The sequence below is a fragment of the Electrophorus electricus genome, chromosome 5 (assembly GCF_013358815.1).
Source record: "Electrophorus electricus isolate fEleEle1 chromosome 5, fEleEle1.pri, whole genome shotgun sequence".
Taxonomy (NCBI): Eukaryota; Metazoa; Chordata; class Actinopteri; order Gymnotiformes; family Gymnotidae; genus Electrophorus; species Electrophorus electricus.
This window is the reverse complement of record NC_049539.1, coordinates 17,338,952-17,408,991: the sequence shown is the minus strand read 5'-3', so window position 1 is coordinate 17,408,991 and position 70,040 is coordinate 17,338,952. Positions and strand designations below refer to the sequence as shown.

General features: G+C 42.7%; 7 protein-coding genes across 17 annotated transcripts in view; all 7 read right to left on the bottom strand.

Annotated features, from left to right (window-relative positions):
- Window positions 1–13,224: 13,224 nt before the first annotated feature.
- Window positions 13,225–37,679, bottom strand: loxl2b (lysyl oxidase-like 2b). Of its 2 annotated transcripts, none has more exons than XM_027009260.2 (14): window positions 37,392–37,679; window positions 35,363–35,722; window positions 34,657–34,832; window positions 27,098–27,309; window positions 25,145–25,361; window positions 23,951–24,134; window positions 21,839–21,996; window positions 20,771–20,938; window positions 17,915–18,080; window positions 16,537–16,777; window positions 16,098–16,213; window positions 15,830–15,966; window positions 15,447–15,558; window positions 13,225–15,175 (listed from the first exon to the last, which is right to left on the bottom strand). In XM_027009260.2, the coding sequence occupies exons 2-14, from the start codon at window positions 35,697–35,699 to the stop codon at window positions 15,105–15,107; spliced, it is 2,295 nt and encodes a 764-aa protein (XP_026865061.1). In that variant the 5' UTR covers window positions 35,700–35,722; window positions 37,392–37,679; the 3' UTR covers window positions 13,225–15,104. The 2 variants fall into 2 exon arrangements, with proteins under 2 accessions (XP_026865061.1, XP_026865062.1); XM_027009261.2 differs by having other exon boundaries at window positions 23,951–24,131.
- A 2,500-nt stretch (window positions 37,680–40,179) lies between these two features.
- On the bottom strand, window positions 40,180–41,576 carry LOC113576909 (histone H1). Its single transcript, XM_027009262.2, has one exon. It carries the CDS (start codon window positions 41,510–41,512, stop codon window positions 40,904–40,906), a length of 609 nt encoding a protein of 202 aa, XP_026865063.1. The 5' UTR covers window positions 41,513–41,576; the 3' UTR covers window positions 40,180–40,903.
- A 1,484-nt stretch (window positions 41,577–43,060) lies between these two features.
- LOC113576910 (histone H4) lies at window positions 43,061–44,120 on the bottom strand. Its single transcript, XM_027009263.2, has one exon. The coding sequence runs from the start codon at window positions 44,027–44,029 to the stop codon at window positions 43,718–43,720; it is 312 nt and encodes a 103-aa protein (XP_026865064.1). The 5' UTR covers window positions 44,030–44,120; the 3' UTR covers window positions 43,061–43,717.
- Window positions 44,121–44,414: 294 nt separating this feature from the next.
- LOC113576915 (histone H2B-like) lies at window positions 44,415–44,849 on the bottom strand (the record flags this gene model as incomplete). The annotated part of the gene is made up of 1 exon (XM_035526477.1): window positions 44,415–44,849. A coding segment is annotated over one exon (420 nt), but the record flags the coding sequence as incomplete, so codon positions are not given.
- Window positions 44,850–45,152: 303 nt separating this feature from the next.
- On the bottom strand, window positions 45,153–49,253 carry LOC113576937 (cytochrome b ascorbate-dependent protein 3). 4 transcript variants are annotated; one of them, XM_027009314.2, is made up of 7 exons: window positions 49,152–49,253; window positions 48,447–48,746; window positions 48,016–48,288; window positions 47,003–47,211; window positions 46,561–46,715; window positions 45,794–45,984; window positions 45,153–45,556 (listed from the first exon to the last, which is right to left on the bottom strand). In XM_027009314.2, the coding sequence occupies exons 3-7, from the start codon at window positions 48,200–48,202 to the stop codon at window positions 45,474–45,476; spliced, it is 825 nt and encodes a 274-aa protein (XP_026865115.1). In that variant the 5' UTR covers window positions 48,203–48,288; window positions 48,447–48,746; window positions 49,152–49,253; the 3' UTR covers window positions 45,153–45,473. The 4 variants fall into 4 exon arrangements, with proteins under 4 accessions (XP_026865115.1, XP_026865114.1, XP_026865116.1 ...); XM_027009313.2 differs by lacking the exon at window positions 49,152–49,253 and having other exon boundaries at window positions 48,447–49,133; XM_027009315.2 differs by lacking the exon at window positions 49,152–49,253 and having other exon boundaries at window positions 48,016–48,212; window positions 48,447–49,133.
- Window positions 49,254–49,938: 685 nt separating this feature from the next.
- On the bottom strand, window positions 49,939–56,554 carry hdr (hematopoietic death receptor). Of its 4 annotated transcripts, none has more exons than XM_027009286.2 (11): window positions 56,213–56,554; window positions 56,030–56,095; window positions 54,548–54,719; window positions 53,820–53,948; window positions 53,332–53,443; window positions 52,993–53,087; window positions 52,726–52,818; window positions 52,592–52,632; window positions 51,822–52,139; window positions 50,839–50,875; window positions 49,939–50,757 (listed from the first exon to the last, which is right to left on the bottom strand). In XM_027009286.2, the coding sequence occupies exons 2-11, from the start codon at window positions 56,048–56,050 to the stop codon at window positions 50,465–50,467; spliced, it is 1,311 nt and encodes a 436-aa protein (XP_026865087.2). In that variant the 5' UTR covers window positions 56,051–56,095; window positions 56,213–56,554; the 3' UTR covers window positions 49,939–50,464. The 4 variants fall into 4 exon arrangements, with proteins under 4 accessions (XP_026865087.2, XP_026865090.2, XP_026865091.2 ...); XM_027009289.2 differs by having other exon boundaries at window positions 52,038–52,139; XM_027009290.2 differs by having other exon boundaries at window positions 52,116–52,139.
- A 2,778-nt stretch (window positions 56,555–59,332) lies between these two features.
- Window positions 59,333–70,040, bottom strand: part of LOC113576916 (netrin receptor UNC5D-like) — a 114,522-nt gene continuing 103,814 nt past the window's right edge. For all 4 annotated transcript variants that reach the window (XM_035526293.1, XM_035526294.1, XM_035526295.1 and 1 more), the window contains 4 exons: window positions 66,564–66,713; window positions 64,942–65,106; window positions 64,444–64,622; window positions 59,333–63,230 (listed from right to left, as the gene is read on the bottom strand). In XM_035526293.1, the coding sequence (XP_035382186.1) occupies window positions 63,047–63,230; window positions 64,444–64,622; window positions 64,942–65,106; window positions 66,564–66,713 (678 nt within the window). In that variant the 3' untranslated portion in view covers window positions 59,333–63,046. The remainder of the gene's footprint in view (window positions 63,231–64,443; window positions 64,623–64,941; window positions 65,107–66,563; window positions 66,714–70,040) is intronic.

Genomic DNA, 70,040 nt, shown 5'->3' with positions numbered 1-70,040 from the left:
CATTGCAGAAGCTTGTGGAAATGATGCCACAGCGAATGCGTGCCGTCACCAAAGCTAAAGGCGGTCCAACGAAATATTCGAGTGTGTGACCTTTTTTTTGGCCAGGCAGTGTAGTGTAGTATATTTGGCTGAGGTCCTGCTGGTAGAGGAAATGGGTGCTGGCCACTGGAAATGCAGTAATGTCACCCCCTCTTTAAAACATCTCGCCTGCGCTGGCCAGCTGAATGGAGCACTGGAGGGAGGGGGGCAATAGGGAGAGGGGCATCCAGGGGGAGGCACAGAGCAGGAGATCCCAAGTGTGTGCACTGGTGAGGGGGAGAAATGTAACAAGGGACAGAAGGGGGAGGGCACCAGAAACCAGGGCCAGACACTGAGCTGACATCTGACCTGTGGCTCATGACGCTCTACGATGGCCTTTCCTTTCTGGTCCACTGGCCAAAAGACAATGTGGCAATTTGTCTTTGTGAATGTCTGTTGCTCACTTTTCTCCACCTCTTTTCACAAGAGGGCCACTACAGTTTCTTTTTCTGCTTCAATTTATTTTGTTATCCAGTGGGAGTTCATCTGGACCTCTGGAAAAATTGGAAAAATGGGGTCATTGTCTAAGCGCCCTGAAACAGGATTTCTATCATCACGCACTTGGAATTTGGACATCTATTGTTAGTTCATTGTTGTAATTTTGTAAGAACATGGTGAAACCCAAAACTGATTTATAATCTATCAAATTCACTCTCACTTACTTACATCTGCCAATGTTCTAGCAATGATGGCAGTTTGCCCCAATTAAACCACACGCTTATTTATAAACCTTACATTATCTGGAAATAAAACTCAACTTCATGTAGCACGAAATAAACTCATAGACTTTGTTTACAGATAAGGTGAGGTATTCAGTATGGTCTCAGTTGGGAAAGAGCATGGTGTTTGGCCTACCATCAGAGGTCCTGCGTGTTTATCCTAGATGCATGTTCGCGTTCCAATGTTTTACTGTTTTATAGTCTTTAAAATCATTTCATTTGGGTTACTGTTGGGTTCTTACAGGGGGAAAAAGGAAGAAAACCAAGTGCTTAACTGCGGGGGTTTGTGTATAAACAAGATGCCTCATTCACATTTTAGAACAAACGCCATAGTCGACAAAGCTCATCAAAAGTAATGAAAAAGCTCACACTGGAACTAAGAGTGCAGCTCTCTTTGGTTCCAGCAGGTAGCTGCATCCATTTCCATGATGGGGGTGGGGGTGGGGGCAGGGGCATCTGTTACAAAAACAAGTCGTAAATCCACAGTGAGAACACACACAGTGTCCTATTAAGTGATAAACCTGTCTTAGCTACAGACAGTAATTCTGCTGAGACACAATGTTTCATTACTGTGTCAAGAGGAAAATATACATCTCTCCAAGATTTTGTAATGATGGGAGGACAGGAAAGTTTTCCTTTATTATGCCATATCTTTTTCTACTGCAACAGCTGTGTCATTCTTGACTGAGCTAAACTGAAAAGGAAACCACAGAGACATTGTATGTCTGCTGAGGAATGGCTCATGGTTCTTTTAATTGATATTATATATTGGGAGTATCTCTGGTTTGCTTCAAGTGATCGTAAGGTGAGTTGTGTGATTTGCCTCTGCACTACTGTCTAGTCAATTGTTAAGCCATCTTGATGCCCTGAAGCATTGCCCTGATGACCTGATTCAAAGTCCTGCTTTGCTACACCTCATCTGCATTTTCTCCAGAATTGCATTTCTTGAAGAATATTTGTTGTGGGGGAAAATTTAAGCCATTCCGATTGGTTCCAGAATGCAAGTGAGCCGGCGCATGAGGTAAAACATGCTAACATGCTTTGATACTCTGATTAGTCAAAAGTCCTGATGAATTTATCTTCTGACACCAACACTTTTTCTGTCAGGCTAAATGGCTTCTATGGAAACAATTTCAGACTCATTTCACAGCAAAATAAAATACTATACACATCATCGAAATTACAGATTTGTTTGCTTCTTGACAGCTTCCACATTGTGTCAGACACAGATTATATATCTAGTTTTTCCCCACGAGACTAATCTTTTTACTCTTTGTTTCTTTCATCCTTTCATTATTTCTTTCTTTCTCTGCTTCTCCCTTTAAACCCCTTTTTGCTTTCCTCTATGTTCTCGTTTCCCAAGGGGTTTGTTAGAAAACGTGCACACTGTTATCTACACCCATCCATTTATGGTGCATTTACGGCATGGACGTAATCGGAGAGGAGGATTATTCTAACATGACTCAAAGACATGTGTTACCTCTCCAGTCTCTCTCTAGTCCTGCTTCCTGAAGCAGTACTACACCAACCCAGAAGCAAATGCTTAGGCACATCACTGTCTCCCAGCAACGCAGTGCACTCTCAGTTCATTCAGTTCATTGATTCCATTCTGTTTTCTGGATTACAATTAATTAGCATTATATAAATGACATCTTGCTAATTTGAGCTGTTTGGTTACTTTCTTTTATTAGCTATGTTTCTATGTTTATTCAAGCTATTCCTTCAGGCTAAAATCCTATGTACTATTTCCTATTTTAAGAACAAGTTTAAGAACACTTTGGTTCCCCCTCAAAATGCAAAGTCTGCATTTCTGAAACATTCCGCAGAATTCATTACAGTGACTGCATATGATCATGTCTAGTCTGATAAATTCAGTCATCAGCAAGGTTGCAGATGTCCTGGCTAGAAAGGCTGGGGTTGCAGCATAGATTCTTCTCTTCTTCCATATCTGCTCAGTGGAGGATCAGGCCCCTCTTGCATCTTGGTTCCCCTCAAGGTTTCTTCCTCACCACTGTGGCCTTCGGCTTGCTCATCAGGGATCTGGACCCATACATTTGTAAAGCTGCTTATTACAACTAGTGTTATAAAAATCACTATATAAATACATTTGACTTTGACTCTGTCTGTAGAGCAGGGCTCATACTGTGACACCCCACCCAGAGACCTTCTCACAACAGTCCAGATCAGATAGTTGGAGATTTGGTGAGAGTGGATGTTCTATGTAATGCCACGAACATTCTTTGGGTTGTCCTTTCTTCCAGAAGCATCCCCTGTTTAGAAAAAGGGCCCTTGTACAGCATTTGACCCTTTAGGAACGTTACAAATATGAAAGAAGAAGGGGAAAAAAGAACAGATTCCTTTAGTAATGAATTCCAGAAGATGGGGAATGACAGTTCAAATTTTGGACTGTTTAATTTCAAGTGGGTTTTGAGGGAATAAACACACTCTCTTCCAGTCCCCTGGCTTTGAGCAGGTCATTCCTTTTCATCACCCTCAACTCTCCCTTATAGACCACAGAAATTTGATCATGTTAGGAGAGAAGGTGAAGGGATAAACGCAGCAGTGTGGTTTAGATATATCTAGTCTGTGATACTGGGAAGACTGAGGTCACTTTTGAATGTGTGATGTTGGATGTGTGATGTTGCCACAAATATCTATATTATAAATCAAACCCACTTATAACATCTCATATATGGTGGGGTGTGGCATGTGCCCAGGTTTTTTAGGTAGCATGCCTTATGATGTCATATAATCTAGCCAAGACATCTTTATGTTGTCAAAGTATTCCAAAACTTTTAAGACTTGAAAAAGGCTTGATCATTTCTGCAATTTCTGAATGGTTTCGTTCTTTACTTTAATTTTACATCAATCTCTGTCTAAAAACAAGAACAAAATCAGAATAGAATAGGCGACAAATGGCTGTTATACTGTAGTAGTCAGAGCTAGATGGATTTTAATGAGTATATGCACACTTTGTTATCTGGCTTACTTTATTTTGTGGAAAGAATTGTCTCACAGCACTGTAGGCCATGTACATTTCCCTGTCCACGTGTTCTTTGGCAGAGAATTACTTCAGCATTACAAGTAAGCTGCTAGCTTCAGCCATCAGATGTGTTCAAGGGGAAGAAAAGGCAGTGCTTCGAAATGCCACAAGAGGAAGTGAAATGGGATGGTATGGTAAAGCACACTCCAAACAGGATATTAAACAGCTAATAAATGTGAAGAGGGACATGGTGTGTCTTTATAATGCTTTCTAGGCTCCTGAAACAAAATGGCTCAACTCAAGATGGGATGGGTAATCTAGGGTGAGCGCAATTAGGGCAGTTGAAAGCCATTATGAAACCACTACTGGAACATGATCCAATGGCCATTCAGATGATACCATGATGTAATTTAGTAAACATGAGTCTACATGAAGTGCTTGATACAGGCCTATTGCAGAGGTGGTGCAGCGCTACACAGACGAATTTATATGTTAGCAAGCCCTGGGTTCAACTTAAGATAGCTCTGAGTTGCAGAGCACAAACCCCAGACTATAAACTGCACTTAGCATGCCTACCTGGCTCAACACAGAAGAATCCTGAAGGTCATAAAATATGTTCTTGCTAATACTATTGAGCATTAGACGATACTGTTTATCTGACACATTATGTAACTTCACAGAGCAACAATCCAAAGCGCATTAGAGGAGCAGATTATCCTGAAGACAGGGAGACGTTATGGCTACAGCAATCTGAAAGGGATGTAAATATGTGGAAACTTTTCTCAGAGAGAAATGGAAATGCATAGCAGTCTCACGGCTGTAAATCTTGGTATTAAAGCGAAACAGGTTGCGCCTCAGTGAGCTCGTGGAAAATCCATTCACGTGTGTGCTTCAAGATAAGACAGAAAAATTGCCTCCCATTGGCAGAGACTCTAAATCACTCCTCCTCTGGCCCAGGTGCAGGATCTCAGGTGGGCCAATGAAAGCAAATCCAGTCAGAAAACTAGCAATGAAATTATGTCGGTAAGACAAAAAGTTCACTGGGGATTCTACTTACCTGAAGTCTACTGACTTGTATTTCACACAATGTGCTGAGGATTTGATATCATTTAACTGTTTTTAATATGTTATGTGATGACCACTTTGTATCTGAAATGTGTAGTTTTATGCCATGTCAAAGACAATGAGACATCATTTTTACATTGTATCTTACTTTAGAAGCACATTTCTCAAAAGAAATTGCATGGAAAATATATTAAAAACATACAAAATTTGTTTTTGAGACATGCACTGTAATTTCCCTTAAAATACTTCACTCACTGAATTCTAAGATCCATAAGCAGAAGGGGCTGTTCACAGGCTATTTAAAGTTTAAGACTTGTGACAGCATCTGTTGAGAGAGTTCCATGGTTGCAGTGGTTAACCTACATAAAGGTTTGTCTCTGCTCTCTCTGGAACAGCTCTAGTTCTTTGCGCATCACATTTGTGAAGTATCAGCTTGTGCTGCTTAGAAAGGCTGAATTCCCCTGTATCCACCCCCCTTAAATATTCAGTATTTTGCTTCAGTACCTGACCAATATAAATTAAAAACCAGCTCTGAGGTTTATTCCACACGCTGTCTTTTCACTAGGTTAGAAGTCTGGACTCCAATAGCCACACACTTTTTTAAACTTTCCACCAATGGTAATTAAAATGTTTCATTTGTAAACATGTAAAACATAAAACTATGTCTTGGATTTTCTTCAGCTGTCTCCACACCTAGTTTCCTTCCATGAGAATTCCTGATGAATATTCAGTACCTGGTGCTAGTGAAGAATCGCTGTGGTGTGCTGAGGAAGTTTGGGCCAGGCCAACTCCCCATGTATGCCAGCATGCTACTGGCCAGGAGCTGGCCACTGGTGGAATAAGTGCTGTGCTTCCACAGAGCCCTAAATTCCCCACATCTGAAACTTATTGTTCCCTCTCCGCACCAATGAGGAAAGCTACTGTTCATGTGCTTTCTCTTTCTATCTCCCTCACGCACACATGCACATGAGTACAAATACTTTGGTCTTTGAGAAATTGGCTTGATATTAAAGATTTAGCAAAACATTTAAAACCTCATAAAACATTATATGATCATGACTGTATGTGTTAATGCATGTTATACAAATGCAGTCTGCTACAAAGGATGTAGCCTGTTATTTGTCACCACTGTAGCTATGTAATATCTCCCTCAGCAGCCTGTATGTTTTGGGTTGAAGTCAAACTGTGAAGTTGCCATTTCTGCATGAACTATTAATCGAATCCAGCTTACACTTCATCATTTTACCTAGACGTCTGGAGGTTTTAGAGTCTGGCTGGGCAATTTTATATTCATCGGAGGGCTTTTTGGGCTTACTGCCACCCTCTGGTCATTAGCTATAATGTATAATCTAAAATGGATGTAGTATAGGTGATCTAAACTAGCTATAGTTAGCTACTTTAATAGGAAGCTATGCAAGAGATGAATTCTTCCTGAACAAATTTGTGTCTATGTCTCAGTTTGATTAATGATGTTCTCTTGCCTGGTCTTTAGCAAAGACCAAACTTGAGTGCTGTTGTTCAGGAATGCTAATAGCTGTAAACTGTTGCAGGAGTGAAATTCAATGCAACTGGATTCATCCAGAGGATGTGCTTTTATTTGTTAATATGTTCAATTTCATACTGCCACATTACAAGATAAAAAAAAATGGATATGGTGCAGAAATAAAGTTTTATTCAATGTGAAATAGGTTTATGTTAAACTGGTATTGTATATGCATATATGATACAACATGACAGTGGCTGTCTTGAAAATGTATACAGTTTTTCATGTTTCCACAACCTGTTCCAGAATTTTTTTCAGGATCCAAAAACACATTTGGAGGTATATTCATTGCAAAGAGTTGAAATCCACTTTTAACTGAGCACAGTTTCACACATGACCTCTTGGTATGTCCCTGAACCCATGCAAGTGTGACTAGATGTGTACCACACTCACTTCCTCATCAACTTGCTCATTTGGCTCACTGCTCAGGACAGTTCTGTTGAAATAGAACGAAAACAGCAGTTTTATTTCCCTTCGTAATTCATCCATTGCTTGTTGGGGCTCTATTCTGGCTAAATATATTCCCACTGCTCCAGAGCTTTGATGGTGAATCCAATCCAGATTCTTCCTATGACTAAAACCATGCCTCCCAAATTTTTAAAGAGGACATTCAGTGGTGTATTCAGTTCATGCAAAGTACTTGTATAGCAGTACATATGAAGTTCTTCTTAGGTTGTGTGTTTGAGCCTCACCTGCAGCAAGGGTTTAAGAGGGGCTTTCATGTGAACATCCTGCTGCCTCTTAAATTGCGTTAAATGTGTTCTGCGTGCATAGTAAACCAATTAAAACACCCCTAGTTATGCAACCAGTTAGTGTGTGTTACTTATAAAGAACTACAAATGAAGCCATGCCACAGTTCCCAGCTCAGGCCTTAATAGCTTTAAGATGAGGATCAAGCTCACAACCTTGGTATAGGATAATTCTTTATGCATACTGCTTTACAAGTACCGCACGCTAACTGATTGGCTACTGGAGCTTATCCATTTATTCTTCAATTTTCTTTTTTACTGCATGATTCAGACCACATTTTACTCAAGTGTTGCTAGACAAGGGCGTGGCAGTGAATGGCGTGGAAGGTTACTGTTAAAATTGGCGCTCCAGGTGAAGATCGAAGTCACAACCTTGGCATAACTTCACACATACTGCTTTATAAGAACCGATTAACCAATTATAAATAAACAAACACTCAAAGCTTCACTGGTGCAGATACATAGGTGAACGTGCTTAGTGTAAGCTCCAGTAGCGCAAGCGGTTAGTGTGCAGTACTTATAAAGCAATACATCTGAAGCCATGCTGAGGTTGTGAGTTCAAGCCTCACCTAGAGTATGAGCTTTCAGAAAGGCTTTCATCTGGAAACAGTACCTTAACAGCCACACCAAATCTCATGTTGTAATGTATATAAACTAACTCCAAGCTTCTCCAGCAGTGTAATAGTTAGTGTGTATGATTTGGTGCCAAGAGTGTGAGTTTAATCCCCCTCAGGGCATTGGCTTTGTCTAGATTTGGACCATTGCTTATGCCTTAAGAGTGGTAAATAGTAAGAGTCTTTCTGCTTGTAGTAGCCAAGGCCTTGTTTAAACCAGAACATCCATTGTGTTTTATTGATTGTAAATCAAAATGTAATTGTGCCTTATGACTAGAAGTGCGTTTAAACATGTGCCTGGAGTCTGTTATTATGCGTACTAAATGTCCCAAACTAATTCATAACTTAACGTTGTTGTTTGGACTGGCATGCTAAGTGCACTGCAGTAACAGCCCTGGATGAGTGATTATTGCCAGTTGTTGGCGAAATATAGACTCTAAAGGAGGACTTATTTTTCACTGCTCTCTCCTGGATGTTAAGTGATTTGCTGAAAGGTTGTTGATCTGCTATGACTCTGCATTAATTTTTGTAGTACATGCAAATGATATGACAATGAACCATCCATTTGGTTTTCCTGTATATCACCCCTAAGAGAAGACATCAGCTTTGACCTCAGAGCCTGAGCATGCAATCAGACCGGCACACAGCCCAGAGACCCTAAAGCCTGAAAACATGTAAGGGTTCACTTTAGTCCATGTGCTCATTGGAAATCAATAAACATTTGCCGCTTTGCTCATGATTTCCATGGCCACATTCCTGACATAATCAGAGCCTGTGACAAATCCATAACACTGGATCACTGTTTTTCCCTTTTAAACAAGGTCTCTTCCAAACAACTTCATATTTCCTGCTCTGTTGTCTTAGGTTGATTTAAATAAGCCTCCACTGTTGTTTCACACATCTCTGACCCCCCCCCCCCCCCCCCCCCCCCAATTTGTCTGCCATAATTTCTTAAACGTATGTATTCTGCAGGGATGCCTCATAAATCCTAGCTGGTGAATTCTGTTCCTGTAACAATTTTGGCCACAGCAGGGTGATTTATCTGTCTCTTAAGATGGCAATGTTCAGACAGGGCATTGGGCCATGCTGAAAAACAACAAGGTGTCACTGAGCTCTTCTGGAGGCTATCAGTCACCGTGGTGATGTTTGTAAATGAAATGTCATATTTCATCCAAGGCTGAACACAGACTGTTGCTGAAGCCCTCAAGAATAATTAGCATAAAAGTGGTGTTATCTAAGTGCATACTACCTTATAGGGGCCGTTTCGAGCGGCGTGCCTTGTCACGTTAAGCTGTGTTTATGTTATGCCTTTGCCACACTGCTGTGAACTTTGTCTTAGGCAGGGTCTCTGTGCAGATAGTTGAGTGCTACAGAGGGTAACGTGTACACAGCAGGTTTGGCTTAAAGCTATCAGATTTTGCAATCAGATTGGAGAATATGCGACTGCCCAGATTGCCCTTAGGTCTTCATCACTCATCTAGTAAGAAACTGCAGTGTACTTGTCAAATTTTCCCCTTTGTGACCATGTGATGTTGCTTTTCTTCTGCATCACACACTTAAGCCTCAGAGCCTTTGCAACTAAACGGAAGGGTGGCGCGGACCAGAGCTGAGCTCACTCAGACCTCGTCCGGGGAGCGGAGTTCCACGACAATCGGGACATGAGAAAAGGCGCAGTGGCTGCGAATGAGTAGAAGCAGCCATGAGAAGCAGTGGTCTAAAACAGACTGGGCTTCTTCCTCCTCACAGCCGTAGTCTGAGACCTCCGGAGATCAAGATTTTCTCCCCCTGCCACAATTTTGCCAGGAAAAACAGAACAAACTTCATGTATTCACATAATGTTGAACTGTGGATTTCTGGTCTTTTCCATATATAGCACCACATGCTGTTGTGCATCTGAGCAGAAGAATGACTGATAGCACTGATCAGGAGAATGCCGCCTGTTCTCTGTCTATCAGAGCCAAACATGCTGTGGTATGACATTAAACAATTATGGATTGTACCTTTTGGACTGTTTTTCATATTTGCTTAGACCCTAGGTAATAAAGTATCATAAAGACTCTGAATCCCCAGATGTTGATTATGAATACAATCACATCATATATCTCCATTACTGTGAAACTTTGACACAGTGCAGAATTTGAAACAGCACTGTAAGAAGTAGGAAAGGTTGTGCTACTTTACCACAGAACTATAATTAACACATTTCCCAGTATCATTCACATTTTAGTCGCATATTCTCCAAAAAAATGCCAATAGCCTAGAGTGGATGTGCTGGGGATTTTGTTCCCACACGAGTAATCATGCCCCATGTCTCATGCAGTGGAAAGACTCAAAGACAGAGAAGTGTGGCTAGAATCCCTGCCCTCCCATTCTGAAACGGTGGATAAACAAAGGGCACGTGTCGCAAGGGAGCCATTCTCGGATCTGCTCAAGCTTGTCCAGGAATTTTTGGGACACGGCAAGTGTAACCTGGAAGCTGTTCAGTCGTCGAAGGCTGGGCTCCAAATCCTCCCCTGCCCCGATTCCTAGTACTGCTCTGTCCTCCTCTTCTTCTTTTTTCACTCTCTCCTTCTCTCTCTGCATTCTCACCCCCTCTATCTTTTACCTTTTCACTCTCATTCTCGCATTCCCAGAGAGGGTTTGCTCGACTCCTTGCTTCTCTCATCTACTCTTGCCTGAAGTTGGTCTGACTCTCTTTTAATTTGGCCCTGGGATTTCTTGCTTTTCCCTGTGCTTATAGGAAGTGGCTGCCCTGGCCCTGTCCGAGCGGGCGCTCCCCTCTGACAGATCACCTTTCCCAACCCATCAACACCCTCCAATAAGACGTTCTCTCGTTTTACCGACCATGTGAAATGAGATCGTCTGGTGAGGATCTCAGCCAGTCTTGCCTTGTAGTCAGACTCATAGGGTGAAAAGGCATAACAGAGATGCAGAGAAAGCATCTAATTTATGTGCATTATCATTGCTGTCCTCCATATTCCTTTAATGTTTGAGACTTATGTTTTGTGCCAAATATTGTTTACCAGGAACTGTATTTGTCCAAGCTCTAATGCTTTTGCCCACCAGAGACACAGTGGCACTTTCAGGTGAAGTACTTTGGGTTCCATGCCATGTGTTTATATGTGCACTGAGCTCAGTGGAAAATGCATTCAGAGGTCTCACAGTCCATCCATCTCACTGATTCGCCTCACTGGGAGAAAAAGAAAGATGTCCTCTAACTTACTTTTGGTTCTGTTAATAAATTCATTAAACATCAAGACATTATTGATCTTTACCCTTCTTGATTAAACTCCATTAAACTCTGTTCTTTTGGTATTTTGGATTGTGTTAGAAAATGTAACATGGTTGGAATTGTGCTTTGAAAGGTCACGTAATTCAATGAGAAGAAGTCCATAGCCATACAGACTTCTAAATGGACTGATCTGAGCCAAGAAAAGGCTGACTGAGTCATATCACTGTCTGGGATGCAATTCAGGGTATCATATTTGTGTGTGGAGTGTGTGCGTGTCTGTGAGGTTGGAGAAGGGTTATGAGAGATGGAGGAGAAAATGAGAAGATCTGGCATCCACCATGCACCTAAATTAAGCAGAGTGGGGGGAAAAAATCAGCATATCTTTGGCTTTTAGAACACAGTGTTTCAGGTCAGTAATATCTCCTGTTCCTCCCCATACATATCTGGGATTAAATCTCCAAATGTAATAGATGACTCAAGACTACAGAAGACAGGGGCAGGCACCATTTCTAGAAAAATCAAGTAAGGTGAAACATTTAACAAAAAATGGTCTGCTATCTGGAGAGGATGATTTTACGGTGGAACTTTGGTCTTTGGTTTGTCTCCGCAAGAGTGTGCAGAATCAGTGCAGCATTCTTTGTGATCACGCTTTGTTCACAGGAATCATTTCCAGCAGTTATGACATGTAATCTCAGTAATGGAAACTCACCGCATGCCTTTCCCTGTTGTTGTTACCATTAACGACGCACAAAGTTTGCACTCCAGAAGGCACGTGGGCAGTACCGTCATAGTCTGGCTATCTCTTACTTTATTATGTGGGGAATTTTTACATATCAGGGAGTTGTGTGGGTGGTGGGGCTGCTTTATAAACACTGAGAACTATGAGGATGGGGAATGATATTCAGTAATTCAGTTATGTTATTCAGTGCTAAGCTGTTAGCACTTCATAATGCTGTTAGGATATAAACATCCAGCTCCCTGCACCTTTTGCTGGAATTTAATTTTTTTATGCATGAGGTGCTTCAATTTTATTTTAGTAGCTTGATTCTCTAAAATGGATATTAGCTTTGGGTATTCAAATTTGAGCAGTCATAACCAGATTAACAGCAGCATGTAACTGGAATGTGGATTCACAGGGTTGCTGAGGCCAAAAATGTTTTACAAGGCCAAGTATGATAGTGCTCCTGGCCATATACAGAATAACCACCTTAAATGTGTAGCTGGGCATATATAGAATAAAGACCCTAAATGTATAGCAGGGCATATATGGAATGCACACTTTAAATGTGTATCTGAGAATATATATAGTAAAGTCCCTGAATGTGTCTCTGGGTATAGCTGAATAAATGTGTCTCTGTTTCTGGGTTTTGAACTATTTGCTAATACCAGTGGGATTTTTCATAATTCAGTATTTAATTACTTAACAGCATTAAATTTGCAGTTGAGATTTTTACTCCGGAAAAGACAAATTGGCAGGAGGAGGACAGTCTCTTTGCCAGAATTTCACCGTCAACACATATCATGAATACGTCTCCTGAGTGAAGCCAAAAATCCCCTTGCTTGCACAGTATCGTTATAAAGCATATCACACAGCAATTCTTAAATGAAAAGCCCAAGGAACTAGTTTGTAACTTGCTAACTCACGGTTAGCAAGCAGTAAATTCCCCACAAGGTGGTGCATGTCATCGTGATGTTTCACTTTAATGACGCTGTGGCCTTGGTTTTACAGTTCCCTGGACTTTGTAGAAATTGCAGTGAACCGGCTCTCACTCGGGGAGGGAGAGCGGATAGTTAGCCATAAATCACCTGAAGTGCGCAGACCCGTTGACTAAGCAAATGGGCGCTTGAAAGTGTAACACGCACACGCAGCCTCTTCACGCAGCTGAATGTAAACACTGAACCGTGTGGAATGTAAACTCCCCTTCTAAAGTGGCTGCCTGTGGAAAAATGCAACGGACTTCCGCCATGTTCGGACACTCTGAAACACCGAATACTCTGGTCTCACCATGTCTGTCTCCCTGGGGCTCACAGAAGACTCGAGTTGCTGCCTGTGTGCAAGTATTTCCAAATACCAGTGTGTTTGGCTAAAGGTATTTAGAAAAGTGTTGAGAATGCAGTTCTGATCAGGTCACCCCCCTTTCAGCGTCCCCTGCGTCTAACAAGACACTGGAAACAACAAGTAGTTTGTAGACCTTTTTATATTATGACAAGAGTGCCCTCTTGTGGGCATTGTACATTTTAACTTGGACTAATATTTAAACATTTATTTTCCTAAATCCTGCAAAAGCTAAACATTGATCTTGGAGATGATTTCCAGGAACCCTTCCATCAAAAAAGGTGCCAAACACGTTCTTTTCTTTCGATGTATGCTTGCATTTATTTACGGCTAAACAGCATAAAAATGCACAGTATGGATTTTTTTGCGTTCCATTCAAGTAAGCATAATGCAAATCAGTCACATCACATGTGCCCTCTAAAAACAGAGGATTCTTCTTTGGTAGCACCATTTTAGCAGAGGCATCATAATACATTCTGTACCACCCCCCCAAAAAAACCTAAACTAAACAAAACAAAAAACAAAAAACAAACAAACAACAACAACAACAAAAATGTAGACAGTTGTTATTTAAATCCCTGACTTAGAATAAGTTACTAATGGTAGCTGAGAAACTCAAATTCATGATATAACCTTAAATGTAGTGGATAGAAGGTGTATATGTTTTATCAAGTCTAGTTAATTATTTGCATTTTATAAAATGACAGCTTAACAATACTGAAGGGTTTAGGTAAATAGGGTTAGACTGGTTAGCAGTAAAAGAAAATAAATGAACATAAAACTGTTATATTATAAGAATGTAGGTTTCAGCATGGGTTCTGATATAATTGTATGGGGGGAAGCGTCTTATTTAAGTGCATGTGTCTCTTTCACGGCTCTATAATGATTGCACTCAGTAAGGGTCCAGTCCTGAATGACGATTCCTGTGCAATCACATGCAGGAATTCTATGCAAATGTGCAATTATCATCAGGTCCCGATGCATCCCCAGCCTTCCAGGTGACAGTGTAATCTGGACATGCTGCACTAGCGAACAGAATGAACCCATCTACAAAGGGGGAAGAGGGCCTGGTTTTCAGAAAAGAGTCTGAGTTTATTTTTCTCCAGCAAATTAGCATGTCAGGGTCGGGCCTTCCTGCACAGGCAAGCAAGGTGGTCTGCCTCAGGCTGGTCTGTCGCAGGGTGAAACGTCTGTCTCAGGGTGGTCTGTCTCAAAGTGAAATGTTTTTCTCTGGGCGGTCTGTCTCAGGGTGAAATGTTTGTCTCATGGTGGTCGCGGAGCGAAATTTTTCTGGCTCCAGAGCAGCTGATTCAAACATGTCTATCAAGTGCTTCAGTAATAAGTTATTTATCTACTGCTAGGCATATGTGTTGTGTGCTGTATACTGAAAATATATGTACTGGCAAAGTGCAGGTCATAGTACTTAGGTATTCATGTAATAAGCTAAGGCTGCCGCATTCTGTCCAATTCTTCTCAAATACAAATTCCAAATCCTGCTCATTCCCAAATAAATATTTACCAATTATTTCTGCACTTGCAGAACTACCAGTGAGTCCCATTGGATGAAAAGGTGTGTTAGTGTTCTATTGAAAATCACTAGCACCAGCAGCAGATGGAGTTGAGCCCACTGTTTAAGTGGCTTGTAGGGGTTTGGCTTTGGTGGAAAGAGATTGTCAGTTATCTTTACTGGAGGTACAGGGCTGCATCAAGGACTGTGGTATTTTATGGAGGTAAGCCTTGATGTGTCTTGAAATGACAGTTGCAGTATGACAGAAGTCCTAAAAGTCCTGTGCTGGGATCCCTATTCAAATTATAGTGCATGCTGTTGGGTTTGGGTCTTTGGCCATCCTTAGTTCATTGTCCTGGGGCAGTTCCTGTGGCTTCATCCATTTATGTGGGCAGGGGTGTGGGACATCTTGGGCCAACATGGCAGTGAAAGGCTTAATGCCAGTATGTTGGCGCTGAGCATTCAGTGGAATCATAGTGGGTGGAGGGAGGGGCCTCTTGTCAGGATCGCCAGTGGTGTGGTGGCGAGGTCTCAGCTGTCCTGTTTAAACCCCACCTCTTACCTGTGGGTCACCTGGTTACTCAGCAGGCCTGGGAACAACTCCTCCGTCTCACCACTTACTGAGCCTCCTGCATAAAGACCAGAGAGTCAATCTCAGAGAGCAGTCTTTTGCAGTCCATAAAGGAAGCAATTGAAGTAGAAAAGCTACTACAGTATAAAGAAATGTATTATCATTATATCGTATTATATTATTTAGTATAATTTTTAAAGCTCAAAGGGAAAGAAAATCAGATAATCTAATTATGGTAACCAGAATAACCATGTCTTCATCGGATTAAATTTCATGAAAATACACCAGAAAAGGTGCATTTGTTTTCTGGGTGCTTCAGCGTGCCTCACCTATATGGCAGTTATACATCCATATGCGATGGCCATCATATCGAGTCCTGCATTTCACAACATTGTTGGTATAATCTGACTCAGCAACCTCATAGTTAGGGTTGATGACAATCTGCAGAAAGCACGAGTACAATCACTTCAGTGGGCATAATGAAAAAAAACGTGCTCACAATAAAGGTGATAAGAATGTTTGTTTGTTTTTTAATATCTTCTCCTTTTTGATTTTTGGACATAGGAGATTTCAAAAATCTTTGGTTTCACATCAGATTCACATTCTAATCACATTCCTGCATGCATCAAGATGTAAAGGTCCAACATTGTGCCTAGATCAGTTCTTTAAGGGAACCTAAAATCTTAAAGGTTTTTCAAGATGAGTGAGGCACCTGGAACAGGTAGTCTCCGGGCTTGACATCGGTGATGTCCACCCACTGGCAGTCGATGTCATGTCTGTATGTGTCCCAGCAGCTAACTGTGATGCCCTGTTCGCCGAAGTTAGCACACTCGTATCTCTTCTCGATCCCTGGAAGGAAAATGACCTGCTGACTCCACGGGAATTGTTTGGTTGCCACCCTGCACCACGTTCAGGCTCTGTTTGGTAATAAATCAAACCATCATCACCTAAAGTAATCTCTTTGCACTAAACCAACAAACCTTCATCGCACTCCGAGTCCTCAAGACAGAAGCTGGCCTTGTGTCCTTCAGCCACTTTGGAACCATTCAGGCTGAGCAGGTCGTAATAAGTGAACACCTCCATGCTGTGGTAGTGTCTGCAGGGGAAAACAGAGGGAAAACTCAAGCTATTGGAGCTGTATGTTTCTGCTGTGGCAACTGTAACATATGCTAAGGCTGTATTGTAAAGGCAGAGTTATATACAGTATGTTATGCTGTTCACTAGCCAGTATTTAAGAAATATTATCTTTGGTTTTGTCTAAAGCATCTATTAATGTAGTTCTAACTGGTTATAACTGGTTATAAATGTGCTTTATAGATCTTTGAAATGGAAGAAGTAAAACCACTATTTCTGCCGCAACATCCAAAAAAATAAGGCAAAAACACCAGATAGTGAGGAAACCCGCCGACACTAGCTGACCTGTGGCAATCGTGCCAGACCCAGGACTCTCGCGAGGCCTTCGGCCTGAAGTCGGCCTGGCCATTGTTGTGGATCTGGGAGGAGAAGCGCAACAGACGTCGGTAGGAGTTGGCCGGTGTGGAGCCGGAGGTGGAGGCCAGGCAGTTCTCCTCGTAGGCGCACTGCAGCATGAACATTTGCCGGTCCTCCAGGTACGTGGTCTGTTCCACCACCTGCGGGTTCAGCACCAGGTCCGGGGCAGCTGCGCAGAAGAAGAGGATGGGCGACGCATGAGTGTGGTGGGGCAATTAGAGATCTCACATTACAACTCTCAACAGGATCCTTATGTCTGGGCTTTGAATATTATGTTCTTTCATCTGAAATAAAATCCCTAAAAATACTCATGCTAAACAAAATCCAAATGAAATTGCACTCTGTGTCTTAAATGCCCGTTAGCAATTATGCAAGATTAAAACCACATCATCATAGACCATAAACCATAGATACAACATCACAATAAACAATAAGATATTGATAGAAAGTATCTTCCTAATAATGTCTTATTCTTAAGGGTCTTTCTTTCTCTATAAAATGAATGCACATTATCCATAGTTCAGTAAATGTAATTATATTCAGACATTAAAATCTAGGGGACCTAAATCAGTGTTTTTCAACCCAGGCCTCAAGATCCTTACTTAACTTAGCTGCCACTACATAAGTATGTATCAGGTGTTCAGTGTCCCTAATGGCTTGGTTCAAACTCATTAAGCGGTGGGTTAGAGCAAAAACGTGGACTGTCCAGTGGGCTCTCAGGACTGGATCTAGAAACACTGTTCCAAACAAAACAAGGACGTGCAGAACTTCATTTGTCTTAGTACTAATAAGATCTTATTAGGCTTTAATGCCGCTGAGGTCTTATGGCTGATTGGTCTGTCAGGTAATGCTCCTGCTATGTCTTTCAGGGCTTCTAGAGGGCTTCTTTTATTCGTTCCTTGAAAGACTGCCTGGGGGAGAGGCGGGATGTTGAGCCGGCTTTAGTTAATTATGACTGCAGGCTCTGGCCTTCTCTGCCTGGAAGCCTGCGATCAATTGACAGCCTTGGCACCTTCATAAAACATCTCAAAATGCACTTACTCACCACTGTGCTCTATTAGGACTTCTGTTCAATCACTCTGTCTTTTAAACGCCACTGTGAAGCATAGTTGTATACACTTTTTTACTGTTCTTGTCTGCATGTTACTCTCCTAGCCTTTTCTCCTTCTTTTATTTTCTATTTTGTTTTATCTCTGTCGTGAAAAGCGCATTTTTAAATGTGTTATGCAATTAAAAAGCACATCGTTGTTGTTGCTGCTGCTGTTGTTGTCGTCGTCGTTGTTGTAGATACGGCGGAAGCTCTCACTCTCAGAGCAGGAGACTCCCGCTGCGTAGCGCGCTCCTCCCCTGGGGCAGCGCAGGTGCTCGCCGTGGTGGAGGCAGTGGGACAGGGACATCTCAGTGCCTGCACAGTGGACCCCGCTCATCACCACGTTGTCGGCGGTGACTGTGCCTGGCCAGTACCACGTCTCCTATTTTACGAGAGAGAGAGAGAGAGAGAGAGAGAGAGAGAGAGAGACGCCATCATATCGAATCTATCCATTCGATTTCAGCTGCATTTGGGCTCACTCTGCTGTTTTAAAATATGTATGATGACCGACCATATACCAGGACATGAGAAACAAATTTTGCTCGGCAGGCTACTGTGTTGTTTACAGCTTTGTAGACACACACTGTATTTCATTCAGTCGGATTCAAAACGCTCCACCTAATTAATACTGCGAGCAGAATCTCTCTGTGGTAATGTGCATGTTTCCAGCTCTTCTGTACTTGCTAGTGAACTCGGAGCTCGTCTTGGAGTACGAATGCCACTAGCGCGACTATTTCTGACTGCAGGTTTTTATGTGAGGATTTCCTGTACACGACACTAAGTTTCACCACAAGAGGGAGCCACTTGTCTGATGTACAGTACACCTTCTGGATCACAGCTTCGGGATCACATCTTACTCTTTTACAGACATTTTCTTGCATGGGTAACTTTAGTCTCGGCTGCGGTGCATGAAAGTTTTGGAGTTCACTTTTTCATTAGGTCACAGAAGCTGGGTTGCACTTAGCACTAATTCAGCAATTCCACACTGTGGCTTACACTGCATTAGCGTGAAATGTCTATCACACGTCAGCATTTCTCCACAAGAGGGAGCCGATGTTTGTTTGACCCTTTTTGGACGTCTGACACTGAGACCAGCAGTAAGTGTTCCAAGGGTGATGCTATAAATTTGGGGCTAAGATTTTAACTGTTGAATGATCATATGAAACATCAGTGAGTGAAAATACATCTTTCAAAAAGCAGGAAGTTGAGATTTTTGCAGGGCCCGTAATTTCAAAGTGAACAATCCCATATTACCTTTAAAAAAAAATTAAATAACGGGATAAATCATTAATTCCAAAATAATTTCAATGACACTGATAAATTAAACATGTTTACAAATGACTTGGCCTTAAATCACCTGTCAAACTAAAGGATCCCACCAAGTGCAGAGCTCGCAGGCTTTTTCCAAGACACGCCTCTCTGTTATTAAACAGTCTTTTAATGATCTCTTATCTGTGGGACATCCTTCCTCACAGAGGGGAGGCAGTGCATTTTCCACTCTTCAGTGGCTACCAGATGTGGCCAGATGTTTATGCTATTGGGTTCCTGCACAGGTGGGCAGGAGTGTTCCCTTGGCAACGGTAAACACAGGCAGCCGTCACTTGCAAAAGCTCATGCTTTTTGATTCAAAGTAGAATCTCCTTTGTAGGGCAGACACCTGGCTGGTAATTCTCTTTAAAAGTCCATATTAGAGATAGATTATTCAACCACGTTGGATGCCTTAATCTTACACAATCTTAAAAGATGGAAGTTGATATACTGAGCATTATACTTTACCAGACCTTCAAATTGGACAAAACATTTTCCAACAAGAATTAATTTTTTCCTCCAAGGTATTCAATTAAGGAATGCAGTCTTGGAGGCAGCATGAGTGACTCATGTAGGTCCCCTGGGAGATATTTTACCAGACGGAAACATCTGAAGACTGTTGGAAAGCAAGCCAATGATCTAACAGACGGAGCCATAAGTTAATTCTAAAAAAAGTACAATAAAAATCCCCTACATTTCTTTACATCAAATGGTGTGAGAGGGAGAAAAGTGCAGTGTGTTTACCGCAGCCAGCAGTTAGCCTGGGGGATGGAGTGTGATTAAAAGAAAACAGGTAGAGCCTAGTAAATGTGTAAGCCTTCAAAATGTGCTATAGGACTTTTGCTATGAAGATTAATGAAAGGAGACAAAACAGTAACTTCACATAGTTCAGCATTCACTGCAGTGACCTGCCGCTATTAAAGCGAGCTTGCATTGACAAAGTTTATTACCAAAAACCTTGAACCTGTTTAAACCTTATGCTACTGACTGAAGTCGTCAAACATAAAAATTAATTGCATTTTAAAATAAGTAAAAACAAAATTATATAGGGCTGATGTTGTTGTCTCGTGACAAAACAAAGATGTGCATATTAAATCGTTACTAATTAATACTGTGTTTGGGCTCGGCCACGCACTTTTATTTATTATATTTGAGGAGCCCTTGGGAATGGAAAATATTCCGACACACTTTAATGTGACACAAACCTTCAGCTGCCCTGAAGCACAATCCTGTCAGCAGCTTCTTCTAAAACAGCTGGGTGATGTCATGCACAAGCCAAAATGGCTGGCCGAAACCAAAGATGTAGACAGACTTTGACTATAGCACATACTAAATTATAATCAGATAAATATACCCCTCTTTACTCAATTATTGATTTGTTAGTGTTATTATCCTTGAAATATATACATATACATATATATATATTCCCACTGTGATTTGGTTCATTTTCCTCTTTGTGAGTTATAGTTTGTGTTGCTGGAGTCTCCTACTACTCAAACTACTACTAATTTTCGATTGGTGTAAAAACAGGAAATTGGATCAGCAGAACATACTGAAAGATTGCATTTGCTTTAGTTACTATGACTAGATAGCTCTTTCAGTGACCAGCACCATGAGGTCTGGAGGGACAAGGGAGTTCTGAAGGCGGGACTCATGAGCCGGATCATGGGGCATTTGAGAGGCGAGACTCGGTAGGAAGATCTGGTGGGGGGTTCATTGGTTGGTGGATCTTTGGGTTCGGGATGTGGGTTTCAGAGGTCATACCTGGAATGCGCTGCTGGCAAAGCCCAGCCCGAGCTGGCGACACACCACCATGGCCTCCATAGTGCCCCAGCTGTCACCACACACCGTGCCCCACACGAGCGAGCCGTTCCTCTCCATCAGCACCTCCACACGGCCCTCAAATGGGTTCCGGCCACCACTCAGCCGCAGCTGTAAGGGAGCCAGAGCAAACGCGTTCCTAGTTAGGCTCCAAGCATTGGGACTTGGGCAGAGTTTTCAATATGTGCAATATTTGTGTACTTCTGCAAATCTGCTTGAGCTGTCATATTAAACAGCCATTACCTGCACACTGTGCTTAGGTGTTGTATTGTCTTTGTTGACACTGAACATTAATGCCTGCTTGTTTAACAACTGCCATTAGCAACTGCTTTATTATTGCTTTGCCATTTTTCATTCTTTTATTTTCCTAGACAATGTGATGCCAGTCTCCACAGCGCTTCCACAATAAGGGATCGTAAAGAATTCCAGTGTGAGATTACGTCTGCTCATCCAACCATGCAAACATCATCATTTATTTTATCACACTATACCTCAATGTTTGATTGGTTCAGTCCTGAGGCAACTTGGGAAATTACCGGCATTCATGAGGAGTGACATTTGCAGCTGGGTATGATGAATAATCAAACTTCAGTGATCAGTAGTCTGTTCTCTAGAAAGGTTTTGGGGGGTTCATAGAACCATCCACAATGTGAACTAAAATTCATGTGAAAAAAGCGTAGGCTGACTAATGCTTCTCCTGGATATCCACTGCCCTATAAGGTTTAGTCCCAGTGCTACTCGTGGATATTCACTGCCTTTATAGAGTTTAGTTCAAACCCTGGTCCTGGATATCCACTGCCCTACAGAGTTTAGTTCCAGCCCCATGCTTGTAAATCCACTGCCCTATAGAGTTTAGTTCCAGTACTGCTCCTGGTTATCCACTGCTCTACAGAGGCTATGTCTGATGCTGTTCCTGGATAGTCACTGTCCTGTACTAGGCCGTAGACTGGTAGACCTCTAGGAGCAGGATCGAGCTCCCCTGCATTAAAGGCTTTAGAGCAGTATCCTGACCTGCTGCTGGAAGCCCATGGCAGGAACGTTGCACCGGACACCCGCATCCTCCTCGTGACTGCACCCCTCCGAGTCCTTATCCATGTTAAACTGGCATTCGGTCACAGACTTCTCGAAGCCAGAGCACTGCACCTCATTCATGTGGACTGGGCCCATGCCTGAGAACACACAAGGCAAGGCAAGTTTATTTGTATAGCATTCTTATACACAGTGACGATTCAAAATGCTTTATATTTACATAGAAGATTTAAATAATAAAGCTCATTATATCTCAAGATCTATCACCTCAGGAAGGTGTTTACATAAAAAGACAAAAAAGTAAAATAAAACAATTTATTTCAATAGAAAACAATAATAAAATTAAATACAGAAACTAAACAAAATAATTAAATAACAAAAATGAATTAAAAATGGAAAAATTACATAAAAAGAAAACACTTCCCTTACTGATGAATTGTTTCTATGTCTATGTAACATACAGGGTTGTATTGGCTAAGGACTGAGACTGAAAGTTTTCTGTACCTCATTTTATAACTGCTTTCATTACTTCTTTCTACCTAAACTAAGTCAATGACAGTCTGACGATCACTAGAAGCTGAATTATTACAGCGTTCCCTTCCAACCAGAAACTGGATGACAATTTGAGGAGAAAATAATCAGAAATCAGAAAATTCTCTGCCTGAAACCTTCCATTTTGACTTCAAAATGTCTTCTGTTTCTCAAGGCAGTGCACCATCTTTCTGGAATTTTTATGGACTGTCTCCAGTGTCAAGACACCCAGCCGTTGCAACGTGCCATTTCCCAAAGTGGATAGGTCATGTTGACCGGTGAAATGCTGGAATGTCATTTTCAAACACACTGATAATCTGTCAAGCAAGGGAGATGGGATATCAGTATTGAGGTCATCAATATTGCGATACTGATTAACAAATGATAAATCGTGCAGCCCTTGTTGGTGGGCGAGTGCAGAACACATTCCTATGGGACGTTTACTGCAATAGCCTGGGGGAAACTATGTCATCCCATGCTCACTAAAGAGCATCTTATAGGAATAAATCTCAGCAAAAAGCCACTAGACCTATAAATGTAAACAGAACATGGGAGAATGTAAGCCATTATAAGTAGCGTCCACAGACTAATTGATTGCCATTTTTTCAGCACACCGACTAAACCATGTTCTAAGACATGATCAGACTACCCTTTTCAAGTACAACTGAAGTAAAAACTGAGTAAAAACAATTATTATAAAAAGTTCTTAAATATTATACAACCAGACAACTAGTCTGGAAACACACAATAAATTTAAAAATGATCAATTTAAAATGAAAAATTAATTTCATCATTCAAAATGATAAATTCAAACTATTAATCATTTTCCTACTGCCCTGAGTGTAGTCATCTTAGCTGATTGGTTGGATTTCTTTGCAATCATACTGACTGGTTTTCATGTGGAGATTTGCATTAACGTGAGATCTATTGAATTTTACCTACAGACAAGAAGTCGTGATGCATACTAAAAAAAAATAACTCACAGTGTTGATGGCTTTAACTATAACCATACATTCTAGCCAGACACACATTAATTTTCCAACCAGCTAGTAAAATAATGTGTATGGATGTGTCATAGTGTGTAATAGTGTGTAATGACCACGGGGTGTAATGTTTCCGCCTACATGTTCTCCACTCTCCTTAACCATTTGGTAAACAAATGATGAGATGTATACCCTGACATACTGTGTGATGTGTGGTTGCATATGTGTGTGATTCATGAAGGCAAGCCCTAGCTCTCCTTGGTTTCCGAAACCTTGAGCCATAAACGTTTGTGCAGAGCAAAGGCCTTCAGGTTCTCTTAGTTCAACAGTGTGTGCTCTCTGAGAAGCAGACCTATTACCATGGTATTTCATCATATCATATGACTGCTGATCCTGGACAAGTGATACAATATCATGTGAGTCAGTGATGCAATATGGACCAGTTATATGATGTGATATGAGTAAATGATGCAATATGGACCAGAGATACAGTATAGATCAGTGATACGATAATAATATGAATCAGTTTTTAGCCAGGTCCAGGAGACCGCGTGGCATAAGGGCTGTGCGGCTGGCCTACCCTGGCCGAGACGGCCGCCAGACAGAGCCTCCTTGGCGGTGCCAAAGCCCAGCTCACGACACACCACAGTAGCCGCCACCAGGCTCCAGTGGTCGTCACAGATGGTGCCCCACTCCCCATTCTTCAGCACCTCCACCCGACCTTCACCCACCACACCACCACCCCTCAGACGCACCAGGGGCTGCTGGGAAGGAGAGAAGAAAGAAGCAAAAAAAAAAGAAAGAAAGAAAGGCATAAAGATATCAATATTTATACCTCGCATAAGTAAAAAAACAAAAACAAAACAAAGATTGAGGATACAACAGTTACTGAATTCTGAGTTAGCTGGTGCTTAAAGGGGCCTGTTTTCTACTATAATGTACCTAATATCTACACTTTTGTGCAGTTCCACAGAGTGGAGATGTGCCTGATAACCAGTCAACCCCACTGAACCCTAGAACGTGGCCGGAGGCATGCATATGGGCTTGGCCGGATCATCTCTGGAGGAAAAAGTGAGTCACACCGAGGCAGGAGAATCATCCACTACCTTCTCCATCGCTCTGTCATATTAATGTTCATGTAATCACAGAGCCTAGTATGAACTGCAGCAGAAATTACAGGGTTGAGAGTGGTGTGTTCAAAGGGTGATATAACTGGCCATCTCAAAATACTTAAGTACATGATACTTGCGTGGTGCATTAGAGCAATGCTCTTTCTGTGCCAGAGCAGAGCCCTAACGACAGGATAACAGAACAGAAGAAATTGCCCTTATTCTGTCATAAAAACATGATTCAGGGATCTTGGCATGTCGCTTAGTCCTTGGGAGAGTGTAGTCAACACCGACAACAAAAAAGGTTCTGTGTGCAATTGTGTCCTTCTATCCTTCTACACTCATACCACAGTAGTGTTCCAGAGTGCTGGACTGGCCCTGTTTTTTCTGCATTCATTTAGCAGAAGTCAGGCATTTAGTCACAAACTATGCCAATACCAGATGGTACCCACAAGAACCACTAACCTGAAGTCGAGAGCTTTTTGCCAGGTCGATTGAGAGTAAGATAAGTCTTAATTTTTTTTTCTTAAAAAAAAAAATTAACAAATGAATCCTCATGAGGCCTAAGCATAAAAGAATTGCTTGTACAACAAGATGGGCTCATCTTGGGAATGCTATAGGCTTGCGGAGCACGGTCTGAGTCATCTGGCTGCTGGTTGACCTACCTCCTGTCTGAAGGCTTTCCTGTAGTTGGCCATGTGCGTGGGAGCAAAGGCTCGGCCGGGGATGCAGCTGACCACTACTGGGATGCCCTGGCTGCATGAGCTGTTGGCAGAGGGCGACAGCAAGTGGCCCAGCTTGCAGCTGGAAAGGTGGGCCTCGGTGCCTGTACAGTTCACCGAGTAATCCCAGTATGTGTGCGTCCTTCTGCTGGCGAACATTCTGTACAGATTGGAGAAAGAGTGAGATCGAGAGGGAGAGAGAGAGTGAGGGGGAGAGAGAGCGAGAGGAAGAGACAGATGGAGAGGGAGAGAGAAGGAGAGAGGGAGAGTGAGTGAGAATGGAGAAGACAGAGTAGATTGAGATTGAGAGGGAAGAAAGTGAGGGCAAGAGAGAGGAAGAGAAAATAAAGAGACATAAAGAGAGAAGGACAGAGAAAGAGAATTTCATTACAAACTAACCATAGTCTGATATATACCATATGGAACTATGTAAATATTAAGATACAATGATAAAATGCAAAAGTAGATTTGTAGTCCTTCTTAATTGTGCCAATTGTAATTTTGCATTAGATTATTCTGAGGCTGCTCCTGCTACAATGAACGTAACGTGTGGGCATTTAATGAGAAAAACTGTGTCTCACAAAGGAAGGCCTAATCTCATTGCTGAGGTGCTGCATAAGGGAGGAGCAACCCACATTTGTTTTTCATTCAGCCACCGAGCAAAAGAATGTCTCGCCTTGGAGGCTCCCCAAAGTAGCCAGTGTCAAAAACAGACTTGGGACACACGCATACAACAATTTTAGCAGGACAAGCATTATCCTCTCACCCCCCTGAGCTTGGATTCATACCACCGACATGGGAGAACACAAGCTCTACTGGACGTTTCTCATTTGAGAAAAGCAGCCTTATGAGATGCCTCCACTTCCATCCGTTTTAACGTCGGCCGGTCTGGGGACATGAATATTTGAGCCCTGTGCACAAACCTGAGTTATAGAGAGCCATCGGAAAATCGAGGACTGTCCACTGAGCAAGGAAGAGGTAAAGCTGCCATACAACAGGGCTGCTCTCGGTAAAATCCCGATCTCACCTGCGGTATGAAAGACCCGCTGAACCGGTGCACAACTCCACCAGCAGGCAAGAGACAGAACAAACGGACATGGCCCACGAGATTTGCAAGCTCAGCACGTGCAGGGAGGCACGTAGGCCGAGGTGCATCTCATGATCTCTCCGGTCCACAACATTATCCTTTACAATGTATCATGTGATGTTTGAGAGCAGGTTTCCATGAAAGAAAGGGTTCGAGATTTATGACTATGCAGTGCGATTCATACTGCATATGCTGTAGAGAATGTACCGGTAGGAGACTATGGAGAGAAATACTTAAATACAGTCCTTTCTGAGCATTAAATTAAAAATAAGTTTAAAATAAGGGGTTGACCTTAGAAGATTCACGCCTTCTGATTGTGCTGGACACACAATTACATGGGATTTACAGAGGCAAACGTAAAATAAAATTGTATGCATTTTTTCCAGTGGGGTCAGTGCTTTGGACAGGAGTTTGTGAGATAGCTTCCCAAGACAGGAGTTTGTGAGATAGTTTCCCAAGCCAATCTCCAGTGGGAAAGCTGTGTGTGTTTATTTCTTATTTCCATTATAAAGTAGTCCTCCTTTTGCCTTGAGCTAGTCTCATTTCCGTGGTCATTATAGAGGGGGTTCTAGAAACAACAGCCTTTTATATCTCGAGGCTAATAGTTTGGAGCTGTCATTAGGTATCTGGTCCAAAGAATTACTGTGACCAGTGTGGCAAAAAGTCAGTGAAATTGTCCTTGGCTAAGCTATGAGAATACTGAATGATAGTCTTGCATAATATGCAAAAAACAAAAAAACAAAAACCCACACCACTAAGGCTGGCTGTTATTTAGATGTGCTTGGGTCGGCTTGCGGGGTGGCGCTGACCTGTAGATGCGTGTGTTGTATCTCCTCTCTCCAGGGAAGCCAAACATTCCACAGATCACCCGGCTGTTCATGGAGCTCCACTCCACATCGCACACCTGCTTCCACTTCCCACCGTCCTTCACCTCCATGTAGCCCTCCGTCACAGGGATGCGCTTCCGGGAGGAGGACAGCACGGGGCGGATGCGTACGTCCTCCACCTGGATAGTCATGTGCTGCCATGGGAACCACAGTGGGGAACATAAACACCATGGCAACCTTTTGACATTTCAAAAAAATGTTCTGCTGCTAGTTACAGTTAGGTGTCAAGTCGAGAACATATTTATATGATTTCCTTTCCTTATCAAGGATATTATACCATCCATCTTGCAAAACATCATTTTGGGCCTCATCAGAATTTTGATATGGCCATGGTTTACCTCCAAAACTCAGATGTTGTTAATAATTAGCGAAGGCAAGTATGAGTCCGTTACCTCGGAGTTATGAGGACATGCTAACTGAGGACATGCCATTACTACATCACTAGCTTGTATTTATCTTTACCTGCTTCATTATTGTGAGTACAGCACTACTTGACAAACTTCTGAGGAACACATTAATCAGTGCCACTGTTCCGGCAAGTTTCCTGTTTCGCATAAACAAAGTTACCCATGGAAAACCGCTCATCAGAAAGTTTTGAGCACCTTGACATCTACGACACGTGTTCTGAAAATTGTTGGCCTACAGGGGCCAAAGCAGAAAGTCTCTGAGGAACAAATTTGGCTTCGAGCACCATTTTTGGCTGGCCTGGTTTAGATGTTCTTGTTTGCTAATATGCACATTGCTTTCCATTGTCTTGAGAGACTACAGTACAGGTGAGTTCTGCTTGTTGAACAAACCACTGCAGCTCACGTGCTCAAGCTAGTGTAGAGTTAAACCAGTTTCGGACTGGACAGCAATAAGACAGCTAATGAAAAACAGACGCTAGTGGGAGCAGCTAACATACCATCTCTCAGGCATTGCTAGTGTCTACTCATCGCTAAGAACATCTGAATTGTTGTTCAGAGCCATCCCCTGTAACCCATTATCTGTGGTTTTAGCAAGAACAATAAAAAAAAAAAACAGTATACAACCCAATCAAACAGGCAGGAGTCTGGTGAGAGTTATTTAGCATGTTAGTTTATAACTAGGTCTTTTACCCAAGTTTGCTCAACTGGGAAGTCATAAGTCATTGGCCGTCTGTTCTAACAATGACCAATAAACTGGTTGTTATAAGAACAGAAGGACACGATGAAGTTGACATGATGCTGGCAGTGGTAGAGTGTATTAAAGAGCTATTAGAGGTGTCCTCTCCACAGCATGTATTGCCCACAGTGTGGCTCCCCATAAAGAGGAGAACAAACATAACTGCATTGCTTGGCTTCGTAACAGAGCAGGCTGGGTCTAAAAGCCTGCAAGCCTAAACAGCTGGATACTGGCTTATGTACACACACACACACACACACACACACACACACACACACACCACACACACACACACACACACACACACACACACACACACACACACACACACACACACACACACACACACACACACACACACACACACACACACACCCTCCCCCCTCTGGATGAGAGGAAGTCCAGAGACAGGGAGACAGTCTCAACTCGAGTGTGTGGTTGTGGCAGGATGTAGGTAGAGCTAAAAGGGTTTTTCTTCTGCCTTGGTAGCTGGCTGGTTAAGTATCCACCACTGTTCCATTGCAGGATATTCACAAAAGTGTGCAGTTATCTTGTGCTTTGGCATGGACTATAGTTTCATTATGGTACAAAAAAATCTAAACTGACATCTAAACTTTTTAGTGGCATGGCAAAAGGCATCAGCATGTTCACTTTCACATGTTTGAATAACTCCAATTAGGACAAACGCAATTATGGCAAACACAATAATTTTCAGCACTGCTCTGACGGTAACTGTTAACTGAGCAGAGATTTGTACCTTTTGCTAGGCTGCATCAGAGCAGTCTGTGGAAGCATTTCCTTCCTTCGCTCCAATTCCAGTCACCAAATCTCTAACTGTGGAGTCTTACTTTTATTTTTTTGACAATCAAAGAATAAATACTGTGGTCTAAACTAAAATGTCTTTAACATATCTGAGACGGACTCTAGGTCATTTAAATAGAACGGCCGTTCCAGCACTCAGAGAGAGCTATATTTATGTCTGGCAGTCCAGCATATTTGAAACAGAGGTGAACTTTACCAAAATCTAAATTTGACTCTGTGGGCAACAACAACAACTAAATAAAAACCCAAAATATAGGACTGCATTGGGTGCATTGGCACGAAATCAAGCAAATGTCTCTTCTGCTCAAAATTGTTTTTATCAAACCTGTAGCAATGTAAATGCACTTTAGGGCATTAACATTCGTTTTCGTCTTCTATTATAGTTTGGTTTGTAATACATATTTATATAGAGATATAACTGTTTTACGCCTTTAAGGACCTAACATCTAAGTAATACAGGCAACAGGTCACATGTAAAATGTGTACCTTGACAGTGAGACATTTGGGTACAGCCCACACACTGCTGATAAAGTAGTAAATAATACAGCTAGCCATTTTGTGTGACTATGTGCAACCAGCGAAACTGGGGAAAAAAAGTGGAAAAGACAGTCAGGTGCAGGGAGCTGCTGTCCTATAACTCAGTCTGAAGTTTGTTTCCTTACATGCCATTCTGGGGGCAGAAAGGGGCAGTTGTATGAAATGGGGTAGGAGCTAATGCACACACACATCAGATGTAATCGGCAGCTCAAGGTCCCGTCGATTTCAAGTTCACGTTACAACAACGTGTTGATTGTAGCAGAGAGGGGAGGGGATCAGGTACTTTTAGTTGGGGACTTATTACTGGAAAAATAAAATAAAAATGTCCTAAACACTTGTGTTTTGTTTCAGGGGTAACTGGCTAGGGAGTGTGTGTGTGTGGGGGGGGGGGACTCCAGCTGGGATATCGATTTGTAAGGGCATGTCTTTCTGTTGAAGACAGCCTCTGAGTAGACTAGTCATGCGTTCTTTCAAATAGAAAAAAGCGAAAACACTCCCACAGCTGAACTGGAGAAGGAGACTGAGGCACTAGTGGAGAACCTCCTTCTTCAGATAGAAAAAAAAAAGAGTAGGAGAATGAGAGACTCAAAAGGAGAAGAGTCCGTGACAAAACACACATACACAGCCAGTATAAGGACAGACACAGACAGAGGGAAAAGGAGAGAAAGGCAACCGATGGCTACTTTCTTTTACATTTTTTACATTTTACTCTCTAAGAACAAGGTCAATTGTAGACTTGCTAAGCTTTGAAATTTCTAAAATCAAAACATTTGAGTAAGAGGAATGTGAATAATAGAATTGCTAATTGTTTTGAAGTTGCTGTACTAAAATTACTGAGCAGCAGGCTGAAGTGTTTGCCCTTTGGCTGCCAGAAGACCTACCAGGAACATGACGTCCCAATGCAAGTGGCAGAAACCACGCTCTTCCATCTGACTCCAGCACTATCAGGCATGTCTGGACAGTTCTGTGGTTCTAATGAGCTGAGTGGTATGCTGAGTATCATCCTTTGACAGCTGAATTAAGTTTTCAGATATAAGATATGCAGACTTAGCACATATGACATAAGTGGACAGCTGACGCGCTCGTGTGTCTTGTGAACTGGCATGGATGAAATATGATCTCCATTGTCCTCATCTACAAACACCCCTGTGATTATCTGCCAGTAAATCTTTCCTTTGCTGAGCTGCTAACATGTGGTACCAATAGAGGTGTAATGAGTGACAGGGAAAGAATCTGTGAAAATGGGTAGAACAAATGCACGCGCACACACACACACACACACACACACACACACACACACACACACACACACACACATGGGAAATAGCTTACTGATCATTTTTCAAAGGAGTCATTGTTTTTTGTAGTTCACATGGATCTTTAAGAAACCCATAGGCAAGGGATAAAATTACTTTTTAAGCTCACCTGGTTAATTAAGTGTAAGCCAAACAGCTTAACTTCTCTTTTAACAAACATTTGGCTGTAACATCTTTCCAATGTTTTACATACAACCCCCAAACACTAACCCCACCAGAGAAGAACTTTGTAGATAGAGCTTGAATTCAATTCAACCACTGCTGCACATTTTCACCACCTTGTAAAAACAATGTAGTCAAAGGGTTCTGTAATGGTTGTGTGTGTGTGTGTGTGTGTGTGTGTGTGTGTGTGTGTGTGTGTGTGTGTGTGTGTGTGTGTGTGTGTGTGTGTGTGTTGCAGGAGCAACATAATATGCCCCAGATCCCTCACTAGCAGAGCCCTGGGCCCCACAATCACCTTCATTCTACCTTAAATAAGCAAGGTTGTGTTAGTGGGCAGTGTTCCCCCTGCATATGCTACAGGTCACCTGATCAAGAGCAGTGTAGCAGGCTGTGTTCTTCTGGAACAGGTTTAGAACTGCACAGAACAATTCCTACACTCCATTGGGCTGTCATTGTAACATATAGGCTAACTGCTATAGGGCAAGGGATCAGAAATGTGACCTCTAACCTAACAAAAAGAACAAGACTGTGTATGTACAGGAAAGGTCCTGTAAAAGACCCTAGTCCAAAAACGCTTTGCTTTTGTGTAAGAGAAAAAATTGGTCAGAGGTTGATGAAGCACTCCACATTTTGTGGTCATCAATCATGCTATTTAAATGCAGTCGGCAATCATCCTGACATGATGAGTTGCAGACGAAGCCCAGAGAGACTAAACCTAGGACAGAAAGCTACACCAAAGACATTGATGTATTTATAAAAGGAAATTCCAGATGAACATGTAATTTATTGCGAATTCAGTTTTAACATGTGTCTGGCCCTCTGAGATTAAGGACTGTTTATGGGTTTAAAGGAACACTGATTTGAAAAATCAGCCAATTAAAGTTGCATGTGCAGCTGCAAGATCCTAATCTGGCTCCAGGGCATGTGAAAGGCCCAGAGTCATGCAATTGATCCCAGGCCAGCGCACTGCACCAACTTGCCTGCACTCAGAAGGGCTTGAGGGATGGAAAAACGATCCAGGGTCAGCAGGCTTAGCCCGAGACGCTTGATAAACATGTGCTGGCCTTTTCGTTTTAAGATGGGGGAGGGGGACAGACATGTGAGTCACCAGAGCTGAATGCTGCCAGAGTCACTCAAAGCAGAACAATAGGATTAGCTGTGGAGATATTCCTACTGCGGCAACTCAAACCAGGGATTAGCTGTGGAGATACTCCTACTGCGGAAACTCAAACCAGGGATTAGCTGTGGAGATACTCCTATGGCTGCAGCTCAAACCAGGGATTAGCTGTGGAGATACTCCTATGGCTGCAGCTCAAACAAGGGATTAGCTGTGGAGATACTCCTATGGTTGCAGCTCAAACCAGGGATTAGCTGTGGAGATACTCCTATGGCTGCAGCTCAAACCAGGGATAAAATGTGGAGATACTCCTATGGCTGCAGCTCAAACAAGGGATTAGCTGTGGAGATTCCCCTATGGCTACAGCTCAAAACCAGGGATTAGGTGTGGAGATACCCCTACTGCTGCAGCTCAAACAAGGGATTAGCTGTGGAGATTCCCCTATGGCTACAGCTCAAAACCAGGGATTAGCTGTGGAGATACTCCTACTGCTGCAGCGCAAACAAGGGATTAGCTGTGGAGATACTCCTACTGCTGCAGCTCAAACAAGAGATTTGATTAAAAGGAACAGTTCTTCATACGGAGACTCATGACTTCCGCAAGATGTGAAGTGTTGTCTGTTCTATGATGCAATGTGCACAGTTTTAACAAAATCTTTTGTGCATGCACGCATGTGCATGTGTGTGTGTGTGTGTGTGTGTGTGTGTGTGTGTGTGTGTGTGTGTGTGTGTGTGTGTGTGTGTGTGTGTGTATGTGTTGTGTGTGCGCACGCGATAAATAATAGCCAGGAAAGAAGCTTGTGGAATGTATGTAGGATCTTACAGTTTGTACAGTGCACAGTTCCTCCTGACGTGAACTCTCTGCGACTGTGTTGCATAACACATTCAGAGGCATGCACACCCGTCCTCCCATGATGTCTAGGTAAGATAAAGTTACTAAATCCTGACTAAAGCCTCAAATATGGCCACCCCCCCAAGACTGCTAAAAATGTTCATGAATTCAATGATGACTTTTACTAAACAACGCTGCCCTTATAGATTAAAGTGGTTTGAGAGAAAGCTATGCGCTTTTTCCATGCTACCAGGAATATGAAAATGGCTGAAATATACTCATGCGAAGTAATAACCTCAGTCGATTTCTCTCGGACAGACCTAAAACGCATTCTCTAAAAACCGAGGAAACATGAAAGCAAGCGCTCGTTTGCAGGAAGAGTGGGACCATGATGCGCCCCACTGACAGCGCGACGCGTCAGCGGTTAACCGGCGGGGAACAGCAAAAGTGGCCGGTAAACAGATCTCCAAAACACGGAGAGATACCAAACCTGTTTATCACTGGCACAGAATATTCAACTGGGTCACAAAAATAGGCAACAAACATCGCTAAATCGAGTACACTGCGTTAGAGCTGTGTTAATTACTACAGCTGTATGATAAATGAACTGGGACTGAATGCCCTGCCTGTTCTTATATAAAAAACGAAGGAGGCGTAAAAACGGGCAGAGAATCTGAGCACTACGAAAAAGCAAAACACCTTGTTGACAAACGGAGAACAAGATTATGACCAGGACGAAGGTTTTCACGACTATCTAAAACAAGTACTGATCAAAGGTTTATTGCCGTTTTCTAGCAGAATGATGTGAGCTGATTAAACTCTAGTTCAAACATTAATTTATTCAATGAAACATGATCTGTTGCCTCGCTACTTTTTCTTCAGAGTACACACACACACACACACACACACACACACACACACACACACACACTGCTGCCTCCGCGACCGCACTGTGGACACATTTTAACGTGGAGCACGTGCAGACGGACAGCGGATGGAAAAGCTGACTGGTGCGTTTTCTCTCGCTGCCGCCCAGCTGGAGACCGCCGTGAAGGAGCTGTCTCTAGACGTCTGAATGTCTGAAGGCCGGCACGACCGAATTCCTTTTTTTTTTTATAAGAAAACGTCAGGGTGTTCCTCTTCTCAATTTTGTGCCAATTGTTGAAATTATTAACGATTCGATGCTAATGTGTATGCTGTTTATGACATCATGTTGTTATACACTTTTTGAGAACCCAGTACTGTTGTATGCCATCAAGTCATTTACGAGTTATCAAAGAGCTTAATTTTGACATGCATTTTTCAGCTTCATAATGGCAATAAAGCCTCCATCTTGAGAGACGTCGACTGAGTCCAGATGCAAAAGCCAACGCTAGACCATTTGTCAGTTTGTTAATGGTCACTTCAGAACAAGTTATGGTTGTAATTGTATAGGACCATTAACAGCTCAGGAAGCTCAGTGCAATCGGATGTTCCCTGCCTGGAACACCACCAAGCCTTGAGCCAAGAGTTGCAACGAGGTGGATAAAAGTAGCAGACGTGAGCACACTCACGTCGATGTTGTTGGCGAGCGGGTTGAGGAACCGAAATCCTGGGATCCTCTTGTCACTGCAGACCACGCCCACGTCTTCGGAGTGCTTGCAGTCGGACACGCCGATGCCGTTGGACTCGCACTGCGCCAGGGTCTTCTCCTTCCCCCTGCAGTGGACGTTATCGAACCAGATGCGGCCTGGGAGAAGCGAGAAGAGGTCAGCAATACCTGCTTAAAGGAGAGGTTAAAGGAGACCTCTGGGTCGTCCAACCTGCAAAGAAATGTTGTGTGTGGTTTTTTTTTTTTTGGTTTTTTTTACTAAATTACACTGATAATGACATAATGTGTTTCGACTTAAGAGAGGTTCATGTACATTTGAAATTTATGTTAGAATTTAATTTAGGTATCTATGTAACACTTTTATATTTCAGTCGCAGACGTTAGCTAAAGCATTTTAAAATAAAACTGCTCTACCGTAACCTATCTAGTAGTTTCAAATCACTTATAAATCACTTATAAAACACCATCTTAAAGGCATACAACTCAGAACCCTTAACATTTCAGAAACCCCCCACTGAGTGCTGTTAAAGTCATGTCAGGTTCACCTTGAAAGACTCATGCTAATGTTTTGTGCTAATTGGTGCCCACCGGTTCACATGTATTAAAATAGTTAGCCAACATGTTGGAATGCTATCGTACCGCGGCGACGGTAAGCGCTGATAGCTTACCCTCCCCTTTCCCGTATTTGGAGGCGGGAGCCCAGGAGACGGCCTCGACGTAGCCCAGCTCCCTGCATACCACCTGGGCAGCGTGGATGTTGAAGTCGTCGTCGCACACGGTGCCCCACTGGCCGTCATAGAAGACCTCCACACGGCCCTCGTTGTGCTTGCGCTTCTCTCCGGCCAGCCGCAGCAGGATCTTGGGCACGTCGGCGGGAATCTGCGGTGGCGTGTAGTGCTCCTCGGCAGGCGCCGGGTAACCCAGGTACTCGTACTGCGCGCGGCACGCGCCCCAGATACAGGACAGCGTCGCCAGGTGGCACAGGATGGACCAGAGGGCTGACATCGCTCCGGGAGCTTTAAGGTGGTCTGTGAACGAGCAAAGAGTGAGGAGAAGAGCGCTCAGCCGGGCCCATTTGTGCCCGCACTCTGCTTCAAACAGAAAAAAAAGTGGATTTATAGCCTGCCCAGGATGTGTCCAAAGTTTAAACCGAGTGAATTAAAACACTTTTGTTTCAAAGCAGCACTAATGAACAGAGGTAATCAAAAAGACCAGCAAGGCACTGTGACTAAAGCTTCCTCTCATCCAATCTGATCAACAAGGGCCCAATAATGCATGATGCTGTTTGAAACACATGAAATGCTAGAATGGCATGGCATTACTGCAGGACAGTCCAATTGTAATTGGTTGGTAGACATTTAAATGCCAAGAGAGCAGATGTCAGGAGGAGCAGGACTGGCTGAGATAGCACCGGAGTCCGTATGTGCAGACAAATGTACATATGTCAGAGCCATGCAGATGGTAACAGAAAACTTCAGAAAGACAGCTGAGATCCCACTTTCTTCAAAGCATTCCCTTAAGATATCCACACTAAGATAAAAGCAGAAACTCTCATAAGGTAACACACACACACACACACACACACACATTAGAACTATTTTCAGTCTCTAAAGGAATTATAAGTCAGTGCTAAAATTTATCAGAATCCTGTACTGTGAAAACCAAAAGAAGGGTCATGCAACACTAATCCAGATGCGGTAGCCAGATGTGAACCTCACGAACCCTGAGGAATTAGCGCCAGTTTCCATGTCTGCCCCTATTGCAGGTTTTCTGTAGCCGGAACACTGCGTGGCAGTGGTTACGCAAGTCTGAAAAATGTGAGCGCTCCAAAACGAAGGCCCAAACTTGAACTCAGATGGTCCAGCATAAGAGCCACTGACCGTCCCTCAAAGGTTTCCCCATTGCTCTCTCGTTTCCATTTCCCAGCTAAACTGACTAATCCAGGAAAGGCATCATAATAACACAGTAAGAAATGCAAACGACACACATTCATGTCACTCTGATAGGCAAAGGTCCTGCCCAAGGTGCTGATTTGAAGTGTTGCCTTATATGAATGTGTCTAAAGAATAGCCTGTGGGAAGACAGGAACCCTGGACAGCCCAGGGTTCCAGAGAGCATTGCATATTTGCCTCGGGTCACTATGAAGGGGATTCCAGCAGAGCGCTAGAGGTCAAAAGTCAAAAAAGACAGAGGGAAACCACAACCCAGTGTCATGTGAATGCAACAAGGGACTGAGAGTAAAGGCTTGTAGAAGCTTGCGTTCCTGAATTCTTTGAAAAAAGGATATGGTTTAAACACAGATTATATGTATGACTGCAACGACAAACATGCTTAAATCTTGCGTAAATGTTTTATATGTAGTTACTTTTCTAATGAGCGTTTTTCTCTAGATTTTCGCTCTAGCTTTTCCCTCAATTCATGTCCCTAGTCTCCGACGATGACGTCACATGCTGCCTACAGTTATGTTATTACTGAAGTATGCATCCATAACTTATAGTCTTTCTTAACGTCTAACATTTACTCCTCAGATTCTATACTTAATGTACACGTGTATAAAAAAAATTGTCTTAAAACGGACACCGAAATAAATAATGGATAGATGGCAAAAAAAAAAAAAATCCCCATGTAACACCTTTACATTAAACTTTAATCTCACAAAGGAATTATGAACAGAACCAGGCAGATTGGCAAACTTACTTTGATGAAAAAAGAACGAATTTGGACTTCCTTTTAGAACTCCTTTCACATCCCAACGCAATGATCTCCTCTCGTCTGTTATTCTCCCCAACTTTCACTCTATCTTCCGTAATTTCAGCGGAGTCCCGGACCAAGTCACGCCTCTCTGAACTGCCTCCTCACGCCCACGATGACCTCATGATCCCGATGACACTGGATATTTAGGTGGGACATAACTAAAATTCTTGAAGCACAGGACCTCGTGGAATACGTGCAGAATTGTCCGTCAGAAGGATTTTGCAAAAACGGCAAGTTGCTGTCCAGAAAAAGAGCGGTTGCGCGACCACCCCCAACATCCATACTTCTGCAGAAGCTTTGTTCCTCTGGACTCATGCTTATATATCTCTCCACAAGGTGCATACCGCCACCTTGTGGATGTGTAAAGTCCGTTGGAGCGTGGCTAGGCAAGATCCGAGTTGTTAAGGTTGGTGAATAGACATTAATAATTCAGATCTTCTGTCAGTCCTAATTACAGTAATTACATGGCTCAAAAGCGGTTCAGGGAGGTCAGCGGGTTGAGATGTGGCATTCTCCTTCATTCCCTTTCTTCTGAGCTGTCACAAAGTTCTTGGACGTGCCCATTCCATTGCTGGTGCACAGCTTGACCGAAACTAGCATATTTTCACCATGACAGCAATGACTGAAGGGATCTACACCCCTATACCCCTCTATACTAGCAATGCCTCCGACCATCAGGGAACCACACAGCACAGATGCCAGGCTATTTTTTGGACAAGACCTTGCGAATCGAGAAAAGCAAGTGTTTCATAACAAGGGGATATTCTTTGTTCAGTCATTGAGACAGTAAAACAAATGCTAATCACACATAAATGTCTATTGTATTCCAGAGTTGTCTCTGTTGAGCTGTATAACTGCTCCTCTTGGTTCTGATGAGCTGTATAAATGCCCCTCTTGTCTCTAACAAACTTTATAACTGCCCCTCTTGTCTCTGACGAGCTGTATAACTGCCCCTCTTGTCTTTGTTGAGCTTTATAACTGCTCTTCTTGTTTCTGATGAGCTGTATAAATGCCCCTCTTAGCTCTAACAAACTGTATAACTGCCCCTCGTGTCTCTGACGAGCTGTATAACTGCGCCTTTTGTCTCTGTTGAGCTTTATAACTGCCCCTCTTGTCTCTGACGAGCTGTATAACTGCGCCTCTTGTCTCTAACAAGCTGTATAATTGCCCCTCCTGTCTCTGACGAGCTGTATAACTGCCCCTCTTGTCTTTGTTGAGCTTTATAACTGCTCTTCTTGTATCTGATGAGCTGTATAAATGCCCCTCTTGTCTCTAACAAGCTGTATAATTGCCCCTCTGTCTCTGACGAGCCGTATTACTGCCCCTCTTGCCTCTGACGAGCTGTATAACTGCCCCTCTGTCTCTGACGAGCTGTATAACTGCCCCTCTGTCTCTGACGAGCTGTATAACTGCCCCTCTCTCTGACGAGCTGTATAACTGCCCCTCTGTCTCTGACGAGCTGTATAACTGCCCCTCTGTCTCTGACGAGCTGTATAACTGCCCCTCTTTCTCTGACGAGCTGTATAACTGACCCTCTGTCTCTGACGAGCTGTATAACTGACCCTCTTGTCTCTGCTGACACACAAGCACCCCTGCTTTTCTGCGCATGGGACCAGTGGGACTACTAGGGACCCTCCCACTGTACCTGATTTATCAACCTGCATATTCCACATATTCTACTGAAGAGATCAGAAGCTTCTCTTGGGTGTCATGGAGTCTTTACTGAAGAGTCTATTCCCACCGACACTGGCTCTGTTATTTACTGTGCAAACTCTGATTCAAACTATTAATTTATTTAGCAGAGAACCTCTGCTAAATATTTGTTAAGACGCTACTCTTATGTGTCATATGGCAAGTTAACAATAAAAACAAAAGCAACTTTATTCACTGTGCACTATATATTTACCATACAGTGTCAACTAGAGGAGGATGGGTTCCCCTTCCATGCTTCCATCTTCCTCATACTCAAGTAATCCTTCCCACTGTCACCTTGGCTTGATCATTTGGGGTCAGGGCCTGGATTCTCTGTGTATATGATTTTTGTAAAGCTCCTGTGCTGACTAAGATGTGTTATAAATTGAACAGGGACAATACTCAGTAAACGTCACTGGTCCAGTCATTTTTGTTGTGTTTTGTTTGGTAAGCAATGCTTCTCCTTTGTTAAATAAATTTAGCAGGATGACCTAATGTAAAGGAGTAGGTGACTGAATTGCATTTCACAGGTGGATATCATAAGGAACAGAAGACAATGAACTTCAATTGGGATTTCATTAACAGTGTCATTCTAACATGTGAAGAGGAGATGCCACACAACCATTTTACCATATGTTAGTTTGATTACATGCCATTTCATTTTTCACTTGTTTGAAAAATGATGTAATTTGTGTACTACCTGAATATGTTATAGTCATGGATGTTTTAAACATATATGCCACAAATCTAAACCTTGAGCATTTGGACATCAGGATCAGTCCACAAGTTCTTCTGAATAAGTACTAACATTACAACACTACTAAAACAGTGTAACTATATAAATAATTACAATTTAGACAGAGTAAATCTGTATTTACACAAAGGAACATTAGTATTAAGGGTGTTAGTACAGTTAGCCAGTATATTTATTACACGGTAACTTGCATTGCAGCAGAAATGATGCAGGCCTACTGTCAAATGTAACTATATTGTACTTAACATTACTTTAATTGTTTTGACAAATATATGCATGACACAATTTGGGAATTTATTTTTATTTGGGCTTTTATTCTAAAATGATTATAGATAAATTCTTACATTTTGAATGAGAAACAAAGACAAAGGAAAATGACCATACCCTCCCTTTGTAGGGCATTCTACCTTTAAAAAACAAAAACAAAAAAACAAAACAAAAAAAAACAAACATTGGACAAATAAATAAATTTCATGTTTGTTGTGTTATATACAGGAAGTTATAATATTTACAAAATAATAAACTGACAAAATAGTTCACCTCTCTCCAGCGCGCACACACGCACACACTGGTAAATTTGTAACATTACGTTCAAAATAAAAAGTGAGAAAAGAGAATAAATCAAAAGTACAAATGGAGGTTTAGTCTAGCACTCAACGACATCTGAAGGTCTGGCTCGAAAGGATTGAAAATCCACACAAAGCCTAATCGGATTTGTGCGTCATTTACAGAGGTAGAGACAGTATGTTGTGTTTTTAAAGTCGACTATAAATCAGTCAATGACACTTTTCCTGTCTGTTCTCGCTGGTGATATCTTAGACGCAACCAATGTCCGTTTAACGAAGCGAGGGACTTGCCTATTATCCACGTAGCGTTACAACAGCCTACACACCCTTTCATTCAGTTCATAGTATTCTGCTCATGCACAGCAAACATTTGCACTTTTGTGATAATTTGGTGGCTCTTACAAGAGCCTTTTGATTTAAACTGAGATGTAGTCTATTAACGCTTACTTCTTCTTGGCAGCCGCCTTCCTTGCCTTTGAAGCTTTGGGCTTTGCAGTTTTGGGCTTCGCCGCTTTGACCTTCTTAGGACTCTTCGCAACTTTCTTCGCAGCCGGTTTCTTAACCTTCTTCGGACTCTTAGCGGCCTTTTTGGCTGCTGCCGCTGGCTTCTTCACTTTCTTGGGCGCCTTTTTAGCTGCGGGCTTCTTGGCCGCGGCTTTCTTCGGCTTCGCCGCCTTGACCGGGGCTTTCTTAACAGCAGGCTTCTTCGCTTTAGCTTCGGGTTTTTTAGCCGGCTTCTTTTCTGTGGTTTTTTTGCTCAGCTTGAAGGACCCGGACGCTCCTGTGCCTTTTGTCTGAACAAGCGCCCCCTTTTTAACCAAGGATTTTAGAGCAAGTTTGACACGAGAGTTGTTTTTCTCCACGTCATATCCACCGCCCGCCAGAGCTTTCTTCAGCGCAGCCAGGGAAACTCCTTTGCGCTCGTTAGACGCAGCAATGGCTTTCATGATAAGGTCTGACACGCTCGGTCCAGCCTTTTTCGCTTTCGAAACGGACTTCTTTTTAGGAGCCTTGGCCGGGGTAGCCGCTGGAGCAGGAGCAGTCTCTGCCATCTCGTCGGTAGGGTTGGAGTCGCTGTCACGTACGGGAACACTGTCAAACAAATAATGTTTACATCGAACAGCTGAGGGCGGGATTTAAACGGGAGATGAGAACCTTATAGACTCAACCGGTTGTGCTGCTGCTCCCAACAGTGGAGAGACGTCTTTAGATGTGTTTTCTTACCTTTAGAAACACAATAATTTCCACACTAATGGGCGATGAATCACAATATACAAAGCACATACTGACAGCTGACTTCTTGGTTTTCAAGATTTGTTCCCGATTTGTGCAATCTGTCCACCCATTTAGTGTAAAATTATAAAAACGCTGCAAAATCTCATGAGAAACTGAGTGGGGGATATCGTACTTCTTCTATTCTTTTAAAGATTATATATTAAATTTCGGGACGAAAGGAGTATAATATAGTCCGTCACCATAGAAAAGACTCTAATTTACACATCTGTCACAAATTTAGCAGGACATTTTCTAAGGAGACGTAATTTCAACCGATTTTCGGAAGCGAAGGTAGCACAGCTCAGCACTGTCGCCATTTCAACCTCCCTTAGTCTCAAAGATTCATTCTTCAACACCGAACACGAATTATAACTCATTTATACAAAACATTTCTTCAGAGAAACAAAAGTAAATTAGTAAAATTGACACATTTAGCACGAATTATGCGTATGGGTTATGATTAATCGTGAAAATGGAATCTTAACACTGCCCAGGGTGTTCCTATGATTGTCCTATGGTTCCCTCTAAGAGGGTAAATTCTAAATCAAATATCTGTGATTTTGTATTTGTAATTACACTTAAAATTTGGTTACACTGAACCAATGTTATATATTAGCTATAAACGGGCCTGTTTTTCACACGCAACTCACTCAGGACACCCAGCATCTTGCAAATGGAGCCGTTTTAGACTGAATAGAGTCATGCAGTGGCGTAACCACCCAGGCTATCAGCATCTGTTTCCATTGCTTAAACTTTAGTGTCTCTTGAGATTTCTTGATAAAAACTAGTTTAGTTGCCATTTTCTACGAATTTGCGTATAAGTGCTGAATCTACGTCTCGATTATTTGTGTGTGGTAATGGGACGTTGCTACAGTTTGGTCCTCTTTATAGTAATTAGAAAATATGGGAGGTTCAGCTATTTTAATTCAAGAGGAATTAAAGGTTCGGTGTCTTGTGGACCCAGTGAACAAAATTGTAAATGAACTGTGAACTAAATTAAGGTAATATTCGATGCGAGGAACCTATTCTAACTTGCAAGTTGCCTCCTCGTTATCAGTGAATAATTATATCTACCTAGGTCTCAAAAATCACAAGTTTTGGGTCGACAAATTGATGTAGGCTATGGTTTTTAGAAAACGTAACGTAATAATAAAAACAAACAAACAAACAAACAAACAAACAAACAGAAAACAGTTTTAAGAAACAAGGAGTTTCTTTGCCGGACTAAATTATGCTGTTGGGAATGTTTGAAGGCCAAAATCAAAATATGTACGACATAACGCTGAGTTTACATAATTTAATGGTATTTCATATTTTAGTGTCTATTTTAAATCAGAAGCCTCATGGAATAACATCACAACTAAACTAGACCCAAAACGCTTTCTGGAATCTTAGGTCTAGATAGGTTGTAATGTTCTTTATTCATGCATCAAACTTTATTCACTAATCAAACATGACAACTAACTGTTTAGGCAATGCAAACCCCTCAATCAAGACAGAGTAGTATTAAACAATGGAAAACAGTCATCGAATGAATAAATCCTTAGTTAGGCTAATCAATATAAAAATAAGTTTCAATTTGAAATAGTCTATAGGTGTCAATTTAACAATAAATTTTCCTGTTTTCATATATCTATCTATATCTATATATATCTATATAAAAAATTACTAATTCTTAGACAAATACATATAGGCCAAATAGCCTAATTGCAGAAGTAACACATTTTATTCAACTACAAATTCAAATTTCTATTAATCTGTCATGTAATTCATTTTTATTTCAAAAGTTTAAAAAAATAAAAATAAACACATTCCAATGGACTTTCGCACAGAACTCCGTTGATAGGATCAAAGCCTACCGTCCAACAAAGACATAAGGAAAGAATTCCTACAAATTCAAAGACAGGAATTTGCTCATTTAGAGAATATGTGGGCGGCCCTTAAAAGAGCCTTTGGGTTATTTTTTTAAGTCCAGAAATAATTTAGCCACCAAAACCATACAGAGTACGGCCTTGGCGCTTCAAAGCGTACACAACGTCCATAGCGGTAACCGTCTTGCGCTTGGCATGCTCGGTGTAGGTTACAGCATCACGAATGACGTTCTCTAGGAACACTTTAAGCACACCGCGTGTCTCTTCATAGATCAGACCAGAGATACGCTTCACGCCACCGCGGCGCGCAAGGCGTCGAATAGCTGGCTTGGTAATGCCCTGGATGTTATCGCGCAGAACTTTGCGATGACGCTTAGCGCCGCCTTTCCCGAGCCCCTTTCCGCCTTTTCCTCGGCCTGACATCGCTTCTTCTCCTATTGCACAGCAGCTGGAGTACTAACGCGCACAGCGCCGAGACGAAGGCTTATATACATACAGAGCGGACCTAGTTGAAACCAATGCACATTTTGGCAATAAGCCAAAATAAGCACCGCTTCTAAATCGAAGGCTTTGGGTAATAGTGTAGCATTTCTTGTGTTTGTTAGGCCTATAGCGCTGGCAGGAAAATAAGAATTTACATCGCAAACGGAACGCTATAAAAATTGCGTTGAGTTGAATATGCCCAGTCCTTTGCCACGTTTTAGCTCTGCATTCAGTTATTCGACGGTTATTTAGGCCTATTCGATAAACTAAAAAATACATTGCTTTTATTTTGTTGTGGGCGGTTCTTAAAAGAGCCTTTGTTGTGTTAGTCTCAGTGTTCTCATTTTGAGCTCGGGTACTTTGTCACTGCCTTGGTCCCTTCTGAAACTGCGTGCTTGGCAAGCTCTCCGGGCAATAATAAACGAACAGCAGTCTGGATCTCCCGTGACGTAATAGTTGAGCGCTTGTTATAGTGAGCCAAACGGGAGGACTCTCCGGCGATGCGCTCGAAAATATCATTAACGAAAGAGTTCATAATGCCCATTGCCTTTGAAGAAATGCCCGTATCTGGATGGACCTGTTTCAGTACTTTGTATACGTAGACAGCATAACTTTCCTTTCGCGACTTCTTGCGTTTTTTGCCGCTTTTCCCGGCCGTTTTCGTCACAGCCTTTTTCGAACCTTTCTTCAGCGCAGATTTTGCTGGCTCCGGCGTTGCGATAAAATGCACAAGATAACCACAGGAATAGAAACACACTATTCACCTTCGACAGCTCGCGCTCTCGCGCTTTCTATATATATATATAGAGAGAGAGAGAGAGCGAGAGAACATATGCAAATTGTGCTAAAATGCCAGTCTCTCGTTTTGATTGGTTTGATACCTTTACGCTGTTCTTATTGGCCAGTTTTGGATGTCGACATTTATGAAGCGCTCGATACTGCTTCACGGAACTAGACCGTAGCATTTTCCTCGACCGGTTTGAACCGGACCGAAGAACAAAGGCACGATGTTGGGTAATGCAAAAATGACGCTACTGTAGAATGAATAAATGAGACACCAACATACATGAAAAAATTTCAGTCAAAACATTTTATTGTATTACGATATTTTCGAGATAGGCCTGTTTATTTCATCTAGGTTTATAATCGTATTTCAGATGTTAAAGTAGCCTGGATTAACTTTGCTTCCTGGTACTTCTCATATGAAAACGTGGTGTTCTGTGCGTTAAACAATTATTGCAAATATTTACAAAAATAATGAGATTTTCAAACGGAAATTATTATTGTGTGAAAATGCTAATAAATAAAAAAGCACTTATGTTTTCCTTGCACATATACTTCTCTATCCGTGATAGGGAGTGTCAGACAGAACAGAGTGTAAATGTCATAGAACAGTGTAAATGTCTTGCAGTCCACAATATAGTAAACCAACACCTCCAGACATCAGCTTTCCTCCACAGACACTTGCTGGAAACAAGAAGAGAGAGAGAGCCGCGTCAAACTGCTGGCAGCTTTAGGCCAACCATTAAACTGACCCATGATCACCGTGATCAGGAAGGACTGTTATATTGACTGAATTAGGAACAGATTTCATAGATTTCATGTTAATTCAATTAAATGCAAATGAAATATCAATGATACAAGTCTCTCACTTTGAAATGAGTGAAAAACAAAATAAGCCGTTTTCTGTGCACACAAACGTACAGAAAGACAGAGACGGACGCACCCTGTAGCCCCCTTCCTCATTTCTGGGCTCTGGACGTTTCCAAGTCTTATTGGACAGAATTTTCAAGACGACCAATCCGAAGGCAACGATGATGATACCCAGGGAATTAGCGACTACTGCCTCCGGTGGTAGCTGGGAGTAAGGAACTGTTCCATTGGCCTTGTCCTTTCTAAGAGAAGCGAATATGTTCCAAGTTAACATCATGTTACACACAGTCTCATGAGCCAGTCCTAAGCCTTTAAACAGCACTCAGTGATCCATAAAACTCTTTCTGCTTGCAATAGCCACTGTTTAGGCCTTAGATAATTGTTGAGTAAACAATAAAGGGCAGAAAGTTCCAATAAACTTCACCAAAAATACCAGTGCTTAAATGTCACAAAAGGGATTTCACAGTAACAGTGAAATAGTAGTAGTAGGTCTAGTACTTCCTTTTCTTAAAGTGTATGGCTTGTAGGCATGAAATTCCCTGAATTCCCAAAGTAGCATAGATATGTGTGAAGACATGAGATCAAATTCATGTGCAACTGCGCTTCTCTTCTACAGTAGGCCACAGGTTCAATTCTTAACTGAATATGATGAATCCCATGAGCAACAGTAAGCCTGTAATATGTGAATAGCAAGCCAAAACATGGAAACACTCATTAAAAAGGTATATATTTAAAACGTTAAAAACATGAGCGAACTAGCTCACTCTCTACAGTAGGTGATGTAGAGCGTTGTCTTAATACATAGGGCAGTGACTTACAGGACAAAAAACAGCTTCTCGTTGATGCCCGAGATGCAGGACACCACGCTGAGCACCAGGACAATGCCACCCAGCCACACGTGAGCAGGCTTGACAAAGGCACGGATGGCCAGTGGGGTGCAGGGAAGCAGGAATGTCCCGATGCCGACAGCCCACTGAACACAGGAGCAGAGAAGCGAGCTGGTCTAAGCAAGGTGCAGTGCATCGCCTCGCTGAACACGCCCAAGGCCACGTGTTCAGCTGAGACCAGTGTGTTCTCACACATAAAGCATTGAATCCATCATGTGCTATTAAACGTGCAAGAACAGCCTTCGAACGCTGAAATCAAATGAATAGATCAAATGAATACTGTGTCAATGCATTGCTGAGCAACTGGCAGAAACAGGCAGTGCCAAGGGTATTCTTGTTCGCATGTGAGCAGAAGGTGGAGGCTGGGGCCTACCTGGGCAGCGAACAGGCCCACGGTGAGGATGCCCACCCAGCTGTGCAGCGAATAGAGGTTGGGAATGTGGTTTGTGTTGTGGAAGTCGAACACGGCGCACAGGCCCAGCACAGAGAAAATCAGCGCCAGGAGCAGGAGGCCAGCATGCACCAGCTTCCACGGCTGCTTGCTCACACGCCAGGTCAGCGGGATGCGGTACACCACAGCCGCTGTCCGACCAAGCAGAGGGCGGAGCAATTTGTTTAATTGGCTGAATGACTGATAGATTGACCAACTGATTGACTAATGGAAGCCAGTATCATCTCACTGGTTTGGCTGTTTTTTCGTCTGTGTGCGCGCGCTTTCTTAACAAAGCCCATTACTTACCCAAAGCCCATTTTTAAATCTTTAAAGAGAAAGTGAGCTTTCTTCATTCCTTAGCACAGCCACAAAAACAGTTCTTAGTGCAGGTATGTTGGCTCTGGTTTAGAGCAAAAATGTCAGCCATCTGGTAGGAGGCCCTGAGTAATGGGTTGAGAAGCACTGTTCTGAAGCCCAAGATTCACCCCACACATAGCTTGAGAATGCCACTTTAATCAGGTTTGAAAGGCACTATACCAAGTTTGAATTTGTGGCATACATTTAATTTGAACTTTTTTTTTCTTTTTTTTTTTACAAGTAGTGTGTGCATGCCTGAGTTTGATCATTAGCAGGATTTGCTGTGCAGACTTGAAATTATATGTACAATCACAGCATGACTAAATGAATATGTACACACGTAAACATACTCTGTACGTTTTCCCCAATAGGTAATGGTCTGCTTTTCTAAGAATTCTCCATCTATAAACGCTCACGTAAGTAGATATTTTATGGAATTCACATTACAGATAATGGCGCACACCCAAACTATATTATAGCGCTTGCGCGTGAGAGAGAGATACCCATTAACATATCTGATCGAGTCACTCGCCTGCTTACCGAATGATCACCATTTCATGCACTTTCAACGTCCGCAGGTAGAGGGAACAGCTCACCGTTTCCGTACAGGACCACGAGACCGACGACCATCAGCACGGGGTGCCAGTTGAACTGCTGGGCCTCGCCGTCCCACGCGAACCCCCCTCGATAGCTGGCGTTCCAGTGGGCCACGAGCACCACGCACGCGACGCCCAGCACCAGACACAGCGCGTGGGCGGCGTAGAACGTGACCGTGGTCTTCATCACCGAGCGGCTTGGCAACGGCACGCAGGTCGAGGCGAGAAACACGCTTTAAAATAAGCGAAAGTGCCGCACCCTCCAAAAAATACCTAAAACATACAAGTAGACCACTGTGACAGCTGGGGCTTTGGTTAGAATACTAAAAGGTTTAATACCTTTACGTACATTTTAATCAAGCACCACTTATGTTTACTTCTTAATTTGGCCATTAGACAGATGTTCTAATCATATATAGGCTACCACTTACCTGAACAGAAGTACAAAACATATATTTAATGAAACCGCTTTTCCTTTTGTATTATGCCAAGCCTGCAAGTTTTAAAGCTCCAGATGTCAAAACACTTAAAAGTAAGTGTCATCTAAGATGTGTTTCTCCTTTTTGGTTGGGGCATCGCAGCCCTGAACAGCTCTGGTGGCAGGCAGGCTGTGACAGAAGAAATCCCCCTCGCGCTTTCACTAGTCATTCGCTGATTTCGGTTCTCCTTTCCTCGGCTAAGCCTCTTTCCCCTTTTCACGAGTGACTTGCTCAGGTGTTCGTCAGGCGGTCCTACCACAGAGAACGTTGTGTGAAATAGGCTACTACCTCAGTCGATTCATTTTTAGTGAGACACAAAATTATCTATTTTCAGTCGTCACGGGACATTTCGTTATTGCACGTTTTAATCGAATACCATTTTTATGCACAGATTAAGTAAATTAAGACAAAAGGAGAATGTCACAACTAGATCACAAGCTTCATGTTAACCTAATACGCATAGCTACATTTTTACAACTGCTCAGCTACTAAAAAGTTTAATAAAGGTTTTAGTTTTTCTAAACGAAAGTAGCTAAACTAAACTAAAGCAACTAGTAAACTAAAATGATTCCGGCAACAAAGGTCAAACACCGAAAGATAAAAATAAAAACCCGCATAGATAATATACATTTCTGGGCTATTTAGGCTACACCTTACCTGTGTTTGTCGTTTCTTTACCGTATTTCTCCGCGCAAAGCAATCTGGGACACGTAGTATCTTTACTGTAAACTGCAGCTCCGACACGATCACATAAATTTACAAATAAAGATGTGGATAAATAAAACAAAATAAAATAAACAATATAAAAAATATAAAAAAAATACTAATATTTGTTGTGACATCTTACTTAGAATGGAAATTATATTGAACATCTTTAAAGCTGACGTTTGGCTTTTTTCCCTTTCCTGTTGTCAACGACAGTGTCGCGAATTTGGATTGGAATAACGTAACCTAATATAACAGTGCCCCTTGCGGTCTATAGCAGTAAGGTACGTCTTGATCCTCCCATGGTTTGTTCCTTAATTCCACCCCGGGACTTTTTCCTCGTCACTGTGGACCCCGGTTTGTTCATTAGGGATCTGGACCCATACGTTTGTAAAGCTTCTTTGTGAGAACGTGTGTTGTAAAAAGCCCTATATAAGTACATTTAAATTTTGGTCAAGCCAGTACTTTGAACGGGACACTTTCACTTAAAATAGCATTAAAGTGTAAAGAACGAAAAACACGTACGTTGATATGTTGAGGAACTTATTTTGTACTGATATTGATAGATTGATGAATTGATTGATGAATAAAGCAAATTTCAGAGTGATAGAAAAATCTGATACCAGCCATTAAAACAAAAACGTCCCATTACCTTTTTAAAAACTTCCTCTGGAATTACAAAGTTACAAAAATGTTAACATATTAGCAAATGTTGAGAGAGAACCAGAGAGAAAGAGAATAAAACAAAAATATTTATTTAACTGCTGTATAGTACCCTGAAAAATATAATAAGCATTAGTTTGTTCAAAAGCATTCTGAAAACTAGGAGATGTTTGTCAGTAATACATTCAATACTCAAGGACATGGAGCATGAGCATAACTTGCTGCTCCTTAAACCCTGAGTTTAACAACTTCACCAGCCCCTCACCAGCAAAAAGCATTTTACAACAAATGAAACTCACATTCATAAACTACCCTCTTAATGAAATGTGTAGACATACATATATGTTTTTCCAAGCTTGCATGAGTGTGTGACTTTGAAAGCTAATATACTTTATTTTGGCTCTTAGTTCAGTCTTCCAAATTTGGCAGAAAAAAAAAAATTTGCTTTTGAAATTTTGGGCTTTTGCAAAAGAGAAAATATATACATATCTTTATATTATATATACATATCTTATATATATATAAAAATCTACACACACACACAACAACAACAACCCTGAACAATAAATCCTGCAGCAGATACCTTTGAATATTGAACTTATTTAGTCATCTTCATATTTGAAATGACCATTACTGATGGCCCTTGCAATGATGTTTTCTGCAGACAGTCTTTGGTCCAGGTGAAGCAGTGTCTCAATAAGGCTGTTGAAATCAGCCTTCAGTCCCTCCTTTTCTAGCCAAATCTTTAGCAGCTCATAAACCTTGTCTTCCAACGAGGACATTTCCGCATTCCTGATGGCATTATCGCTGAGTCCAATATACCTGAAGAACCTGTTATGGTAGTGGATGTCCAGCTCTTGGAAAAGGTCAAAACTTCTCTTCAGTGATTCCTCACCTGAAACGGATGAAACAGTCAACTATAAAAGAGTGTTGAATTGGACCAAAAAAAAAAACATGAATGAGGAAGAGAACCTACCATTTAGAGGAATGAGCCTTCTTACTTTTTCATTTTCCTAATACGAGGAGAAAATTGAAAAACAAATGAATGCAAAAGAGAACCGGTAAGGGGGGTGGGACGACCTTACATTGACGCTAGAACCTTTGTAAAACAGATACATTTATTAGCCACTAGATGGCGCCTGTGCACTGCTAGTTCTTTCCACAACCTTGAGACAGAAGAAAAAGTACATAAATAAAACCCTTCATTCGCTCACCTCATCATCATTTAATCTCAGAACTATAACCATGTGGTTACGTTAATACCAATTAGTTTTACTCAAAATGATGTTACGGATGAGAGAGGCCAGGAACTATACTGAAGCGAGTGAGCTGCAAACAGTTAGTGACAGAAAAGTAGATGTTGCGCTGGTGTTATGGCAAAGCTCGCCGAGACTCTCTGACATTTCTGGTGAACATAGCCACTTATGGTTTTACAATGAATAGGTTCACCAGAAGTGTCTGTTCGTGTTCTCTGAATGTCTGCATAACCAGTGTCTGCATGCATCAACTCTCCCAAACCAGTGCCAACCAGGGATCTTTCATACTCAAGCAAATGTGATTAAAGAAACAGGAAGGACCATTGTGGGGCTGTACGATATATCACTTGTTAATTGTTGTTGAATGTTGATGTCTTTGCAATACCGATACTGCTGTGAGCACCCTTGTGACCAATCTCATATACTCCAGATGAGCATGTGGTGGATCTTGTATATGATTAATATGGTTCAGCTAAATCAACAAAATGTAAATAATTTAGATTTGGTTTCACTTAAAATAATGCAAGTCTTTACTCATGTGACATCAAAGGTTCACTACTATACTTTCAGTTTATATTGCAAGTCCTATCGCTATCTTCTGCAATTTCGATATGACTACAAATTGCACAGCCTTAGATCCTAGATTGGTGTTGGTACTCTTAATATATGTGACGCATGCAGGCACAGGAGCAGCGTTTCTCACCAGAGCAATAAGCAGCTGTGGGTGGGTGGGGCTGGCGGGCAGGCCACAGTGGCCTGGGCATGGCTGGGCGGGGCATGGCTGGCAGGGGCGGAGCTGAGCACACAGAGACAGGCTGCTCTGGGAGGAGGTGACGGTGTTGGGGAGGCTCTGGCCCAGCCCCCTGTCCTCCTCCTCCTCCTCCGCTGCCTCCAGTGGCGCAGGGGTCTGGTCACCCACCAGATTGACCGGCATCTGAATGAGACGTGTGGCATGCGTGTGGCTGTCCAGCGTGTTGTTCAGGCCATTCTGTGTCACCTCAACAGAGTCTCTTCCCCCTCCCTATGGGACACAACACACAAAATTACACAGTGAGAGAAAAGTATTCGGAGAGCCAGGGTACATACAATACATTTTCCCCATAGACAGGAAAATGGTTCTAAATTAAATCCACAGTCTGCACTACAAAAGCCATTTTAACCGTAATGTTTAAAATTATTCACAGAAATAAAACGAGCAGGAAAAAAGCATTCCCAGGAGATATTTGACAATAAACAGAAACATCATTGCTAAAATGTCCATCTTGGATGTGCCTTTTTATTCATTTATTCACTCACATTTTTTATATTATTTATTTGTATTTTATTTTTTTGCCTTAGACCACTTTGAATGAAGTCATGCCAAGGATCATAAAAATGGGCATATTTTGGGGGGGGGGGGGGGGGGGGGGGGGGGGGCAGAGCGAGGCACCAGGTTTTCCATCACTGGATCACTAGTATGGGAAAATGACTTACTATACACATCTTCAGAAAGCCTCTCGAACACCATGGCACCACTGATACAGGACACAAGAAGCAAAAATTCAATATAACAATATTTCCAAATGAAGGACGGAGCGACTTGGTAGGTGGGATGGCGTGAGACCAACCTGCTCTTCTCAGTCCGCGGCACGTTTTACAGTAGAGGACACTGACGATGATCACAAGCCCCACAATGATCAGTGGGATAGTGATTGCTACCACTGAGTTCACAAACAGGAGTAGTCACAATGTACACACACGACAAGCAGAAAAGCAAACTATGATTTGCCCAAATCAAAGAAAACACACTGATCACCCACTTATTAATATGGAAATATGCTACGTGTCTATTAATTGTTGGATTGGCTGCATTGTGAAGGCGGCATATGCGGTACCTGCTGACAAACTGGCAGATGCAGAACCTCTTTTCCTGCAGACTGTGTTGGAGCTTGACGTGCATCTCCCCACCTCCACCTCATCCTCTTTGCATCTACGGGCATGATGAGAAAATCTAAACCTTAACATCAGTGAGAACTGCAAAGAGGCCTTAAGACTCAGAGTACTGTCAATAGTATTACCAGTCTAATTCAACAATTACCAGCAACCAGCACAGGAAAGGGTTCATTCTAAACACGCACATGCACATATGCATTCTATTAGTTCGTCAGCATTGCTAAATGCACCATTTATAATACACACATAGGTGGCCTAACACAGGACTTAGGCATGCATACCTGCTACAGGTCTTGCACACTTCACACACCTGGTCTGGCAGGCAGTACAGACCCTTTTTACACTGGCACCGTGTGTTTTGGGTGGTTGTGCAGGGCGCCCCAGGGTCCTGATCTGCAACACAAACATGGGACTGGTGTCAATCTGGGAAAAAAAAAAAGTCACAGGGAACTGTTTGGCCACTTGTTGGTAATGGTGTTGAAGTGTTGCAGAAAAAAATCTTCTGCAACACATATCGGGAGGAGAGTGCATAACACAAAGAAGGAACTCAAAGATGGAACAAATGTTGGGGGTGGTGGGGGGAGGTAGGAGGAAGAACAAGGTCACACACTGACTTCCACATTTTTATTTTGTGCCGCAACTCTCGACCTTCAGCAGGCAAATGATACGTATAGTAGCATTTTATTTGCAGTGCCAGCATGTTTCTGGGGGATTTTATGGTCTTTGGTGCATGAAGGGCTTGGCATCACAGAGCCTCCACTCAGCTTACCCAAGCGACACTTGGTGCATTGAAAACACTTCGCCAGGCCATTGTCGTGCTCAGTGTATGTGTCGAAGTCACACTGTACACAGTGCCCTCTGCTGGATGCTCTGCTGCAATGCTCTTTGACATACGTCCCTGCAAAACACACCTGATGAGATGACCAGCGAACAGAACAGGTCTCATAACAGGTCACAGGTGAACGGAACAGGTCACAGAAAGGTCACGGTGAGTGCGGGTGGCACCTGACCCAATTAATCCCCAATATCTACATTTAGCAAAATGCACTGCAATGCAGGCTGGAGGCAGGCTTACCCAGGACTCAGACCCAGGTCTGACAGGAGGTAAACGTGAGCTCTGACCACCAGACCAAAAGAGCCAGCCGCCAGAGCACCCATTTAACCTTCCTAAGTGATGGTCTTCATTACACGCACTCTGTTCAAAAACTCACTGCATGGATCAGTCTCAAAAGGAGTGCACAAATTAAACCAAAAGTATGGCTAATTTTTAGAATCATATTCATATTCACATGTGCATGTAGAAAATCTTAAAGAGCTATTTCCTGAGCAGGAAACCAATTACTACATTTTTACTTTGCTAAGTAACTTAATAAATCTCTTAATGCCATCATCATTCTTTAGGATTGATCATTCTGCAGGATTTGAGGAGGCTGTTGGTCAGGAAGTTGTAGTGGAATGTGCCCACTCTGTTGGGCTCATGTCTCTCTTTCTGCTCACCTGCAGGGCAATTAAGGCAGCAGATACCGTTGTACAGGTACTCCAGGGAGCCCAGGCAGGTGACGTCCCGCCGCGTTCTGTTCATGCCGGGCCCAGGGGCCAGAGCTAGGGCCTGGCCTGGGGTCAGCTCCAAAGCCAGGCTGCACAGCAGGGTCCCCATCAATAGCACAATCTAAAAAAAAAAAAAGGGACAGACAACCAAAAATCTAAGGATTATTCATCTAAGGGTGAGCATGTAGGACATATCTGATTCCTTGTGGTTTTCCAGGTGCAGACTACACTGGTAATGGGATTTTCCAAACAAAAGCTCTTCTAAAGCCACCTATATCTAGGCCAATGTAAGGAACTGGGTGCAATTCCTTACATTGAATCAGTTAATGAAAGAAGTGGTTTAGAAAGGTATGACAGCCTAGACTTAGATCTATTTCATTTGGATCATGCCAAGTGCCAAATAGACGCCAGCAGTAGCAATCAGGAATGCATGATGAAATAATTTCTTGGGTGCGTGATTTATCAATTAGCCTACCACTATACTACACTAGTGATCAGAATCTTTCATCAAAATAGGAGAGTACTTGACTATATTTTTGTCTGTCTATCTATCAAATACAAATAAGCAACCCATTAAAATGTGAATCTTAAGGTGCATGCCTATTAAATGGCCATGTATTATATGTTTTTTACTTTAGATTTTTTCTTGATGTCCACTTACAACATTTGTATGGCTTTATGTCATAATTAATTTTTACATTTTCCAACCTCTCTTTATCAATTAGAATGAATCAGGCTGTTTGTTATTGAGCGTTTAAGACGGATATTAGATAAATGAGCTCTGTTCAGACAGACTACCCTGTACTGTGCATCATTCAAAAAGCACTCAGAGATTTATCACACCTGAGAGGCAATGTAAATGGGCGAGGATAAACCGCTAAAGGCAGAGCAATGTATGCAAATTATGTAGGTATATAAAGTATGTTCTGACGTCAGAGACACAGTGATTTTACAATGGTCTTTGCCGCTTAGATTCTATATATAGACTGTATGGACTGTGTGAGAACGGTGTGTTTGGAAACTTTAACGTTTACTTATTATTAAAATGTCTTTATTGCAATAAAGCGAAGGAAATTCAGATTTCCATGATGGTAGCATTTTTTCAGTGTTTTGGAAAATTCAGTGCTGCGTTTACAAAATGATGTGAATGACCAGAATGTGAAATTAGACTCCACATAACAACTAATCTTAATACCAAGACAGCAGAGTGCCACTAACCAAAAACAATTGGCTAGCTCCACATGATTGCGTTTCCTTTGGTACCAAGTCACTATTTATAATGTGTTTTTAAGCACATTCATATTTTAACGAGAAAAGTCTAATACATTAGACGCATCGGGGCGTTTTTACACCCTTGATAACACGCAGTCAAAGGCAACGTGCATTTAGTTACAGCCACGAGTTGATTAGTGAGTTCTGGTTAAAACTTACCACGCTGTTAAGCTGTTTCATGCTGGAACTTCAGCTCCGAATGGCGTACAACTCCGTTCGTTCAAGCTGAAACAGCATCATCAGGCAGTAACATCGTTGACAGCTACGTTATTTAACTTGCACATATATAAACAGAGTACTTATTCTCTCTGGATAGGATGTGGTCTACGCCTCTTTTCTCACCTGACTCATTCATGATAGGAGTCCATTGACTTGTACTTTTGTTTACGTACTTCACACGTTGTTTTGATGCAGCCTAGTAAACTTCCTGTCTAATTTTGTTCATTAGGAAACAGGACTGAGTTAAAAACAAACGAGGCAATTCTTTAGAGGGAAAATCTCCGAGGAAATAATCAGGGCACGGTTTATAAACTTCTTTTTTGCTTCTATTTTTTCTTCAGAGTAAGAAGACCGACCTCCACTTCACGGATGACCATTCCACAGCACATTAACATAAAGTGGAGAGCAACAATGTAATTTACCAGACGCAGTATGCGGGCATTTGTGCGAGTTCAGCGCTATCAGACAAACAGTTGCCTGCGATTCGATGATATGCCGAATGTGGCTTGCCTGTCTGCGGGCCCTGTCATTACACAGCAAGAAGGGCAGTGACGATTAAGTAACTCATTTACCAAGGACAAGGGGAATTTCACTGCCGTGCGCTAGAATTAGAGCCCGGTGGAAAGCGGTTGAAGTTACCGCTGATCAAACTTTGTAGACACTTTGAACTTAGAAAAGACTGTACAACGAAACACTAGTTGTTAGGTGACCAAATGCGAGGCAGGTGAAATAATAGAATAAGATGATAATGTACACTGCGAAATGGTCCTGTCGGTATAACTGCTCGCCTCTTTTATGCAAAAGGATATTTTACGCACTAATTAACCACAAGTGCATAATTAATAATTCGTGTCTAATACGGCCACTGAATAATTATTGAGTGACAAGGACACTGTAATACTGGCACATATCTAATGACATGGCAGTAAAAGCAAACAAAGCATTATAACTGCAAATTTCCTGTCATGCAGTAGTTACACTAACTGTGGTAGAGTGACTCATGAACTTCCTGAGTGCAGTATCAAATGACAAAAGTTATGAATGAAAGTCCCTTCGCCAATACTGAGTACAAGATGTTTGGGTTGACGTGGTGTGATTGCTGTAGGTTTGAACAGATTTGAAAAAAGTCAATTTACGTAGGGCAAAGTGTTCTTTTGACAACGTTATTTTAGATGAATCCACAGCCTTTAGTGCATATACGAAGCCCAGATTTCATGGTGATGATACGCCTAGCTCAAACACTCCTCCCTTCCCCCCTTTAGTTTAAGTCACCAGTGTTTCCTCCGATAAGGGCAGCTAGTAAAGGGAGGGGTGTTAGATAACAGCACGTGTGGACTTGCGTCGGAAATTTCGGCAAACATCAAAAATTATTGCCCTTAAAGAAGACACATGTAACCTTTGCAGAAACAAAGTCACATCTTGGCCAAGTGATTGAGAAACAGTCAAAGGCTACACGCACAAGCGCATATTATTGTTTAATAATACTTTTCTACTTCGTTTTCTAGTTTAGAATACCCTTAATACACTAATTCCTAAACTACTACGATGCTTGACTTAAAATACCCATACGTCTTTATTATTTCTACTTATAAAACACGACAAAGGTCCACTTTAAGGATCACGTGGCAGTATTAGACTACCTACGCACTCTTTATAAGAACATGTAAAAATGAAAAGCTAATTGAAATATATCTTAAAGGAATATGTGCTTATGAACAATTAATCTTCCTAAGTGATTTGCAAGTGTTCATTCCTCCAAAGTTCCGTTGATTAAGCGCTGTTGTATTCACATGATGTCGAACATGTCCACATGCCAGCAGAAAGGACACAGGTCCAGGTGTAAACAAAGCCGTAATAACCCCTTACCGCATATGGCACTGGAATGTTGCTGTTTGTTGGAGAATGTTGGGCCCATGTGTGAAGGCTACGCTGAGCATATGGCCGCACCCAGCATCTCCCAAAAGGCGGCGTCCTCTGCGTTCTGTCCCTCCGCCCCTGCAGCTGAATTTGTAAAGCCTGAAGAAGCTTTCGTTTCAACGCCTGGCCATATGCATCCGTCACATGACTCCTTTGAGATGGAGAACGACCCCCCCCCCCGCGAAAGTTGCTCAGGTCAGATGTTTTCATCACTGTATGCGCAAAGGAGGTCGTCGCGTTCACGTGTATACTCTGAACATTAACAGGAGCTGTGGGCGGCCTTGTGAAGGTCTCGGGTTTTGTCAATGTTAGGTCTGCAAAACACTTATCATCGCTGGAGGACTTCCATTCATCAGTCTGCCTTCCTCAGTCTGTCATTGTGTCCGATAATGAGAGCAGCAACTGGGGAGCCATCTGAGAATTTCTGAAGGTGATAGGAAGGTTTATGGCACTTGAAGTGGGTAATGTATAAGGTGAAAAGAACGAACGCGAGAACCGTGTCCTGATGTACTGCTGCACCACATTGAAGCAGGTTGGAATCAAGCCCCTTAAGTCGTCTAAACTGTGTCCCTGACTTCGAATCGTTCAATCTCCATTCTATTAGCATTTCCATGCAGCGCTTGGTGGTACTAAAGGAAGCTGAGAAGTCATAATTCTCAGGGAGGTTTCAGTGGGAATAAGCCCTGTGTAGCAAAAAAAAAAAGAGACCAAGTCCTATCTGTAAAAGCAGGTCTCAAATATGAACAGCAGCAGGAATGGGTGGTTTTTAAGTGTGCAGGGGACGTTAACCCCCTGTCATATTACATACTGAAAAGTAAAATAACGCGCAGAAGGGAAAAGGTGGGAAGGCAAAAGATAGAACCAAAAACTCAGATTTGTCAAAGATTTGTCAATGCACTGCCACCTGCTGGTAAATGAGCGCAAATGCACAAGGGACATGCAGACTGTAGTTCATGGCTGTCCAGTCCTGGTCCAGGAGGCCTGAACTCCAGCACAGTGAGGTGAGTTCTTATCTCACACCCCCTACTAAAGCTGCTAATTAACTGAGGAGTTGAATCACGTGTCATAGAGCAGAGAAATCAATGAACTGTGCTGGATTCTGGCCTTCCTAGATCAGAGAGGAGCACAACTCCTTGTGTAATTCTTTCACCATTCTCTTTGAAAGCTCCACTTGTGAAAAACACTGCATGCGATTTAAGATGTTTTTCATTATTTGCTTCTGTCTGGTTAACTGTTGTCAGACACAGCCATACAGATGTCAAACTGCAGACTGGCTGCTCCCAAACATACAGGCATTGCTAGTTTTAGAAGAATGGAGAAAGTCACTGATGCTCAACTGTACATTTATTTCCAAAAGACTGCATATATATCAGCAAGTCTACTGTACAGAAAACATCCAAAATGTCCAGAATTTTGACACAGTATACCACAACGCTGGCCTGGCAATACCAAACAGGATGTTTCTCACTAGAAAAGCTCTTGCCTTAGACTCCTTGATGCAATGCGTTAGTCTCATAATGAAAATCTTGTCTGGATGATTCAGCCCCATCTGAACTGTACAACATTCACCATTTACAGTAGTTATACAAGGCACAATCATAGCATGGAACACATGAATCATATAACAAAAGAACAGCAGCTGGGATGCATGAATTGCCTCAGAATTAGCAATGCTGATCTGAGGTCAGATTCTTTAATGGTTTGTGGATCCTGTTACGTGATGCCTTATGAATACCTGCTCATGGCCTGTAGAGTATTCAGAAATTCAGAGATCCATGGTTTAGGATCAGTCTACCTTCAATCTTACACATATTTATTAGGATATGAAAAGCAAGCAAACTGATCCTAGACCTGCTATCATGCAGAGTAATCTGGTGAATAAAAAAATATGCATTGGCTTTTTTAAAAAGAAAACTAAAAATATTTAAAATAGCATTATTATGACTGTTTACATTCATAGGAAGAAAATTTTGTAACATGTGAAACAATAGTCACATGCCCCTTAATACTAATACAAATATTACCCATAAATATGGTCAGAAAAAAAACAGAAATAAGTTATTTTTCACCAGTGTAATCATTACCAATTTTGGCAATGACCTTTTCCCTGATCTTTCCTCTCCCACACAGTGGATATAACACCTGACCAAAAGCCAACACAGATTTCATTTAAGCCTCACAGATGACATTTCTAAAGTAAGGTTATGAGAATATGACAAAGAGACAGAAATGTTTTATATTTCATTAACCTGGATAGGGATTGATACAAATAATAGAAAGAGATATTTTGGTAAATCATATTAGTTCTGACATACACATAGCCTGTGATATATACTGTATAATAATGTTATAGAACCTCTTGAATATGAATACTTATCACAGCTTGTTTATACAACAAACAAACTCAGATGAAAAACCGAACAGTTTATCATGTCAAAGGTGTAGCCGTTTTAAGATGCAACTGTTGGCAGGCCCAATAAAAATACCTGTAAATCAAAGCGGTTTGATGTCTTTGAATGGATGATGGGTGAGATTAGGAAGGGATAACATCTTGGTAGGACATTATTCTGCCTGTCACCGTCCTACGTTAATCCAGTCAGCGCACTAAGCACTGGATGCCCCATTTGCTGCTCGCCTGATTTACCTGCAAGATCACAAGCAGCATTTCGCTTTGACACTAAAGACATCAGTCAATAAACATTTCAGGGAGAAGTATTTCCATTGGCTAATTCAGGTGTCAGTCAGTTGTATCTCAACCACCCATTAAAATGCACAGGAATGGCTCTGGCATTGAAAGATGCCCCGTCGGGCGGTATATTAATACTGGTCTCTTGGCCAATCACTCGCACTGTTCCTGCCAACAGTCAAATGCTTGAGGCCAACAGGCTGCTATATATTTCATGTTATCAACTATTCTGGGTGATTTACAGTCATAACAGAGGGTCGCTGTTTTACACCTCTGAAAAGTGGAACATTTTCTGAGAAATGAAGTAATAAGGTGAATGGCAGAAAATAGATCTCTGGGCTGCATGGCAATGAGGAATGCTAGCTGTACAGCTCCGGGAAACTTGCAGATATCCAGTGTGCAGAGGCTGTTTTTTCTCTGCCCTTAGCACTCCGGATTCATCTTGTCAGGTAGTTTTACGAGTGCTTGCGGGAGCTGAGGCGGGGTGGCCAAGAGTAGGGAGTGTAGGGAACGTGCAGTGGCACCCAGAGCTGCTGTAGCAGGGTGCAGCTCTGCTTTAGTAGCCCGGCGAGAACATCTCCACGGCACCTGCCACCATGCAGGATGCCGCTGGACAACCATGGAGGGCCGATTCCAGGAACCTCGCCCCAAAATGTCAGCATCATTAATCACTAGGGAAAGCTAGAAAGAACAGCACTCATTCTGGCAATTCCTTAGTGTAACATACTAACTGCCTATTAACTTTAAATGTTTAGTTGCCGTTAGACCTGTTAGCTTTTTTTGGAGTGGGGAAGAATTATTCCTTTAAGAGTTAATTGAAATTACACTTGTATGCTGGTTTTAAAGTCCACATTTCTCACCCATGGACATTTAAAATGTTGAGTAACTCTGACTCATCCTTCACTGGTAATGGCCGTGTCTCTGGTGGCACACGGCTGTTCTTTAGCTGAGCGGTAGCTGCCCAAAAACAAGGTCGGTGGGCAGCAGGCGAGCCCTGTGGAGGAGGCGGATTAATGAAATAGATGATTTAGGATATGAAGTCACAGCTTCTCTCCACCGACTCCCTCCAGGCTGGGGGTGGAGCTTTTCCGTGTGCCTCTTTCCCCTGTCGTGGATGGTCGGCGCGTCTCACCAGTCCGGGCTTACAAGGGGTTTAATCCTTGCCAGGGTTTCTCCGGGAGCTTGGCTTTTCTGGAACGTTCCAGGAGGAAGCATGCGGGAAGAACAGAAGCTGAGCTGTTTGCTTAAACAGCTGCTCTCTACCTATGTGCCTCTTTTTCCTTCACACGGACTCTTCTGCTGCCTCATGCCTTTATCGGATTGGCAGAGGCTTCACATACTTTAACACAGGGACATGTGGGGCTTCATAAGATAGCTTAAAGGGGACATTTGGACATTTTTCTTTAAAGGGGGATGTTACTGGGCTTGCTGTCGAGTGGCTTGTTGTACACTGACTCAGCAGACCTGTGTGTCATTCACAGGCAACCACTGCTGTTATCTAAGAGGAACACATTTGTGCAGTTGTCTTGACTACTGTCTTGAGCTGGCAGCCCAGAGTATGCCAGAGTTGATATTTTCCCCTCTCAACTTTTGAATCTCAAGACAACATCAAAAATATATATATTTCATTAATATCCCTCCCCAGTATGGTGTTTGTAATGGCTTCCAATTGGGAAAACATTTGGCAAAAACCCAAAAGGAAACAATGTAAAGAGGATCTCGCAGTACACAGTGTGCAGAGGAGAGGGCCTTGCTCCCTGCGGATGGATGATGGTTGCCTTTTTTGACAAGCAGTGCATAATTGACCTTCCTGCTCTAAAGCTTTATAGTGCAAACGAACCACAAAGTATGTCAGTGGTACCACATGGAAGCGTGAATAGAGTTTTTGCTGCCGAATGCTGGGTTCACACACGGCACTGCAGGATTCACACACACAGCTCTGCTGGATTCACACATGGCACTGCCGGGAACAGGGAGGAAGTTGACTGACATTGAAACTGAAAGGGAAGGTGGGTGAGAAAAGATCTCCCCAATGGGGCCTGCCCACACACTCCTAGGTGCTATCTTTGAAGATATGCAGGGTAGGCCGAGGCAGAACTGGCCCCCTTACGGTAGCTTTGTGCCTTTTTCTCAACCACCCTTTTGTGGTTTTCCTCGTTGTGTTACAGCATGGCCAAGTGCTGTCGAGAATGGATGACACTCGCACGCGTTTTGCTTGACTGCAGGTCTCTCTTGCTGTTCAGCTGGGCACGAGTGGAACACACAAGTTGATCACTGCTGGTGGGCAGGCGCAGGGATCGGGGTCTGCGCCACGGCGGTGGAGGTGGGTGGGTGGGACACCGGTGCATCCGCCCTCACTGGTCGAAGTTTGGCTCGGCCACGTCGGGGCTCTGGGCCGGGGGTTTGGAGTGGATCTTACCGATCTCCTCCAAGGCGCTGGCCAGCGAGTCAAGGTCGCCGCTGGCCTGGTGCCGGGCCTCCCACAGGCTGAGGATGACCCCGGACGGGCTGCGCTGCTTGGCGAAGAACGACAGGTTCCTGCAGACATGGCAGAGGGAGGGGGAGGGGGGGGGGTCAGAAGGGGAGGTGCTAGAACTAGGGTGGAGTTTATTTAGAGTATGAATGTTTCAGTGAGAGTACTGTGGCTTGAGGCCCTCTGTGCAGGACTCAGAACTGCCCTGCAAGCTGCAGTTATCCCTGATTGGACAATTAAGGGGGAAGAGGGTGAAGAATGGACGGGTGTGCAGGGTCAGAGTAGAGGGGTTTGACCTTCGCCCTGTTATCTCCTGTGCTCCCCACTTACTGTGTCCATTTTATCTTCTTCCTTTTGATCTCCAGATGTTTATCGCTGCTCAGAGTTGGCCCCTGTTCTGACCCTGTCCATTTGCCTTTGATTTTCTTTGGAGGGTGGCAGGTTCTGGTGTCACTCTAACATCACCCTGGCCCAGATAAGAGAGCGCCAAGTACAACGGGGCTCATTGTAAGGTTTAAGGAGCAGTAGGCGATTGCTGTCTAACCATGTAAGGAGCTACTGAGAAAAAGAAGAGTGCCCTTGTACAGTATAATTCAAAGGATAATTTAAATTAACACTGTTCACTATTCACATTTGTTTGTATAATAATAATAAAGAATTTATGGCTATAAAAGGATTCCAGCAGTTTCTGAAGGACTGCAGGCTGCAATAATGTGTAAAAACAACTGAGGGCAGTGTTTCAACACAATATAGATGTCTCTGACCACAGTAGGCAAAGCTACAAAATAATAAGCAGTAATTTGCTTCAAGACCTAATCTATCTGAAAATTATTTAAGATCAATAAAATAATAACTTTCCTTAAAGCCCAACAATTAAATATTACAATACTATAAATGCTTACCTCTCTGAAATGACATTCTTAGCATGTGTGCAGAAAGTGCACAATATTCTGTATAGCCCGAACAGCAATTTGATTATGTGTATGTAATGGTTCACGTCCCATAAGCGCTAACTGACCGAACAGAGGCAGAACCAAAGCCACCTTTCTCAAATTCCCAATAGTGTCTTTAGTTAGTTAAAAATTATACTTTGCCAATGTGAATAACTTGAGCTGAACAATGAGCACTGAGGGAGCGTTTTTAGTGGAGGGGCGCCAGCCGCACGGGACCGTCTTATACTGCAGCTTTATGACAGCTGGCGCAGACAGGGCAGCAAGTTTAACGAAGTGAGCATGGCCCACCAGAAGTTTCTGGCCCCTGTCTCTTGAGGGCATTCACCTCTCAATGCAGAGTTTCTGAGCGAGGAGCTGCCAGTCCTTGCCCTTGGCGTTGGCAGTGTCAAACGTGGCGCAGATCCGCTGCCGAATGGACAGAGGGATTTTGAAGGCTTTGGCGCCCGTCTGGCAGGTGACCGTGCAATCTGTCTGCATAAAAAAGGGAACCGCCCCCGTTTCCCGCTAAAGAGCCCAGAAGAGGGGAAAAAAAGAACAAGAAAAGTGCTTCAGCAAGGCAAAATCATGTAACATAGTTCATTTGAACACAGTCAGTGTTATTCATTAAATGTATTTATTTGCACATAACAATTACTGTCCATCATAATATAAAGTATAACATGACTATCATTTTCTGAATATCTATCCATAAAGAGAACAGGGAGAATGTCAGAATAACTTTCAAACAAAGATTTCAGCCATCTGCAGAGGTCAGACTTCAAGGTCAGGGAGCTACCCTGTCTGATACACAAAGAGGTATGTAAACGCGTGGCACGGATCTGACCTCTGCCACAGAGGTGTAGATTTGCAGGATCTGCTCATGACCTTTGACCTGGCGCACACTGATCTTACAGGACAGCTGCGTGGTGGCAGTGTTGAATCTCTCCAGAGTGAAGGCACAGTGCAAGGGCTGCTGGTTACTGCCCCACACCTGGGAGAAAGAGAACTCCTATAGGGTGGAGAGAGGGGAGAAGTAGGCAGCATGGAAGAGACAGAGGAAGAGAGAGGAGACATGGAAGAGAGGGGCGGGAGAGAGAAGAAAAGAGAGGGAATATGAGGAGAGGGGGGAGGTAGAGATGGGACGAGGGAGAGAGAGAGAGGGGAGGGAGACAGAAAGAAGAATAGAGAAAGAGGAGAAATCAGGGTATGGGAGGAAGGAGGCGGATAAAGAGGAGAGGAAAGAGACATGGGGAGAAACAGAGACACGGGGGAGAAACAGAGAGAAGGGAATGAACAGAGAGAAGACAGCCTTTAAAGAGGGGAGAGACAAATAAACCGATACTTGTGATTAGATAAGTCGCTATATCTGCCTCTACTGCTGACTCAGCAAAAAATGGAAAAAAGAAGAAAGAAAAAAGGGACCCCCCCCCCCCCACACACACACACAAAGTCTGTACTATTAACAATATGATAAAAGCCCCAGGGTGCTAGAAGATCTGCCTTGAGATCCTTGGGTGAAAGAGAATCTGACCCAAATCCCTGTTAATTCCACACACTAGGGAGCTGCTCCTGGGCTAACAGCTAACTAGCTGGGGACGAGAGGAGGACTGCCTTTGGTGGATAATTAAATCTGGCAAAGAGGCACAGGAGCAGGCGTGTCCTTGACCTGCCCCCCCCCCCACCGTGTCCAGCACAGCGACCTGTGAGGGGTCGCCGTTTATGGGAAAGGGATAGAAGCGGTGCCTGATGAGACTGCGGAGGAGCTCACCCCGTGCCCTGCGCTGATCCACCGGGGCGAGGGCCGAGGGCCAGGAGTCAGCTAATGGAAATGATGATGCCAACCACCTCGGCTTCTACAGTAATGCCTGGATCCGGTACAATTTTACAGCATTGCTGTGCAATGGGTATGTGTCATGTGATATGGAGGGCCTGAGTGATAGCAGTAAGCCCCACTCAACACCCCTCTGTGGTTAGTACAATAGGATGACTGACATACTGCTAAAATGGTCTCCTTGCTTCCCCTAAAACAGGAAGGCTGACTATAATTCAGCAGTGCTCCAGTTTAGTGGTTTCTAATCTTTGAGGATTCATACCAGAATAAGACCATCAAAGAAGGAAACAAGAATTATTGGTGGTGGGAAGGAGGGACCAAATCCAACAGAGTAATTCTTTGATACTGTTTCAACTCATATCCTGTATATCAAGCTTGAGTGCTTTCAGTGAGATCAGGAAGAACACAGGGGCATGGCTTGGAGAGCTGTAGGTGGAGCCTAGAAAACACTAGGATGAGGGTTTGGAAAAAACACAGAGCTGCAGTTTGCATCCATCTGTGGCACTGTGGGAAGCTTTTCTTCAACTGTATAATTAAGATGCATGTTAATGCAGCAAAACATTTTTAGACATGAAATACTTTCCTCGAGATACACCACGACTTCTTTCAGTAAAGGAACAGACACACAAACTTACCTGACAAGTTGTAAAGGGTTTGATGTTCCACAGCACCTGGGGCAGGTCTTGGATGGAGACTTGCAGACTGTAGGCATTGCCCTTGAACAGTAGGGTCTGGGGTTCCTCCAAGAGCAGCCCTCCCCTGCTGGATTCTGCCATCACGACACCCTGCGGCCGAGATGAGAGGCCCATTAGGGCAGGGTACTTTAGGCCAGCAGCTCCACACCGGTCTGCTGCTGGTCTGGACCCTGGGATGGCTGGTTGTGAGGTCAGTGTTGAATGTACGGGCTGTAATACCCCTACTCCTCCACTTCTGATGGCTCCTGCATGGACCTGCAGCCTCAATAAACACAACTGCAACTGTAATCCAAGTTCCGTCTTCATTTCCCTTCCAGTAAATGCACCAGCTTTGAGCCTTATTCTCTTCAACTGCATCAACAGTACTGCATGTTATTGAGATTTTACAAGAGGATTTTGGAAGGGGGAAAAAGACCATTAGTTTGTGCTCTTTTCAGAAGGTACCATTCTCTGAGGGAGTTCTGGAGCTGTTCACTTTGAGCATGAAGAATGGCTACACAAAATAAAAGGGTGGGGGGAGATTTAAACAAACAGAGCAGGCGTCATGCTTAGAAAGGAAAATTGAATTTAAATTGATTAAGGGCTCCTTTGATTTCAGTCATGGTGCTGTTCATCCGTCATAAGTGCTTTGTGTTTCAGTGGGCTGTTCAATATGCAGGCTGAGTGAGTGCACGGGCCAGGCGCGCATGTGTACGGTGTCTGTTCGAGCCTTCTCAATCTCACACTGCTCACAGACAGCAGTCTGAGCACTCATGCAGGACTGCGCTGATTGATTCTGACGAGAGAGTGTGTGTTTGTGTGTGTGTGTGTGTGTGTGTGTGTGTGTGTGTGTGTGAGAGAGAGAGAGAGATAAAAGGTGAAGAGGGAGAGAAAAAGCAAGTGAGGCACTGTGAATGAGAAACAGTAATATTCACAGCTATTTGAAAATACAAATAGAAAAGTGCAAATTTTAATGGCACAATGCTACATTAGCTCGCTACTGAAAACAAAACTGATTTGCCTTTCTCTTCTCTTGTATACCCACATAAAACAGAATTGGTTTCAGGACATAAACACTACAATTTTAACATTCAGACACGCAGGACTAGATATGTCCTGAACAAATTAGTAAGTTTGACTAATTCACTGCCTTCTAAGGGTAAAATTAAATCAATTTGCACTGTCAACTTCCTTCCTGTGATAACATGTCCCTGTCATGTCAATCTGAAAACTGTATCTCTAAAACAAGAATCATCTGACATGGCTAGAAGAAGTGAGGCCGGGTTTAAGGCGAGGTTTGGGGTGGGTTTTTGAGGCCATCAGCGATGCCCAGTCTGATCTTGCAAGTCTGCAGTCTGACACTTCTGCATGTCTATGCATGCTCCATTTGGCTTTGCCTCTTGCAGTGATCCATGTACCAATACAGCCTCCAACCACGGTAGCATAAACATGGGGGTGGAATTTAATCATCAATTTCTGCTTATTCGCAAAAAAAAAAAAAAAAAAAAATCTGGATCTGCCCAACATAGAACCATACGATTTGTATTGCTGATATGCCTTCAGAAAAGCAGCTGTTTGCGTCCTGGCGAGCCACAGTACTAGAATCTGATTTTGGGTATAAAAACGCTTTATAAACGAAGCCTGTCATGTGGCAAAGATGTGCAGCCATTGATGGTTTAAATTTGCATGGAGCATAGGTTTGACACAGGGCTTGAGGTCAAAGGCCCCGCTTTCATTTAGATGCCATGGTGTTGTTGACCACACCCACTTCCATGTTGCCCCACTCTGGCTGCAGAAGTTCTTCAAAGTGCGCTGAGGCCCAGTAGAACTAACAAACATGCCGCCAGTGATTTATGCGACACTAACCACATCCACTACCCACCATAAAGACTGAGTTAGGAAATGAGTGGTGCAACTCCTGTCTATCTCACAACACACATCTACTGTATCCGGTACATTCCATATGCAAACGTTCACTGGTCGGAAGAACAGAGGTGCTGTGAAATGCTTCTCACGTGGTGCTGTGCTCTCTGTACATCACATGAAGACTTATTATCACAACAACCAGTGATTCATTTACAGTTCAACACTAACCACCATGAAGAATGAGGAAGGAAATGAATGATGTGGCTTCCACCTGACTCAGAATATACAGAATGTATCTGGTACTTTCCATGTGCATAAGTTCACTGGTTTGAAGAACTGCGGTGCTGTGTACTGCCTCTCACGTGGTGCTATGCTCTGTGTACATCACATGAAGACTCTATCCCAATAACCAGTGTTTCATTTGCAGTATGGTGTCTGTTGGAGCATTCTCAATCTTACCCTGCTCACAGAGAGCAGTCTTAGCAATCGTGCATTTTTGGGTGCTGATCGTACTTGTTCATACTTATTCGAAAACCCACTAACTCCCTTTCCAAATCTAAATCTAGTTGTGAGGTTTTTGGAGCCTGGAGCAAACATCCACAACCTCCAACACACAGGTCTGCATGGTGTCAGGTGGGAAGCATGTGGGTTTTGGTGAGTGCTGCTGCTGCATAGAACGACATAGGTGAAACTGCTCTGTACGTTTTTACACATCTGCACACCACTTGCGGTGGACACACTTTATTCTGCAATAGAAAGAGTCAGATCGGCAGCACAAAAGGTCACATTACCTGTAGCGATGGTAACATCTTATTAGTCGTCAAACCAGGGAATACTAACATAATAATAAACAGTTTTGTTGACTAAAGAACAACACTGCAATAATGGATATTAAAGGGTGGATCTAGATTATGAACACTTTTATATATTCTGATGTTATCACAGGCACGGAAGCTTGAGAGGAGTGAAAAAGACGACAGTTCAGATAACACAGTCCACCGCAGGCGAGTCTGAAGGAATCCTCAACACTCGCAATGTTAGTTATTTTAACATGAGAATGAAACATTCTGGTGCTCATAAAATCAAACTACAGGGATGAAAAAACATGATTCACGCAAGCAAAAAATATTATTAACTAGACTTAAGAGCACGGGCGTGATCTTTATGGGCACTACCAGTGTGCCACTATGCCTGCTCTTTAGCTGCCCATTCTGCATGCAGCTGTAGTTGGCTTCCACCTTAAATGGTGCAGTAGTTGTCTTATTCAAATATTCCCATTCCACCTTAGTGGCCTTTAATTCAAATGTCCCATTCCACTACAGGTCTCAGTTCATTTCACCATTTAAGGTCACATGGAAAGCGTGAATAAAAAGTCAAATTCACCTTCATGAATGACAAAAAGGTTTAATTTAAATAGAAATTTTCTGACAAGCTGAATGTAGGCACCCTGCTGTGTAGTTGTTTGGCTAATCCATACTGTTTCAGACCATTTGACGGGACTCTCTCTGCTCCCTGTTTCACTGGCCTGGAAGTGTTTATGGGAAAGCCAAGCTTGCACAGCTCTACCTTTTG

Excerpts from the sequence above, each read along its gene's own strand:
- loxl2b (XM_027009260.2), bottom strand. The coding sequence starts at position 35,699 with ATGTCAGCCCTCTGGTCCATCCTGTGCCACCTGGCGACGCTGTCCTGT. Across the intron at positions 16,778-17,914 it reads GGGAGTCTCCTGCTCTGAGA|CTGCCCCGGACCTGGTGCTG; the intron begins GTGAGAGCTTCC and ends TCTTCTGCGCAG. Across the intron at positions 15,176-15,446 it reads GATGTATAACTGCCATATAG|GAGGCTCAGTAAGTGGTGAG; the intron begins GTGAGGCACGCT and ends GTCTTTATGCAG.
- LOC113576909 (XM_027009262.2), bottom strand. The coding sequence starts at position 41,512 with ATGGCAGAGACTGCTCCTGCTCCAGCGGCTACCCCGGCCAAGGCTCCT.
- LOC113576910 (XM_027009263.2), bottom strand. The coding sequence starts at position 44,029 with ATGTCAGGCCGAGGAAAAGGCGGAAAGGGGCTCGGGAAAGGCGGCGCT.
- LOC113576937 (XM_027009314.2), bottom strand. The coding sequence starts at position 48,202 with ATGAAGACCACGGTCACGTTCTACGCCGCCCACGCGCTGTGTCTGGTG. Across the intron at positions 46,716-47,002 it reads TGGGCCTGTTCGCTGCCCAG|TGGGCTGTCGGCATCGGGAC; the intron begins GTAGGCCCCAGC and ends TCCTGTGTTCAG. Across the intron at positions 45,985-46,560 it reads GAGAAGCTGTTTTTTGTCCT|AAAGGACAAGGCCAATGGAA; the intron begins GTAAGTCACTGC and ends CGCTTCTCTTAG.
- hdr (XM_027009286.2), bottom strand. The coding sequence starts at position 56,050 with ATGAAACAGCTTAACAGCGTG. Across the intron at positions 53,444-53,819 it reads ATGCACCAAGTGTCGCTTGG|ATCAGGACCCTGGGGCGCCC; the intron begins GTAAGCTGAGTG and ends TTTGTGTTGCAG. Across the intron at positions 50,758-50,838 it reads AAGGCTCATTCCTCTAAATG|GTGAGGAATCACTGAAGAGA; the intron begins GTAGGTTCTCTT and ends CATCCGTTTCAG.